General features: G+C 40.6%; 2 protein-coding genes and 4 long non-coding RNA genes across 6 annotated transcripts; 1 reads left to right on the top strand and 5 right to left on the bottom strand.

The window, feature by feature from the left end:
* Positions 1 to 25,699: 25,699 nt before the first annotated feature.
* LOC117538298 lies at positions 25,700 to 27,320 on the bottom strand. The gene is made up of 2 exons (XR_004567833.1): positions 27,172 to 27,320; positions 25,700 to 25,805 (listed from the first exon to the last, which is right to left on the bottom strand). It is a non-coding gene; the product is annotated as an uncharacterized LOC117538298 (long non-coding RNA).
* A 509-nt stretch (positions 27,321 to 27,829) lies between these two features.
* LOC117538294 lies at positions 27,830 to 28,757 on the bottom strand. The gene is made up of 3 exons (XR_004567830.1): positions 28,680 to 28,757; positions 28,405 to 28,503; positions 27,830 to 27,899 (listed from the first exon to the last, which is right to left on the bottom strand). It is a non-coding gene; the product is annotated as an uncharacterized LOC117538294 (long non-coding RNA).
* Positions 28,758 to 35,400: 6,643 nt separating this feature from the next.
* On the top strand, positions 35,401 to 36,000 carry LOC117538299. The gene is made up of 2 exons (XR_004567834.1): positions 35,401 to 35,505; positions 35,807 to 36,000. It is a non-coding gene; the product is annotated as an uncharacterized LOC117538299 (long non-coding RNA).
* Positions 36,001 to 48,904: 12,904 nt separating this feature from the next.
* Positions 48,905 to 51,732, bottom strand: LOC117538282 (chromodomain-helicase-DNA-binding protein 8-like). Its single transcript, XM_034203879.1, has 3 exons — positions 51,508 to 51,732; positions 51,216 to 51,370; positions 48,905 to 49,010 (listed from the first exon to the last, which is right to left on the bottom strand). Exons 1-3 carry the CDS (start codon positions 51,580 to 51,582, stop codon positions 48,905 to 48,907), a joined length of 336 nt encoding a protein of 111 aa, XP_034059770.1. The 5' UTR covers positions 51,583 to 51,732.
* An 85-nt stretch (positions 51,733 to 51,817) lies between these two features.
* LOC117538295 lies at positions 51,818 to 52,796 on the bottom strand. The gene is made up of 3 exons (XR_004567831.1): positions 52,708 to 52,796; positions 52,433 to 52,531; positions 51,818 to 51,927 (listed from the first exon to the last, which is right to left on the bottom strand). It is a non-coding gene; the product is annotated as an uncharacterized LOC117538295 (long non-coding RNA).
* A 3,341-nt stretch (positions 52,797 to 56,137) lies between these two features.
* LOC117538283 (zinc finger protein 862-like) lies at positions 56,138 to 59,512 on the bottom strand. Its single transcript, XM_034203881.1, has 6 exons — positions 59,014 to 59,512; positions 58,492 to 58,812; positions 58,114 to 58,343; positions 57,646 to 58,010; positions 57,172 to 57,568; positions 56,138 to 56,946 (listed from the first exon to the last, which is right to left on the bottom strand). Exons 1-6 carry the CDS (start codon positions 59,280 to 59,282, stop codon positions 56,162 to 56,164), a joined length of 2,367 nt encoding a protein of 788 aa, XP_034059772.1. The 5' UTR covers positions 59,283 to 59,512; the 3' UTR covers positions 56,138 to 56,161.
* Between the last annotated feature and the right edge of the window lie 1,436 nt (positions 59,513 to 60,948).

Genomic DNA, 60,948 nt, shown 5'->3' on the forward strand with positions numbered 1-60,948 from the left:
TCGGTGCTCGGTCCCCTTCTATTCACAATATACATCCTTCCGATTGGTGATATCATCCGCAGCCATGGTCTCTGTTTCCACTCCTATGCCGACGACACCCAACTGTACATCAGCACAAAACCTTCTGCCCATCTCCCCCTCAGTCACTAATCAACTGCCTACACGAAATTAAAACCTGGATGACCACCAACCTACTCAAACTAAACAGTGATAAAACTGAGCTCATGGTTGTGGCCCCCAAGGCACTGCTCGGGAAGGTTGGAGATCTGCTCCTCAACATCGACGGTTCCATCATCTCCCCATCCCTTCAGGTCCGCAACCTTGGTGTTGTCTTGGATTCAACCCTCTCATTTCAAAACCACATCAAATCCGTTTCAAAATCAGCCTTCTTCCCACCTAAGAAATATTTCAAGACTCCGGCCATTACTGTCCGACTCTGTTGCAGAGAAGCTGATACATTGTTTTATTACCTCACGCCTGGACTATTGTAACGGACTCCTGTCCGGGGTTCCCAGCGAAACCCTGAACAGGCTCCAGTACATACAGAACTCAGCTGCCAGGGTTCTCACACGCACCAAGCCCTGGGAGCACATCACCCCCACTCTATTCAACCTCCACTGGCTCCCGGTCAAGTCCCGCATCACCTACAAACTCCTCCTCCTCACCTACAAATCCCTCCATGCCCTCTCCGCTCAGTACCTCACAGATCTCCTCCACCCATACATCCCGTCCCGCACCCTTCGATCCTCAGACTCCGGCCTGCTCTCCATTCCCCATTCACGCCTCCGCACCTTCGGGGACCGTGCCTTCAGTGTCGCTGCCCCCACTCTCTGGAACTCCCTCCCTGCAGAAATCCGCAACGCCCCTTCTCTCAACATTTTCAAATCAACCCTTAAAACTCATCTGTTCAACATCGCCTTCCAACAATAACTCACTCCCCCCCCCCCCCCCCCCCCCAGTTACACTTCCATTTCTGCACCCTGTTTTATGTTTATGTTTTTTATGTCTTGTCCTTGTATGTTTCTTTGTAAAGTGACCTTGAGGTTATGAAAGGCGTTATATAAATTCAAGTTATTATTATTATTTAACCTGTGACGTCAGCGGCTTCATTTGCCTAATCCTCCCTCAGGGACTTATTCCGGTGTGAACGCGATTTACTAGGACAGTTACGGGACTACAGAGTTCGGAGGGATTAAGTACTGGGAACTACTTACGGCAAAGTACTTGGTGTGGAAGCGGCTAATCACCAAAATCGATCAATGGGTTCCAGTGAAACGGAAAATCCACCCAAATGACCCCAAAGGTGTTTGTTTTTTTGCTAAACCTCTCTAAAAAGGTCAAATGTCACTTATTATATGTTATAGTGTGGATTCCTAAAGCTTGTAGTCTACTATCCCATCATTTAAGGGTGGTTGTCACAATAAGAAATATTGTTTTCTTTGGACGGTCACTATAATTTACATTTTTTTTTACTATGTTCAATCAGAATTTACTTTAAAATGAAACAATTCTATATTGATTCTGACTTTTCTACATCCAACTCACAGGTTTATCATTGCTTTGAGAAAAAGATTATTAATTTACCCCTTTTAAAAGTGAAGATATAGTCATTTGTTCTGGGAATGTCATTTTCGAGCCTGAGACCCGGAAAACAGGCTCAGGGCTGAACAGGTTTAACAGCTTTTCCACTAGGGGTAGTTCCGGCTCAGGGCTACTTTTTCACCTTTTTTCTGGCCCTCCAAAATCGAGGTTCTTACCGGGCCAACAACCAGGCTGAATATGCTAAACTAGTGACGTAAACACTCTCGACTGCTGAATGGTCAAGAGAATCGCTGGCAACAAAATGAACATATTTGACCGTGATTTAATTGTAATACACGTTTCAAAATGATGCCGAAGTAACAACACACTGATACCGGTCTCCAGACTGCAGAGGCGCTACACCTTTTTTTAAATGCGTGTTTTCTGAATGGAGATTGGCTAAGCTAACGTTGTATATGCTCCGACCGTCCACACTCACAACAATGTCCTAAAGACATAAATAAACCAGCGACTGTATTCGCCATGACACAGACAGTCTGTGGTTTGTACTTGTTTAACTTTTGTCTAGTTTCTGAACAGATATGAGGAGCTGTGAGCTCTGAGGGCTAGGAGCTAACGGCTGATGTTGGTTTTGTGGTTCGCATTGAAGATGACGTAACGGCAGTTTTACGCAGCGTCGCTCCGAAAAGCCGATCGCCCCGCCTACACTGCGTTACTATAGTTACTAGCCATGTTACTAAACTGTAATGGAAACGCAGCATAAAGTGAGCCTGGCCTAACTATACTGTACTAAGCCGTGCTAGGTCCTGCAGTGGAAAAGCGCCATAACTGACCTCCTTTGCCAAACACGTTTTGCTCTGGGAGGACATTTGTAACTCCATCTTTTAGTCAATAAGCTCCTAAACCTTCCACCTGTCTGTCAACGCTCCATCTCTGCAGGTCTGAGAAGAAGAGAGAAGCTGCTCCTGCAAAGAGACGTGAACTCAGGGAGTTGAATTTACTGGAAGAACGATTGGCTCTCAAGCGGTAAGAGTCAATGTAGGTCAACAGAACAGAAGAGTATAACTATATAATTGACCACTAATTTACTTTTCCTGCATTGTTGATTTATATCTATTTGCCTAGTCCTTGTTTTTTATTTAAATGTAATGAGATTTTTCTTTAGATTATGGAAATATATAGAATACAAATAAACATGTAGTGATAGTATGAATCGTAAAAAACAAAAAAAGATGAACAGGTGAAAGTACATACATAAAGTAAAGGTTGAATATATATACATTATATAAACTACATAAACACATGTATCTGGTTTCTATGTGTTATCAGTGGGCAGATTGGACATGCTGATGAAAGCAGTGTGAAGTCAACACACTGGGATAAAAACACGTTTTCATTGATGTTTCATTTTAAGAAATACCACAAGAAAGAAGAAGAACTGTAGGAATAAAATAACTTCTGTCATTATTTCTTCTCCTTTTACAGGCTGCTCTTCTTGTTTGTTGTATGTACATCTAACATCATCCCCAGTTATTTACCTCTCCTGATTGTTATCGGAGAAACCTGAATGAATTGTTTTTCTACATTATTAAACAGGAATACTGCTGATCAATTTTACATTCCGTTTTCACTTTCAAAATTAAGATTTGGTCTTTAAAAAAACAAGAATCAGGGAATGGAATATATTTAAGCAATAGCTCACGACAGGTCGTGGTATATGGTCATTATATCACAGTTAAGGGGCGTGGTTCGGCCCGACGCGAAGCGGAGGGTCGACAACCCCCTTAACTGTACCACCATTCAAAGCTTTTGAATGGAGGTACTTTTCCAGTTGGTCTACCTGCTCTTCACGTAGCTCTGCATGTCGTCGTTTAGGAGCTTTCTGGAGATAGGCACTGCTCAATCGACTCCTCCATAGTTAGGCCACCCAGGAGGTGGAAGTTAACCTTAAATGTTTCCATCTTAAGCTTTGTTAGTTAGTTTCGTAACGGACGTAATGTAACGGTTGTAGCTTTTTCTCAGACGTGGAGGGATACTGGCTTGTGAAAAGTAACTACAATTCTACCAGTGATATACGCTCATTATATCACGGCTAAGAACCAATCAGATTGCTTGATTTGACTTGTCCGTTTTATAACAAGTAATTTATTAATCAACTTGTAATTCCCTCTATCCAAAAACAAAAGGCCTGCTTACCACTCCAACAGTACATTACAACCCACTAATGACAGCTTAACCTTCTCTATATCGCCTCGTTCACACATTAAATCAACAACACAAATAAAACTACAGATTATATAAGCATTTCGTTCAAATGCGATTTAAAATGCTCAAAGGTTTTACACCTCTTATGAAATGTAGACTACATCAATCAATCAATCATCAATCAATGTTTATTTATATAACCCAATATCACAAATGTTACATTTGTCTCAGTGGACTTCACAGTTTGTACAGAATGATATTCTGTACAAACTGTGTCGTATAGTCATACTGATAGTATGACGATACGACACCCTCTGTCCTTAGACCCTCACATCGTACAAGGAAACACTTCCAGAGAAAACCCACAGTTTAAGGGGAAAAAATGGGAGAAACCTCAGGGAGAGCAACAGAGGAGGGATCCCTCTCCCAGGACGGACAGACATAGATGCCGTGTGGAAATCGAAGAGATAATACATTTTACAGCATATAGACCAAATGTTTGGAAATGCATGTGTCTGTAATAAGAAGATGAATCCACGAGGATGTCAACAATCCTGTGGGAGCCATCAGGGAAGTAGTATGATGCAGAGATGGAGTACTCGAGTCCTGGACTCGGACTCGAGTGCCAATTTTCGGGACTCGTGACTCGACTCGGACTCGCGCACTGATTGACGCAACTCGGACTTGGACTCGTGAATTCTCGCGCACGATGACTTGGACTCGGACTCGTGAATTTTTTTCCCCCATGATGACTCGGACTCGACTTCTACATTGACGCTCCGACTTGGACTCGGACTTGAGCAAGTTTTCTCTGGAGTCTGATGTCCTCTATGCTGGCGTGTGCACCTGCGAGGCGAGTTCACGTACTGGGCCCCGCTATTCCAGTCTAAAGATGTCTAGAGACACACCCCGCATCTGCTGTATGCTTTCACACATTCTGCTTCCACATTGGAAAAGAGCAGCGCAACATTCTGGTTATGTGGAAACAATATTGAAGAGAAGGCTCCGTAACACATTACTCTAGACAGATTAGTATAACATGACAGGATAAAAGCAATGTAGAGGAGCAGCTACATTTCAACACATATATCCACGAAGATTAATACATGAAGACTTGTGACTCGGACTTGACTTGGACTCTTCTTAGGTGACTCAGACTATAGGGAGCCAGTGTAAGGCAGCCAGAACAGGAGTAATGTGGTCCCTTTTCCTAACTCTGGTTAGTACACGAGCTGCAGCATTTTGAATCAGCTGAAGCGACTTGACTGACTTCTTGGTACACCCTGATAATAAAGAGTTACAATAATCCAGCCTTGAAGTAACAAATGCATGGACTACTTTCTCTGCATCGTTTTGAGGCAAGATATGCCTGATTTTTGCAATGTTACGTAGATGGAAGTAGGCGGTCCTTGAAATTGATTTTATGTGGGCGTTAAAGGCCCTGTCACACTGTCCCGAAATTGACTCCCGATGGACACACGAATATGGAATTGTGAATTTCGCACGATGATGGCCCCGAACCACACACGAAGGCAACATTTACATTACATTTAAGACATACAACTGCAACGAAAGTACCAAAAACAATTGTGTTACAGTACTATGATACTGTACTGATATCTTCAGACTTTGTTTTATTACATTACATTACATGTCACTTGTTAGACGCTTTTATCCAAAGCGACTCACATACTCAACACTGTGGGCAATCCCCACAGGAGCACTTTGGGGTTTGTTCTTTACTTTATCCGTCGTTATATGTAGAAAATATTACGTTTTCTCCGTAATGTTGTTTCCATAACAACAACAACTTCCTGTCAACTGTCCTTCAAAATAATATATTATATCCTTTTCAGTTTCACAGAACACAAATTGGGTTATTTACATAATATATTTACATGATTTTGCTGTGCAATAAAACAACCCGATGGACACACGATAAAGGAAATGTTCAAATTCGGCTGTGATCGTAGCAACATCGGGCCATTCGTGAGGGCATCTTAAGCCTTCGTATGACCGCCGGTGGAGTTTCTCAGGCTCCGGCAGCAACTTCGTGAGCGGTGGCAAAATCTTTGGCATGCCAAAAAATTGCCGAAGGACCTTGCGAAGGTTCATTTTCGTGTTGAATTCGTGTGTCAATTGTGCCCTTCGTAAGGCCATTGTGAGGGCATCGTGTTATCATCGGTGCCATCGGGCATTCGCCCCGATCAGAGTGAGGGCGAATGCCCGATGGCACCGATGATAACACGAAGATGACACGATTTGACAAGATGTCTTCACGAGTGCCTTACGAAGTTGCCGCTCACTAAGTTTCCTTATCGTTTCCTTAACATTTCCTTTATCGTGTGTCCATCGGGTGTCAATTTCGGGACAGTGTGACAGGGCCTTAAAGGATAAATCCTGATAAAATATAACACCAAGATTCCTTACAGTCTCACTGGAGGCCAAATTAATGCCATCCATAGTTAATATATCCTTAGATAATTTGTTTCGTAGATTCTTCGGGCCAAGTACAATAACTTCAGTTTTGGTCGTGTTTAACATCAAAAAGTTTAAGGTCATCCACGTTTTTAAGTCCTTAAGGCAGTCTTGAATTTTATTTAGATGATTAATTTCATCAGGCTTGATTGATAAATATAGTTGAGTATCATCCGCATAACAATGAAAGTTTACAGAATGATTCCTTATAATATTGCCTAACGGAAGCATATATAATGTGAACAAAATAGGTCCGAGCACTGAGCCCTGTGGCACTCCATGGCTAACTTTGGTTTGCGTGGAAGATTCATCATTGACACGTACAAACTGAGAGCGTTCAGATAGATAGGACCTCAACCAGCCTAAAGCAGTTCCCTGTATGTCAACTAAGTGCTCTAGTCTTTGCAATAGGATATCATGGTCGATAGTATTGTCAAACATGTTTTGCTCTGGGAGGACATTTGTAACTCCATCTTTTAGTCAATAAGCTCCTGAACCTTCCAGCTGTCTGTCAACGCTCTATCTCTGCAGGTCTGAGAAGAAGAGAGAAGACCCTTCTACAAAGAGACGTGAGATCAGGAAGATGAAGTTACTGGAAAAACGTGTGGCTCTCAAGCGGTAAGAATAAATGTATTTGTAGGTCAACAGAACCTTTTGAGCTGAATTGTCTTAAGAGTAAAACTATATAATTTACCACTAATTTACTTCTCCTGCATTGTTGATTTATATATCTTTTTATTTAAATGTAGTGCCATTTTTCTTTAGATTATGGAAATATATAGAATATAAATAAACATGTAGTATGAATAAAAACAAACAAAAATGACACGAGTTAAACTCCGTTCCGTGAACCTATACCTTACATCCTCCCAGGGTATTTACTTTTCCTGATTGTTATTAGGGAAATCTGAATGAGTTGTTTTTCTACATTAACTAAACCCTGTCCGTCAACGCAGATCTAAATCCATTCCTGAGGAGGAAAGAGTAGATTCTCCTGCATCGAGCTGTGACTCCACGATGCCCCCTCTATATTTGTAACGGTAAGAGTCAATGTATGTGTAGGTCAGTGGTTCTCAAACTTTTTCTGTCAGGCCCCCCCAACACAAATAGTCAGGCTCAGTGGCGGCGTCAGAGATTTCTTTTGGGGTGCTGTGGGGTAGCTTGACGTTTCATAGAGGGTGCTCAAACATTTAGGGTTTCCCATTAATGTACCGGTCGTTACAGAGGAATTTTCTACTGCAACACTCCCCACGCACACACAGTGTGACAGTTACAATGAAGGCTCGATAATCAGCTCACGGCATATAAGCTGGGGTCAAGTGCTATTTTTATAGGTGGTGTGTGGACCTCACATAGGGGGGTCCGGGGGCATGCTCCCCCGAGAAGATTTATTTCTAAATATTGAAGTTAAAAGCATCAATCTGGTGCACTTTGAGAGCAACATTAAGAGATCTATGGATACATCTCTCAACACCTATGAAACAGAACTGTAAACAGATTTTCTTTTTCTTTATGGATATTTTACAAATCACCCTTTTAAACTTTATTCTTGTTTTACTGTCATATAGTATTTCATACCTGTTTTTCATTTATTCTCTTATTTTTTTATAACTATAATGATCATATAAACGTGGTGCCTCGAAATAATTGTTTACATTAATGGTGACCAAACGTTTGAGACCCACTGCAGATAACAATGAGAGAGTCCTTTAGCTCACTGAGTCTCTCAGTCGGGACAGGAGAGGACTCTCCTCCACTTGTTTCTTGAAAAAAACTGCCTTATATCCATAGCCGTAGCTCGCATAGCCACCAGAAGCTAACAACAACAAATCCGGGGTGAGAGGAGAGAGTAGAGAAGAGAGAGAGAGAGAGAGAGAAGGAGAGGAGAGAGAGAGAGGGAGAGAGAGAGAGAGAGAGAGAGAGAAGAGAGAGAGAGAGAGAAGAAGGCTACTAGTCGAGCGAGAGAAGATTGCGAGACGAGAGATGAGCTTAGATCTCTACCTCTTATCTCTCTCTATATTCTCGATCTATCTCTCTCGCTATCTTCTCTCTTCTCTCTCTCTCTATTCCTTCCTCTTCATCTCCTCTCTATCGAGTGGTGCCTACACACACACACACACACATACACAGAGCCGAGCTTTAATGAAACACTTTTTCAGCTCCGGCTCGGAACTGGAGCCTGAAAAGCGCCGGTTTTTCCTGTTCACACCGCAGCGGTCAAAATTGTCGGTCTAGGGGCAAGAGCTTCGGAGCTAAGAGGTGGCGTCGCTTACGTCTCTCTTACGTCGAGGCGTGCAGGAAACTAAACCCACCTCCCCTGAACATGGGTCGACTGTCATGCCTGCCTACAAGCAGTAGTGCTTATAAACACATTTGATAAAGTCAGGCAACACTAACCAGGCTTCGTGTGATTCTGTTTATTTGTACCTTACTTTGACCATCCGTTCATTGTTATTGATCATTGTGGAGAGAGGCAGACGTGTTGTTTTGTATTATAGCAGCTATCGGATGGAATCAATACATGGGCTGCACAGGTTGTCGTGTCCGACTATCACAAGTAGAATCATTATAAAAATACGCTGGTAAAATGTGCCTGTAGAAAACGGTTTATGCCACAATAGGATAGCAATAGCAAGTAGTCAGTTTAGCTTCGGTTGCTATGCTAACATCACCCATTTTATACCAGAGAAACTTTCATAACAGCGTTGTGATACCAAACAGTGTCAATTCAGACTGACACACATTCACTTAGGCTAAGGGGAACTGGGGATATGTATCAGCTGCTTGTGTGAGTCGGACAGTGAATACTTTAGAGCGGCCGCAGCAGTGTGAGCTAACCGGGAGCTAACGGGAGAATAAACTCCCGTGGAAGAGCAGCCAACAGTGCAGCGGTCGGTAAATGCTGCAGAAACACATTAATAAATAATGAACCACGGCACTCTGGAGCAAAGTATACGGTTGGAGAAGTCGTTATTCAATTTATTCTGGCTTCGTGTGATTAAAAGCAACACGATCATCGACCCGACGCAGTTCCCCGTTGTTGTTGTTGTTGTTGTTGTGAGCGCCGTAATGCCGTTGGGGAGCAAATCAGCGATGTAAACGATGACGTCATGACGCAGCAGCGGCAGCACCAGTCGGGTGCTGGGCGGTGTGAACAGAGCGGGAGCAGAAAAGGGAAACCGGAGCTGAACCAGAAAAGCTCTAGCTCGGAGCTAGAAAGGGAAAAGCGCTGGTGTGAAAGCCACACTAGAGACCCAGACGTAATAGTACTGCATCATATTATTTTCGAATCAACTTTTCAAATTATGATTTTTTTATTTTTTTTTATAACCATTTTTCCTCCTGGTCTCTCGCGCCCCCCCCCTGGAATGCCTCCGCTCCCCCCACTTTGAGAACCACTGGTGTAGGTCAACAGAACCTTTTGAGCCAGAACTGTCTTCAGAGTGTAACTAATGCTCCTTTATCTTTAGATGATCCATATCAGACACTATTAGTCCGGGTTTTCTTCCCATCCTTTGGATTCTCTGCACCGAGCTGTGAGCTCAGGAAGAGCGACGGCTCCATGGATTTCCCTGTAGCTTTTAATAATTCTTAATCATCATTTCCATTACACTTTCAAACTGCAAGATTCTATGTGTTATCTTAGATGGGATATAACTCTATGCATCTACAAGTTAATGTTGTTACGTGCATTACAACACTTTGTTCATCGCTTACTGATTGTATTTTTTCTCCAGAGATCGAGGGATAAATGCAGGACCCTGGATCGACCTGGACAGACCTGGACAGACCTGCACTCCATTGTCTCGGTTATTTGTATTATTACTAGGGCTGTCAGTCGATTAAAATAGTTAATTAATCGCACATTTTGTATCTGTTCTAAATGTACCTTAGAGGAATATTTTTCAAGTTTGTAATACTCTTATCAACATATGAGTGGACAAATATGCTTTATGCTAATGTTTATTATCATTTGAACAATGACAAATATTCTCATGAATATTAAACACAACAACCTGTGTGTGTGTGTGTGTGTGTGTATGTGTGTGTGTGTATGTGTGTGTGTGTGTGTGTGTGTGTGTGTGTGTGTGTGTGTGTGTGTGTGTGTGTGTGTGTGTGTGTGTGTGTGTGTGTGTGTGTGTGTGTGTGTGTGTGTTGTGTGTGTGTGTGTGTGTGTGTGTGTGTGTGTGATGGATCGTTGGAGCTATGTGCAACTCTAGGCATATGCTCGAACCGGAGCTGCCTGGACGCTGCATCATGTTGCGCACTATCCGTGCTGAGTGTGCTGACTTCTCGTACAATGTCCCACTGTCTGGCTTCCTGCATCAAGTCAAGTGCTCGGCGCAGTTGTGGTGAAATGTCGCTCCTCTGTTTTCATTTAAACAGCTCCTTATATCCGTTAGCGCAGCTAGCTAGCACCAGATGCTAACAACAACAATGCACGTAAGGTCTCTCTCTCGCTCGCTCGGGCCACACATACACACACCCTCCCGGTCCTCCCGATAGCCAGTCGGTGCCTGCCGGTGAGCGTGGAAGTGTGGTCTGCCACAAGCGGGCGGCAGGAGCGGGGCTGTCAGCATCAGCTTGTAGATGGTATTTTAAACTCGATGCGCTCTGAAACTACGGGGCGGCCAAGGACAAAAAATACACATGCGTTAATCGCGTTAAAATAATTAGTGGCGTTAATTTTTTTTGCGTTAACGCGTTATTAACTTGACAGCCCTAATTATTACATTCATTTTATAAAGCTTAGCTACTTTGCTGCGGTCTGCTGGGGGGGGGCAGCATCAGAGCTGGTGATGGAGATCTTCTAGCAGACACCAGCAGACCTCCTTCAGCAGTACGAACCCAGCAGACCCCTCAGGTCTTCAGGTCGGCTCACTGTTCCATTTGTGAGATCAAAGCGTGGGGAAGCAGCTTTCTGCATGTATGCTCCTAATGCAAGGAACAACTCCCAGAACATCTGAGAATGGTTAGCACTTTAGAATCATTACAATCAGGTCTATAAACATTTCTTTTTAACATGGCTTTTTAATTTTCTAATTGTTGAACTGTTATACATGTTTTCTTTCTTTTACTTGTTTTCTGTGTTTTTGTATTTCTTCTCACTTTGACCAACTTCAAATGTATTATGTTTGTATCAGTTTGATCCTGTAAAGCACTTGAATTGCATAACTGTATGAATTGTGCCATACAAATAAATTGCCTTGCCTTGCCTTAGGTGGCCCTTGAGTGTTTTATTGGTTAAGTGGCCCTTGAGTGTTTTATTGGTTAAGTGGCCCTTGAGTGTTTTATTGGTTAAGTGGCCCTTGAGTGTTTTATTGGTTAAGTGGCCCTTGAGTGTATTATTGGTTAAGTGGCCCTTGAGTGTTTTATTGGTTAAGTGGCCCTTGGTATGAACAAGTTTGAGAAACACTGCGTATGACATAATCAAGGGGAGTCACCTCACAGAAGCAAAGCAGTACACTTCAGTGGTAGCAGTGGAAATTATTGTAAAAGGTTACAGTTATTCGCTAATTTTACTTTGAGTTCATAAGTAAATGAATCTTAATAAATGTGTACAACTGTCTATAAAGGCAGCTATGTTTAAGGGATTTAAAGCTATATTTAGAAGTTGTATTGCTTTCCATTTCCGTCAGACAGCCCTTTCAGACGGGGACCTGAAGCAGTTACCCATGCTCTCTTTAAAGCCACTAGACTCCTCATTTTACCTCACATAAATTGTCCGCTGGTGCCCGGATTGGGTTAGTTTGTTGGAGTTTTTGTGGGATTTTGTTGAATCTGAATAACCCTTTAAAACACCATAATCACACAATAACAAGATCTAACTCAAGGCGGCAGTAAATCACACCTAATACAGAAAAATATATTATTTGTATTATTACATTCATTTAAAGCTTAGCTACTTTGCTGCGGTCTGCTGGGGGGGGGCAGCATCAGAGCTGGTGATGGAGATTTTCTTCCAGTAGTTTTTTACTTGTATTTTTTAAGAATTATTTTTGCAAAATACACATAAAGATTATTTCAACCAATTACCTTTTATTGTAAATGGGAAGTCATTGTACAGAATTCACATGTTAACCAAAAAACACAAACTTCAGACATAGATAAGAACTTCTAACTAAGTCTCAGTGTTTACTATCTCCTTGAAGGATGATGATTTGTGAATGTAGGACATACAATGACAGCTCTTAACATCTGTGCTAATTAAAAAATAAAAAACCTTCCTTTAAGCTGATTCATAATTATTTGTATTGAAGGTACAGGCTAATGCACGTTCTTTGTTTTATGCAATCATTACTAATATGAATATTATATTTGTACACATTTTATTTTAGATTAAACATCTGTGAAATCATTGTAATGCAATTCTGTATTATTATATATGTGTTCTCACTTCTTTAAAGAAAGAATAAACATTCATAAAGCAAATGTGCTTCTTTTTTTTAAAAATAAGTGCTTTCAGATTTAAGGCATTTTCTATGTTTTTTATTATCATTTATATGAATTTTAATGTATTTTCCCTGATGTTTCCCCCCTCACTGCTTTAACGTGAAATCTGACCTCTTGTTTTTATTTGTATCTATACATGCTACATACTCATCATCAGAATACTTTGTTTATCCTGTGGAAGAGTTTGTATATTTGTATTAAATGAATATCTGAGCTTACCTTCTCCAGAGAGGCGGTGGAGGATGTTGAGGAAAGCGTCTCCTGAACACTAGAAGAGGAATAATATCGAGAAAAAGACCGTCTTCGGTCCAGCTGTTGTTTAGACTAAAATACACGCCGGCAATGGACCACACTGAACCGTCTACGAACTGGGGTCTCTTCAAAACATGGAGGAAGAAGTGGGGCCTGGCAGACAGTGCTGCATGCGAGTGCGGTGACCCTGAACGGCCAACACATAATCACCACCTGCCCTTTATCAGGACCAGTGGTTCTCAAATGGGGGTACGCGGACCCCTAGGGGTACGTTGGAGTACTGCAGGGGGTACGTGACATTTATTTTATGTTAATGAAAAAAATAAAATAATAATTCAGGAAAAGTAAGGAAGTTTGAGCAGTGTGGGTTTTATATTAACAGAGTTTCACATATTTCAAAACGCAAAGTGTAATAACTGCAGTGGCCTTCCTGTCACTGAGAATAACAAAGACCCTCAGTGAAGCTCAAGCCCATGTTTCACTACATTGTAAGTACAACTTATTAAAAAGATCAGTTCAATGCAACTAATGTCGTCTTAGTGTTATTGCATGATGTTAAAATGGGTTTGCCATGAATTTAGTGATGGATTGTAAACATTTGAAATGTAACATTTAAGTGTTTCTCAGTTACAAGGTTGTTGTTTTAATAAATCAGACACTGATGGTGCAGCGCTGTACTGTACCTCTTTATAGGCATTTTCTCCTTAACAAATTGTTTTTGCGCTGATCAGGGGGTACTTGGCTGAATTTTTTTTCAAAGGGGGTACATGATTGAAAAAAGTTTGAGAATCACTGTTCTACAGGGAGCCAAAACAGGAGTAATGTGGTCCCTTTTCCGTGCTCTGGTCAATACATTTTCAATCAGCTGAAGCAACTTAACTGACTTCTTGGTACACCCTGATAATAAAGAGTTACAATAAGCTAGCCTTGAAGTAACAAATGCATGGACTAGTTTCTCTGCAGCGTTTTGAGGCAAGATATGCCTGGTATGTGATTTTGTAAATACATTTAGCACACAACTACAATCATAACATCATTAGAAAATGAAATGATTTGATGATTTTTATGACTGTGATATTTTGTTTTCTTTGATAAATGCGGAGTTTAAACGTATAACAACCCTGCCCCTCCAATCAAGATTTCTCTCTCAGCTGGATGTGCTATCTGACAAACTTCTGAAGATTTTTGAGAAGAGAGGAGGACAGATAGGCCAGCGTCTGAACTGTATTATGTCAAACATGCAGAAGCGACTGGTCAGCCCCACCTAGTGTCAGCAGAAAGTATTAAAAATAATGATTACAAAAAAATGCAAAAAAATTTATATATTAAATATATTTTAAGATCATGTTTAATCATCTGATTCGTCTGTACATTGCTGTTTTAGTCTGTGTTCTTCTAATTAGTGTCTACAGTGTGTGCCTATTGAGCTGTTTAGAGCCATGTGGGACAAAATCCGATCATGCCCCTCCCTCTCACTGTCTAAGTCAGTGGTTCTCAAATGGGGGTACGCGGACCCCTAGGGGTACGTTGGAGTACTGCAGGGGGTACGTGACATTTATTTTATGTTAATGAAAAAAAAAAAAAATTATTCAGGAAAAGTAGCGAAGTTTGAGCAGTGTGGGTTTTATATTAACAGAGTTTCACATATTTCAAAACGCAAAGTGTAATAACTGCAGTGGCCTTCCTGTCACTGAGAATAACAAAGATCCTCAGTGAAGCTCAAACCCATGTTTCACTACATTGTAAGTATAACTTATTAAAAGATCAGTTCAATGCAACTAATGTCGTCTCAGTGTTATTGCATGATGTTAAAATGGGTTTGCCATGAATTTAGTGATGGATTGTAAACATTTGGAATGTAGCATTTAAGTGTTTCTCAGTTACAAGGTTGTTGTTTTAATAAATCAGACACTGATGGTGCAGCGCTGTGCTGTACCTCTTTGTAGGCATTTTCTCCTTAACAAATTGTTTTTGGCTGAATTTATTTTTCAAAGGGGGTACATTATTGAAAAAAGTTTGAGAATCACTGATCTAGACCAGCCTCTGAAGCCAGCCTCTGAAGCCAGCCTCTTCCACTCAGGACCAGAGATGCGGGCATGGCTACACGACACCGAGTTGGACCTCTGACGTCACACCAAAGAAGAAGAAGACTAAAACACAAACACTTTGAGACGTGACCTTCTGTGTGAAACTAAACTTCATGTAAAATAATCTCTCTGTTCTGCATCTGAGCGCCTGCTTTTAAATAACATGCATTAAATATCAGCAGCGGTGAAAGTTCATTTACTCGAGTAATGTACTTAATTAAGCAAACTTAATATATTTGTACTTTACTTATTACATATTTACTGCACCACATTCATCTAAATTACTTTAAATGTTGATTTTGACACCCAAATAATGAATGTCTTGTTTTAAAGGTACATTTAACTGTCAAAGATTATATATAAAACCTCAAACAATAAATGGGTTGGAAAAAAATGGCATCAACTTTACAAATAAGTAATTTTTTGTGTACATTTGTTCATTATTTTGACAGTTTTTAGGGTTTTATGCAATAATCAGTGGTGAAATGAATATCTACATTTAGTCAAGTGTTTTACTTAGAGGCACATTTCGGGTTCTTGTACTTTACTTGAGTATTTTATTTTTACTTTATATTTATATACACTTCATCTCAAAGGATAATCATGTCGTTTTTACCACGCTACATTTATCTGACATCCTAAACTTTACGCATTTAAATATGAACACACAAAACATTTAAAGAACTGTAAAATATTAAGTGTGGCTGTTGAATAAACCGTCAGAATCAGAATTCAGATTCAGATTCCAGTTTATTGTCATTACATAGTACATGTACTAGTGACGAAATGTAAGTTTAGGCATCTGACAAGAAGTGCAAAATAGCAGAGCAGGAGTCTACATAATGATAATAATTATACATGGAATTATTATAAATAGAATAATTATAAATAGGCTATAAACAGATGAATATATACAGTGTAAACGGCATTGACAGTATAGAAACAGGTGGGTGGTGGGTATGGGCTTGAGTCTATCAGCGGGCAGAGTTCAGCAGGGTAACAGCCCTGGGGAAGAAGCTGACCCTGAACCTGCTGGTCTTGGACCGGAGACTCCTGAGGCGCCTCCCCGAGGGTAGGAGGACAAACAGATAGTTTGCAGGATGAGAGGTGTCTTTGAAGATGTTGTGCGCCCTCTGCAAACACCGTATCCCCTGGATGTCCTCGATGGCAGGGAGTGGGACACCGATTATGCGTTGGGCGATTTTCGTCACCCTCTGCAATGCCTTTCTATTGAGCATTGTGCAGTTCCCATACCAGGCTGTGATACAGCTGGTCAGGATGCTCTCAATGGTGCAGCGATTAAATTCACCAGAATCTGAGGAGAGAGGTGATCTTTCTTTAGTCTCCTCAGGAAGAAGAGACGCTGGTGAGCCTTCTTTACTATGCTGGTGGTATTGTTGGACCATGAGAGGTCATCGGATATGCGGACCCCCAGGAACTTGAACCTAGACACACGCTCCACCGCCATTCCATTTATGTGGATGGGAGTGTGTGTGTTGCCTTTCGATTTCCTGAAGTCCACAATGAGTTATTTTGTTTTTGTTGTGTTAAGGGCCAGGTTATTGTCAGCACACCACTCAGTCAGATGCTGAACCTCCTATAGGCCGTCTCATCGTTGTTGTGGATGAGGCCGATCACTGTTGTGTCGTCTGCATACTTGATGATGGTGTTTGAACCATGTACAGGGGTACAGTCGTGGGTGAAGATGGAGTAGAGGAGGGGGCTCAGCACGCAGCCTTGTGGGACACCGGTATTTAGGCTGAGGGTCATGGAAGAGAGATTATCCAACCTGACATGCTGGGGTCTGTTGGTTAGAAAGTCTAAAATCCAATTACAAAGGGGGGCGTCGATGCCCAGGTCGTTGAGTTTTGTGATTAGCTTGGAGGGGATGACGGTGTTGAAGGCTGAACTGAAATCGATGAACAGCAGTCTTGCATATGAGTTGTTTTTTTCCAGATGTGAGAGGACGGTGTGAAGTGTTATGGAAACAGCATCTTCCGTGCTCCTATTAGTCCAGTATGCAAATTGATGGGGGTCCAGTGTCTGTGATAGGCGGGATTTAAAACTGTGCTAGGACCAACTTCTCGAAGCACTTCATGAGAATGGGTGTAAGTGCAACGGGACGGAAGTCATTCAGGCCTGCTGCAGCAGAGTGTTTGGGCACTGGCACTATGGCGGTGGTTTTAAAGCACGTGGGGACAACAGGAAAAGGGAGAGACTTCGCCTCTCTATGAGAGCTGAGCTGTGTGATTTCATGTATTTCATTTGTTTCTTTATTTCTCTGAACAGCGCTTTAGTCTGGAGGTTTTAAAGTGCTACAAATAAAGTTGTATTGTATTATATTTTGAAAAGAAAACTGTCTCGTCTATCATCTGAATTCCTAAGCACACAGCTTCATCTGGCTTCACACATCATGACTACTAGAATATTTCACACAGGCACAAGTAAAAGTGAAACTGTAAAATTACACCTGTAGATAAAGAAAGTAGGTCAGTTATATACACTCTAAATACACATTACTGGACATAACAAGGGCGGATAATGATCAGGTTTTATAATATAACTATTCAACTTTTAAATAAAATCCCTTACCAACAACAACAAAACACAAACACACATTCTCTATAGGCAGATATTTGGAGCCTGTGCTACAAGGGATTATTACTTAGACATTTAATCAACTTTTCAGTAGAGACTTACAGAAAGACAAGAAAACTCATAAAAGCTATAAAAGTGTATTTATCTGGTATCTCTTACATTTAGTAAAAAAAAACTCTATATACACTTTTATATATTTCATTTACGATTGTAGATTTTAAAGAACGTGTTGTTTGCTTATAATACTCTGTTATTTTACTCAAGTAAAGCCTGTGTGTACTTGTGCAGCACTGTTCATTCACATACAGTACCTATTACACATATCGAGAGCAACAAACGACTGGTGTCAAAGTGTGCACCGAAAGCTGGTAAAAAAAAGAACCGCATGAGCCATTCACAGCAGAGTACTGGGCGGGACCAGGCGGAAGAGTTTTGAGATCTCTCGTGTCAAATAACCCCTGTTTTTGTTACTTTATACCCGCTTGAAAATCTATTATATCCACTTGGATGGTCCATAAGAAGACTGATATTCTTACATTGAGGTTTTAATAAAAAAATGATTTCAGAAACGCATTTTATTAATGTCTGACTCCCTGTAATCCTTGTGTTTTCTATTCAAACAACCTCCAACTGACGTGTCACACCTCCTTGTTATGTTTTGAGTCACAGTTTCACTCTTTCACTTTGACTGCGCACTGAAGGTAAGCTGATCTGCGGATTCAACCCTTGACATATAAACGTATATATAAACGTATATTATTGAACACTTTGATTCAGTCTCACTACATATGAAATATTTATATATGTAATACTACTCGTGCTGTAACGTTACCTCGAATGCTATCTAGTTTATAACTGTCTTTAACCGTGTATGTTAGCAAGGCCTCAGTTAGCTTAGCACACACTTCCTCATTGTTCGAGAAAACTTTATAAACCTTTAATGTAACGGTTGGTCGCGATGTTTTTGTGTTGCTGTACATTGTTACCACAACCGAAGTTGAATTAAAGTTAGTGATGTTATTATAAAAGTTGTTGTTTATCTTTAATCAATGACTGGATGTGTCAGACCTTTCTCCAATTAAACAAAGACAAAACTGAGGTAATGGTTTTTGGAGCCAAGGCAGAAGAGTTTCAACAGTCCCATTAAAACCGTTACTAAATCAGCATACTATCACCTAAAGAACATATCTAGGATTAAAAGACTAATGTCACAGCAGGATTTGGAAAAACGTGTCCATGCTTTTATCTTTAGTAGACTGGACTACTGCAATGGTGTCTTCACAGGTCTCACTAAAAAATCTATTAGGAGCTGCAGCTGATTCAGAATGCCGCTGCTCGAGTCCTCACTAACACTAAGAAAGTGGATCACATCACACCTGTTGGGGGGGTTGGCAGGGAAACGGGGTTCAGGGCGAGTGGCTGTACCCGTAGGATAGAAAAGGGGGAAGTGATGTCTGACTCAGAGGTCGCACTGTGGAGAAGAACGTGTTGCCCACATTCTGTTACTGAGTTTAGGCTAGTTAGCTAGCAGGTCTATTGTTTTGGGTGCAGTCACTTTTGCCTCCACTTGCTGTTCAAATAAATGTTGAAAGAACGTTGCATTTAACTTCAACATTTAATTTAAAAAAAATTCTTCCTGGGGGAGCATGCCCCCGGACCCCCCTAGAGGAGGTGAGGTCCACCACCTGCCCACACCCCCTGTTAAATTGTCTCACCCACATTGAGGATGCTTCCTACGCCCATGTTTTATTCCATGTGTCAAGTCGGTCCAAATGTTATTGCATCAAAGATCTGTTAACATTAAAATCACTAAATATATGCTGTAACTATTTTTGCTGTAGGCCAGTGGTTCTCAACCTGTGGTACGCGTACCACTGGTGGTACGCCAGCTCCCGCTACTGGTAGGCGGAAGAATCTGAAATATTATTTAACCTTTTTTTTTTATTACATTTTACATTTTATTTTACCAACATTGAGACAACATCTCATTTACAATGCTGACCTGGCCCAGAAGGCAGCAACAGTTCTTACACATAACCAGTGTTGTGCTAGTTACTGAAAACCAGTAACTAGTTACCATTACTAGTTACTTACACCAAAAAATAATGCATTACTGTGAAAAGTAACGTTTTAGTTACTTACAAACAGCTATAAGGATAGCCTTCATTTCAGTACTGTCATTGCATTGGAGAATAATACAATCTGTTGATCAACTTGACATGCATTATATGCAATCTGGATTGCATCGATATTTGCTGGCTTTGCATTTTTGTATATTCTTTCTCCAGGTAGTTGGAAAAAGTGTTCCGTCCCATATGCCGTGTGCCGCCCGGACATGCTATCATGCTAACTAGCTCCCTGAAAGCGGGTGACTCCACTGTAGCAATAGCCTGCATGTGTTCTACAACATACCGTGCAATGGCTTTATCGACTTTTCCCTGGCTAGCAGTCCCTCGGTTAAATCCAGCCGCTGTTGCTTAGGTGGAGGTGGAGTGGCGTCGGCTGAGTCTCTGTGGTCTTAGCTACTAGCTTCGTCCCAGCATGTTGTTTTTGCAGATGTTTTAAGAGATTTTAATGACTGGTTTGGGCAGTAGATAGGATCTTTGACCCGCCAGGACACAACTTACATTTAACTAAAACGTTCTTTTCTTTGTGCTCGACAAAAGTGAAATAGTGAGAATATCTCCAGGTGGAGAAACTAGACTTGAGCTCCGCCGCCGCCATGATAGTCTTGTTGTAAACAACACAAACACGCCCACAGCGCGTCTCCGCATGTGACACAGGAAGTATCTAAGTACATTTACTCAAGTACTGTACTTAAGTACAGTTCTCATCTCTGTTCGCCTGGCTGTTGACTATATAAAAAAAACTAACGGAGTAACGCACCATGTAGTAACGGTAACTGAGTTACTGAATTCAAAAAGTAATGCATTAGAGTACTAGTTACTGCCAAAAATGTGTAACGTGTGTGTACTGTGTAACGCGTTAGTCCCAACACTGCACATAACACAGACGTAAAAAATACAGAAAACACAACTAAGTAAACAAAAGACGAAAAGCAGTCACTATATTGTGCACATTTAGGACAGTAAGAAAGGTACACTACTTATTACTGCAAGAGCAGCTGATGGGAAGGACCTCAGACAACTTCCATTTAAAAACAGGCTATAGGGACAAGTGCCATCAGTTTGAGGCTTGATTGAATAACATTAATTAAAAAATAAATCATACTATCAAAATACTACAATGAATGAAAATAAGCTTGAGATAATTGAAACTGTGGTTTAAATAAGTTCTAATTGGCTATTGAATAAAATTGAATCAAATTCAACCACCACATCAATCACATCACCAGGACCGCATTTTTCCACCTCAAAAACATTGCCCGTCTCCGCCCATCACTCTCCTCCTCTGCTGCTGAGACCCTGATTCATGCATTCATCACTTCACGACTCGACTACTGCAATAGCATCCTCTACGAGTCTACGGCATACCATCCAACCTCCTCAATAAACTCCAACATATCCAGAACTCTGCTGCCCGCCTCCTCACCCACACCCGCTCCCGAGACCACATCACTCCCGTCCTCCAGAACCTCCACTGGCTCCCCGTCCGTCAAATAATCAACTTCAAAGTCCTCCTGATTACTTACAAAGCCCTCAACAATCAGGCCCCTCCCCTACCTCACAGACCTGCTGCACCACCACACCCCTTCCCGTTGTCTCTGCTCATCAGAAGCCAACCTCCTCTCCATCCCCACCTGCTGAGGGACTGGTCAGCTTTCTGTCCCCAGAGTCAGAACTAAACATGGAGAAGCAGCGTTCAGTTATTATGCTCCAAATATCTGGAACAAACTCCCAGAAACCTGCAGGTCCGCTGCAACTCTGACTACTTTTAAATCCAGCAAGAAGACTTTTCTTTTTGTCACTGCTTTTAATTGAAACTGAGCCGTTGTGTTTCGTTTTTGGTTAATGAACATTTGGGGCTAGTAAGTAACCCCAGGGAATCAGAGTCTGGGGACTTTGTCCTGGCTGCTTTTCTCTGTGTGCTGCTCGGGACGTATGTGCCATACAAGCGTACACAGCTCATGTTCGGAGAAACCTTAAAGAAAGGCATCAGTAAAGTGGAACTTCTGTGTGAACTATTCACATCTGCAACTGCACTGTAACTTTTTATTTTTGTATGACTGTTTTTAAATGCCTTTTTCTGAATGTCTTTCATCTTTGTAAAGCACCCTGAATTGCCTTGTCTTTGAAAGGTGCTACTGTATATAAATAAACTTGCCTTGCCTTTATCGGACATTTTGTTTTATAAGGAGATCTTACGCAATGTGTTATTTCCGATTACAGGAAACTCTCTTGTCATATTTAATCAAACATTATTTAAGTTAACAAGAAATACACACATTTAATGTAATTCAGGATAATTTTAAAGCATTTAACTTTCATGTTCTGCTACTTCATAGGTCTACTGCCCTACATTTAGGGGGAATTAATGAACATGTAATCCACTTTACTAATTTAATGATATAATGATTAATCAACAAAAAATTAATTATGATAAAAACAATTAATTAATAAAAAGCAGTTCATAAATGAGCTGAAATTAGATGTATTTTCAACAGCTACTATATTAAAATTATTAACACATTAGTAGTATAGTATAATTAAATAGTGAAATACACATTATTCTGAAATGAAATCATTCTACATAATGAGTATTTAACACAGAGTCAAATATACATATTCTAATGGCTGTACATCTACTTGCATGTTGTGTTCAAGTTCTTCACTTCTAACAAAGAAAGGGGAAGAACTGTAGGAATAAAATAACTTCTGTCATTATTTCTTCTCTTACAGGCATCTCTTCTCGCTCGGTGTTCGTACATCTAACATCTTCCCCAGGTATTCACTTCTCCTGATTGTTATCAGGGAAACCTGAATGAGTTGTTTTTCTACTTTATCAAACAGGAATACTTATACATTCAATTTTGACTTTCAAAATGAAGATTTGGTCTTTAAAAAAACAAGAATTAGGAAATGGAATATAACAAGTAATTTATTAATCAACTTGTAATTCCCTCTTTAAATAATCCAAGTCCAGTTCACATTCAAAGGCTGGATTTTAATCTGTATATTTTGGTGCTATTTCATTTATTTGTTGATTAAATAAATAAAGAATGTTCACTATTAAAAACAAGTGATAGAAGAATATTCAATGAGAGGCCAAACACCTAAAAGGCTCATTGAGGGTCTCTTTAGGTACAAATATATATAAGCTCCTAACATTTCTCTCTGTCAGTAAACGCAGATCCAATCCTGAGAAGATAAGAGCAGCTTCTCCTGCATCGAGCTGTGAGTCCATGAAGAGTCTGAATACTTCTTCAATACATTTTGAAAATTGACTGGCAAGATTTGTCTTTTTATTTTATTCTGTAGTTCTTTGACCATGGGTGTATTCAAGGAGAAGCTTAAGCGTTGGTTTGAGCCACAAAAGAGGTGAGATGAAGATTTCTTTATGTTCATGTCAGATCCAGCTGTTTGACTGACTTACTGGGTTCATTCTCTGGAATGCCATTTAAGCCAAAATTAAATAAATACATAAATAAATAAATATATATATATAAAAATGCCTATGAAATAAATTCTGAAATAAATAAATGAGGCAATAAATATGTATACATGTACATTTAAATACACATTTATTTATTTCAAGAGACTTTTATTTCATAATTACACATTTATTTATTTCAAGAGACTCGTATTTCATAATGACATTTATTTATTTCAAGAGACTCGTATTTCATGAGACATTTCCATTCCTTATATGCAAATGAACGGGGCGTGGTTAGCTCACAGGTCCAGAGACCCAGACCAAAGCAACAGCACCACACTGACTACTCGAGAAGAGGAAGAAAATGGAGGAGAAGGACTATAAGGCAAACTACTAAATTCTCAGAGTCAGACACATGGTCAGACATCGCATGTAATCTGATACTCTAAATTTCACCCGCCAGAAATGTTCGCTTCTTCTTCTTCGGTGTAAATTGTCCGTTGGCAAACCAGTTGACTTCTTCTTCTCTCGGTTTTTTGGCAGATTGCAAACAACTTTAAGGTGCATACCGCCACCTACTGAGTGGTGGGCCGTCAGGGCCAGCAAGGCCTTCTCTGCTGGCCTAAACATCATCAGAATATACATTTAATTTTGATATATTTTTTCCACAAATATGTATTAAATTATTCCCCATAGTCTATTCTTTTCATTTCATAGCTTTCCTCTTGGTTGCGCTGCTTCTAGCCTCAGAACAAGATTTGGAGGGCTGGCCTTTATGTTAGAGCTTTTATCCAATCATATTTCAGCCATAATGTGTTGCCAGGGTCCAAGAAATCTGCCCTTAGGCCTTCAGAATCAACAGTGCGGGCGCCTGTAGCTTAAAGTGAACGGAAACAAAACTGTGGCGTTAACCAATCAGATTTTGAGTTGGCGACAACGGGCCAGCTAGCAGGCGTACGATGACGTCAGCACGTGCACGTCTTTTGATTGGATTACATTACATTACATTACATTGCATTTAGCTGAATACGCACTATTGAGAGGCAGAGCTATGTAGAGCTAGCAAACTGAACTTGAATTTGAACGAGCTAATTTGTGTAGATTTCTACAAGCTGTTTTTTTTAAACCCACAATGGCTGAAGGAGGAGAAGAGATCGATTTGGTCGCAGATATAATTACAACGCCATTTTCAAGACGAACTTTTCAAGAAAAGCTAGACATTGTGAGAAGAGAACGGCCAACCCCGACGCTAGCGAGCCTATCACAGCGGGGAAAAGGGTTTGTCCGCCACTTTCAAATCACTAACTACGAGCGGTACCCCTGGCTCACAGCCTCCGAGAGGCACTGCAAATTGTACTGCTGGGAATGCCTGCTATTTGCAAATGATCGATTTGGTGTTTGGAGCCACACTGGATTTGCAAACTTGAGTTGTCTAACCAAGGCAGCAACGAGACACCAAAGCACGGCTGGGCACTTACAAGCAATGGTGCTTTTGAAAACCTTTGGGGACACCCGAGTGGATCTACAGCTCAACGAACAAGTGCGACGGGAAACGGAGCTCCACAACGAAAGGGTGAACAAAAATAGGGAAATATTGAAAAGACTGATTGATTGTGTCCTGTTTTTGGGTAAACAGGAACTTTCATTTAGGGGACATGATGAAAGCGCCGAGTCCAGAAACAGAGGAAACTACGTGGAGCTTCTTTCTTTGCTTGCTGAGAACAACACAGACTTGCATTACCACCTGTCCACAAACAATAATTCAGGTAGGACTGTGTCGGACATCACTGAAGGCCTAGGTGTGAAATGCACGGCCCGCCACCTACTGTACATGAGTGTGAATCATCATATCATTCCATCTCTTAACTCATGGACGTATCTATGATCTAATCCAAAAATAAAAAACATAATAAATAAAACAAAACAACAATCTATGATCTTTCCTGTTAGATAATTGTACCTACCCCAGTTTCACTAAAGGTAAACAGTGCCTTTCTGGTAGCTCTTTCTCCCTCTCCTTTTGTTCCCAAAATACCAACCACACTCCATTCCCTCTCTGCCTCTAAAACGTTATCCTTTAGTTTTTCTCTTTCAGCTTTATAGATGTTCCACATTTTCTTTAACTCCACAGTTCCTACACTTGTCACTGTTACTTTCCCCCATGACATGCAGCGTACCATTCAATGCTGTGTGATTCATTCTGAGTCGAGCTATCATCATTTCCTCCCTTCTGTTTCTGTCTTTATAAATGCTGGTCTGCTGGCATACCAGCAGACCAGCATTTATCCATCACCAGCTTATGTTAGTATTAAATATACAATGTATTCTGGTAACTATCAAAATAAAGACATTGTATAGTGTTCATAAAAGTATTTTTATTTAATAAATTATACTTAATACAATAATATTACAAAAAAAACCTACATCTAAATAAATATATCATCTAAAAAAAGATGCATTTGATTTAAAAATAACAAATATAATTCAAAATGTAAACAAAGAAATTATAAACATTTTTTTTCTTTTTCTTGTTAATATCCATTATCTTCTCTGTTATGTATCTTCCGGTCTTTGCCAATCTGGCCAGCATTTCTTGGTCCTCCACGTCTTTCTCGTGCAGCCACTGCTTGAAGCAAACTGAAAATAAGAAACAACAATGTTTTAACAAATCGTATTCAATAATGTGATGATAGAACTGCAAACAGAATAGCTGAAACTTTAACAAACTAAATAACTCAGTTCCCTCTAATCATTAACCCATGTTTGTATAATGTAGTTAACTCGGTGTGTTGCTGCTAGCATACATAACACCTGACGTGGAAACGTTACTCGTGGATGGGGCTACAGAGCTGCTAGAAAGACAGTGGAACCCGGTGCATTCCTCCGTCTGAATGTGGAGCTCTTTTGATAAATGTTTAGACAAATAGCTCGTGTTACCGCCCTTACATGCTAAATTCTTATTGCACTTTAGGTAACGAGCATTTTCCACCTCAAGACCAAGCCCCCAGGAAGTGTGCCGGACTCTGAGGAAAATATTCGTTGTGTCCAAACGGCGGTACTACAATTTCTTTATCAGTCTGTGACGTCGACCGGCCCAGAAATACTTTTCCCATTGACTAACATTGGGAAAGAGACGTCTGTAAATCGGTGGATAATTTTTTTAAACTAAATAAACTACCCAGTATGAACTATTGTATAGCCCTAGAATCATTAAGTCCTTAAAGTTGTAAAATGCACTAAAAGCCGAATCTAGATTTATTCTCTCTCCATTCTTTCTAGCGAGTCGAGAGTGGGAGCTCGGGGGGCGGGGCTTAAGGGGCACATGCTCTGTGAGCTACATACGGGCACTTCTGCTCTGACAGCCAGGCATGATGGGTAATCTATGACGTTTTGCTCTCTCAAAAGTTGGGCCATTTTGTCATCATGCGCCAATGAGCAGCTCTCATAGGAAAGAACGAGACCCCGCATCCGACGTTGTATCCAGTTTTTATTATACATCCATGCTCAAGACGGGTAACATAACTACCCTCGGGGCGCTTGTTCTCTCCGCCATGTGTTTGTGCGCGCGTGCGTGTGTGTGTGTGTGTGTGTGCGTGCGTGTGTGTGTGTGTTGCATACATGTAGCAGGTTCTGTGTGTAAACTGCCCCACCCCCTCGCACACCGTCAGGGGAGAGAGATCTCTCGTCTGGATTGGAAAGATCGAAGATAAATCAGAGACGCACTTTGTGGTCTTATTGCATATTAGAAACGGAGTTGGCGACTGTAAGACTGCGATATAATGTTTATGTAGATATAATACATATGACATCTATTATTGAAATGTCTCCAGCACCGATAAAAAGATCGATAACGTTGGACATTAACGGTATCACGGTCTTTAATATTTCAGCCCCAGGGCCACGTTAATACTGGGGCTCGGTACCCATCAATATTACATTTCAAATAACCAAGTACTTGGTTACCAACACAAAGCGCAAGTGGCTCTTGCTGCTAAGAACATACCTGGTGATGGTGATGATGGTGGCTCTTCGCTGCAGGATCTGGTTGATGTCCTCCTTGCAGAAGCGGTTGCCTTCGTCGTTCTCGTCCATGATGGCGGCGTAGGCTCCTTTCCTCAGCAGGTCCTCGATCTCCTTCTTGGAGAATTGCTGGACCGGCTAAAGGCGACTCAGAGAGACATTTACACAAGTGGATTTAGAAAACTCTTTTCGAAAATAAACTAAGCGTACTGCAACAGCGACTGACCCAAAGATGACTTGGCATCTAGAAATATGACAGATTTTCTTTTTCTCACCCCGTTGTTGTTGCCACTAGTGCTCTGCAGGACGGGACGGTCCAGCCCGAGCTTCAGACTAGCTTTATCCAGCATTTCCCTCTCATAGTTTCTAGTGATCAGACGGTACACCTCCACCGCCTTAGACTGGCCAAAAGAGCATCATGTGCAGCTGCTGTTCAACGTTTTTAAGCATTAAATGGGAAAATAATATACACTTAAAGAACCGAGGGAATAAACGGAAAGACTGTTGTTGTTGTAGCCCTATTGAACTATCTTTAGGACGGACAGAGCAGATATATATATATATATATATATATATATATATATATATATTGTACCTGCAGGTCATTTTGAGAGTAACTTCCAGTCAGAGTGGAATATCATACAGGTGTCTGCAGCAGTGAGGTTCACAAGCTCTTGATCAGGTGTTTGATGTGGGCTGGCATGATCCTTTCTGCAGCGATGAATAAAGAAAACAAAGAAGACATTATTCATAATAGTAACAACAATAATATTAGTATAACTATTTATATAGCACTTACACAATAATTGCAAAGTGATTCTCACAACAAAAATAAAGAACAAAACAATATCAACAATAAAAAAACTAATGATTATAGGAATGTTAAGATACAAAGAAATGATAAACATTCTGAGAGGCCGACTACAAAAGGCAGCCTCAATGGCTCTTGATGACATCAATGAGCAGTCCCAACACATGCTGCTGTATCAAAAGAAATAGGTCCAGATTTCTTCTATTTAGTGTTGGATGATTTGTTGTATTGATTGCTGATGGATGTTAAGATATGTTTTACAATTATAACAAAAAGATTATTGTAATTGGAATCAAAAAGTTTACAAATCGTAGTTTTAATAAAATGACTAGCAATATAGAATTTATTCAACAGCGGTAAAGCATTAAGTTACTAAATTAACGTACACTGAACTGTAAAACTTACCACTATTTAGGAAAGGACCTGATCAGAAGGATTGACTAGTAAGACAGCAAAGAGGCGGAGGAGGTCTCTGTCATGTACAACCATTGGTAGATGTTACACCTGAAAGAAAGATAAGGAAATAAGAGAAGACAGGAGGACAAGCATCCTCTTAAGTAAAAGACCAAATCATGTCAAGCTTTACATCTTTCAGTCTTTACAATGCACTGTTGGAAATTACATTGCAAGGCTAAATTCAAACTCAATACCATAAATAACTGGGTACCAAAGTGCTCTACCTGATAGGACACGTTCCACACGGAGCAGCAACCAACCGGCTGGGCCGTATGCTGCATATCATCTCCTCCCTCTCCACTGCCTGTCCAATAAAACTGAAATGCCCCAAAACAATCCTATTTAAAAAGTTAAAAACAATAACTTGCTTTTGGCATTCAAATGTATTAGAATCTCACCTTTTTTCTGGATGTCAGGTTGTTCCTGGAGTTCAAATGCAAAACCTGAACGATGACAAGAGCGAGACTTACATTTGACAAGATAAGTAATACCAGAGCAGTGTTTAGGACATGCAGAGACCTGGGGCCTGTACTACGAAGCTGGTTCAACCTAACCTGGATATGTTTGAGTTAGCCGGTTGGCCTAATCCAAAACATACGCGCTCTCGCTAAACGGTCCTACGACGCGGGTTATCAAGTAGATCGCTCAAGCCAGCCGTGTCCTATCTAGTTAGGTGTTCACATGAAAGGGGTGGTATTTGGAGCATTCGACCAATCACAAACATGGCGAAGCGTACTGACAGCGCAGCGTCATACTTCCTGAATGAAAAGTAAACTATAATATTAGACATATGAAGAAGTTAAACTTTAAACATCCATGACTTAAACACTTGATCCAGGATCAAAGCCACAGAGCTGCACCTGCAAGGTGAATACAGCTGGTAACAGAAAAAGTGTTTGAAAGCGTACATTAACAGGTTTATGATATCACTGCCCCGTCTAAGACACGATTTGACTTTAATTACATTTGACTCGAGTGTTTCGTCAACTTAATGTGTTGCTTAAAATAATACTTCTGCATCCAGTATGTGACACTGTGAGTGTTGCAAGGCCAGATACGGCTCAGCTGACTCAGATCAGGAAATATATGATACATTATGAAGTGATATGCCGCGGACTGTACTTAATGTTACTCTGATCCGGTTACTTATGTTGTGGCAGATATTTAAGTAAGCTTTCTTAACGCTAATGTTATAATAGTCAGATTGCTCTGAAAATGGAGGTGATATTCTATTCATGTTCACGTTCACACAGTCGGTGATTTTTGCCGGCCGTCTTTCCTGCGACGGCAGCTTTTCTGTATTTCCTTTCTCTTGTAATATGACTTGATCGCTTTAAACTCCGCACACTGAGCTCTGATTGGTCAGCAGGCAATGCTTTCACTGAGTTGAGCTCTTAGCCTGCAACCTAACCTGGGGGGTATCCTACGAAGCAGGATTTTCGTTTAGCAAGATAACTTCTGGGATTTCCGGTACTATGAAGCTGGTTAACTTTTTAGCGGGCTAGATCTCCATGGTGACTTATCCTGGAACCTACCCTGCTCCGAAGCCGGATAGGTTCCAGGATAAGAGATCAACTCAGCGAAAGCACCACACCTGCTGACCAATCAGAGCTCAGTGTGCGGAGGAAATACAGTTTTTAACTGCCGTTGCAGGAAAGACAGCCGGCCAAAATCACCGACTGTGTGAACGTGAAAATGAATAGAACATCACCTCCCATGTTCAGAGCAATCTGACTATTATACTATTATGTTAAGAAAGCTTAATTAAATATCTGCCACAACATAAGTAACCGGATCAAAGTAACATTACGTAGCCTACAGTCCACGGCACTCACTGTGAGTGCAGACGTCGATGTGTCCCATTATCATTCATATCACATCATATCACATCATAATGTATCATATCTTTAGAACACATCATAGCACAGAGACAGCTCTGGTTAAAGTCACAAATGCCATTCTAATAGCCTCTGACAAGGGACGTGTCTCTATTCTTGTTTTGCTCGATCTCAGTGCTGCATTTGATACTATCGACCATGATATCTTATTGCAAAGACTAGAGCACTTAGTTGGCATACAGGGAACTGCTTTAGACTGGTTTAGGTCCTATCTATCTGAACGCTCTCAGTTTGTACGTGTCAATGATGAATCTTCCACGCAAACCAAAGTTAGCCATGGAGTGCCACAGGGCTCAGTGCTCGGACCTATTTTGTTCACATTATATATGCTTCCGTTAGGCAATATTATAAGGAATAATTCTGTAAACTTTCATTGTTATGCGGATGATACTCAACTATATTTATCAATCAAGCCTGATGAAATTAATCATCTAAATAAAATTCAAGACTGCCTTAAGGACTTAAAAACGTGGATGACCTTAAACTTTTTGATGTTAAACACTACCAAAACTGAAGTTATTGTACTTGGCCCGACGAATCTACGAAACAAATTATCTAAGGATATACTAACTATGGATGGCATTAATTTGGCCTCCAGTGAGACTGTAAGGAATCTTGGTGTTATATTTGATCAGGATTTATCCTTTAACGCCCACATAAAATCAATTTCAAGGACCGCCTACTTCCATCTACGTAACATTGCAAAAATCAGGCATATCTTGCCTCAAAACGATGCAGAGAAACTAGTCCATGCATTTGTTACTTCAAGGCTGGATTATTGTAACTCTTTATTATCAGGGTGTACCAAGAAGTCAGTCAAGTCGCTTCAGCTGATTCAAAATGCTGCGGCTCGTGTACTAACCAGAGTTAGGAAAAGGGACCACATTACTCCTGTTCTGGCTGCCTTACACTGGCTCCCTATAGAACACAGGATAGAATTTAAAATTCTTCTTCTCGCCTACAAAGCCCTTAATGGGCAGGCGCCATCTTACCTTAAAGAACTCATTATACCCTACTGTCCTACTAGGGCATTGCGTTCCAAGAATGCAGGGTTGTTGGTTGTTCCTAGAGTCTCTAAAAGTACAATGGGAGCCAGAGCCTTTTCTTATCAAGCTCCACATTTGTGGAATCAGCTTCCAGTTTGTGTTCGGGCGGCAGACACCCTATCCGTTTTTAAGAGTGCGCTTAAGACCTTCCTTTTTGATAAAGCTTATAGTTAGGGCTGATTAGATTCAGCCCCTAGTTTTGCTGATATAGGCTTAGTTTGTCGGGGGACATCTTACTTCTTCCTTCTCTCTGTCTATACCTGTGTACTCTCATGTTCCGATTAACCCAGCTTCCCCAAATGTCTTTCTTTTTGGTGTCTATATAAGCCGGTGATATTGGGCTATATAAATAAACATTGATTGATTGATTGATCTTTCCTTATCTGAGTCAGCTGAGCCGTATCTGGCCGTGCAACGCTTACAGTGTCACATACTGTATGCAGAAGTATTATTTTAAGCAACACATTAAGTTGACGAAACTCTCGAGTCAAATGTAATTAAAGTCAGGTCCACTCGTGTCTTGGACGCATTCAAACACTTTTTCTTTTGCCAGCTGTATTCACCTTGCAGGTGCAGCTCTGTGGCTTTGATCCTGGATAAAGTGTTTAAGTCATTTATTTTTAAAGACTTCTTCATAGGCTATTTGACTAATATTATAGTTTCATTTAACTTTTCATTCAGGAAGTATGACGCTGCGCTGTCAGTATGCTTCTCCATGTCTGTGATTGGTCGAATGCTCCAGATACCACCCCTTTCATGTGAACGCGCACCTAACTAGATAGGACACGGCTGGCTTGAGCGAACGAGTTGATAGACAGCGTTGTAGGACAGTTTAGCGAGCGAGGCTGGCTTCGTTTTGGATTAGGCCAACCGGATAACTCAAAACATATCCAGGATATGTTGAACTAGATTCGTAGTATACCCCCCTGGTCCCGACCAGGTTAGCCGCTAAGCATAAGTTACCATGGAGATCTAGCCTGCTAAAAAGAGAACCAGCTTCGTAGGACCGGAAAGCCGGAGTTTTCTCTGAATTTAGCCGGCTAAGCGAAAATCCTGCTTCGTAGTATACCCCCCCCCAGATCAAATCCCCTGACAGACTCACACACTTTGGTGATATCCTCATCTGATAATGATGTTTCATTTTTAGCAGCAAAGTAACATTACTCAAGGTATATGTTGGACCCAACTCATGTACAGTATGTTTTGCATCTCCTCAACAATGGTAACAAACTGTCCCTACAGTTTCAGGTATATTAACAAAGAAAAGTTTGCAATGAAGCACAAAACCCCTCTTTGTATTAAGCGAGCTTCCACAAAAAGTACAGCTTAACATGCTAACCTGGTGGAGTTAAGCTAACGTTAGCTAACTTCATGTCCAACACAAAACCTCTAACGTGCATTACATTGACGATTTTAAACACAACTTAACTCTCTCAACTTGTAAAATAACGTTAATTTAACATACCCTTAAATAACTACATCACGTTTTTCAGGGGCAACACAAACTGCAGAAAACGTTAGCTGCTAACTGTTGTTAGCTAAGACAGCTAGCTCGTAACAATAGCCTCCTAGCAAATTTAAGGTTACGTTAACATTAACTTAACGTTGTAAGAAAGCAAAACGAACCTTCGAGAAATCTTTTACTCTCAGACTGGGTGTAATTGTGTAGCGTTGCTTACCTCCAGAAGGACTTTTAGCTGTTTCCCAGTAGAGACTAGAGAGAGCTGTCAGAGCGGTTGCTCTCAGAAGAGCAGCATTGGGTGGACCAGAGAAGAACCAGTTAAGCACCAGAAAAGCACAAGAATGGTTCTTGAACCGGTTTGGTTTATTGGCAGTTTGCAAACCACTTAAGAGTAATGGAGCGTGAAACAAAAGCTATTGAGTCAGTGTTGTGGTGCTGTTGCTTTGGTCTGGATCTGTGAGCTAACCACGCCCCGTCCATTTGTCTCATCATGAAATACAAGTCACATGAAATAAATAAATATGTCATTATGAAATACAAGTCTCTTGAAATAAATAAATGTGTCATTATGAAATACAAGTCTCTTGAAATAAATAAATGTGTCATTATGAAATACAAGTCTCTTGAAATAAATAAATGTGTCATTATGAAATAAAAATCCCATGAAATAAATAAATTTAAATTTTACATGTATAAATATTTATTGCCTCATTTATTTATTTCAGAATTTATTTCATAGGCATATTTATATGTATTTATTTAATTATTTATGTATTTATTTATTTAATTTTGGCTGAAATGGCATTCCATATCATTCTGGACTCTCAAAAGTTTTGTTCAAAGAGATTAGTTAGTTACATTTTTGACACAAATGAAAAAGGTGAAACACAGTGCTGTGCTATCACCTTCACTAAAAAACAACATGGTAATAAAAAAAGAAGACTGCCGTAACTCCATTCACGGCAAAGTGCTGTTAGTTTCAACATCACATCAATATTCAACATTGAAACTAGCTGAACAAACCTTATCATGAAGGGAATGCCTTTGTTCTAGAGCAGTGGTTCTCAAACTTTTAAAGACCAAAGATTTGGTCTTTTGAAAAACAAGAATTAGGAAATGGAATATATCAAGTAATTTATTAATCAACTTGTAATTCCCTCTTTAAATAATCCAAGTCCAGTTCACATTCAAAGGCTGGATTTTAATATGTATATTTTGGTGCTATTTCATTGATTTAGATGTTTTATTAATAGCACATAAAGGAATAATGTTCACAATTAAAAACAAGTAATAGAAGAATATGCAATGAGAGGCCAAAGACTTAAAAGGCTCATTGAGGGTCTCTTTAGGTACAAATATATAAGCTCCTAACATTTCTCTCTGTCCGTCCACGCAGACCCAATCGTGAGAAGATAAGAGCAGCTTCTCTTGCATCGAGCTATGGGTCCACGATGAGTGACGGCTCCATGGATTCCCCTCCTTCTTTCAACAGTAGGATGCAGTTTCTGAACCTTTCCAGCTTTCATTTCCTTCAGAGTATAACAGTTTTATTTAACACTAACTTATCTGCAGTGCTGATAACAATGTGTGCCTCGTCCATATATCTAATTTTCTATAGATGATGGAGATCAGACACATTTAGACCAGGTTTCACTCCTCCTCCTCCTCCTCCTCCTCCTCCTCCTCCTCCTCCTCCTCCTCCTCCTCCTCCTCCTCCTCCTCCTCCTCCTCCTCCTCCTCCTCCTCCATAAATTCATAAATAACTAAAGAATCATGTAATGTAACTTCTTCTTTAATCTCTCAGCCCCTCCACAGTACTCCAAAGAGCACCAATGCTGGACGTGTTCATTTTGTCAGCTATTTTTCATTTAGTCTTAGTCCTGTGTCAAATGTCCTCGTTAGTTTTAGTCATATAGTCACCTTCATCCTGTTTCTATTTAGCCAAGTTTTAGTCGACTAAAAGTCTGAGCATTTACTTTTCCTGCATTGTTGATTTTTATCTATTTGCCTAGTCCTTGTTTTTTATATAAATGTAATGAGATTTTTCTTTAGATTATGGAAATCTATAGAATACAAATAAACATGTAGTGATAGTATGAATAAAAAACAAAAATGACACGAGTTAAACTCTGAACTTTAACAGGTGAAAGTACATTAAGTATATAGAGTACATGCTTAGATTTTGTTTGTGGGAAAATTGGACATGCTGATGAAAGCAGAGTGAAGTCAACACACTGGGATTCAAAATGAAGATTTGTTCTTTAAAAAAACAAGAATTAGGAAATGGAATATAACAAGTAATTTATTAATCAACTTGTAATTCTCTCTTTAAATAATCCAAGTCCAGTTCACATTCAAAGGCTGGATTTTAATCTGAATATTTTGGTGCTATTTCATTGATTTGTTTGTGTAAATCAATGTAATAGGTCATAAGTAATAGCAGAATATGCAATGAGAGGCCAAACACCTAAAAGGCTCATTGAGGGTCTCTTTAAGTACAAATATATAATCTCCTAACATTTCTCCCTGTCAGTGAACGCAGCGAGGGCGTCATTCCTGAGGAGGAAGAAGCAGTTTCTCCTGCACTGAGCGGTGAGTCCAAGATGAGTGACCGCTCCAAGGATTAACCTACAGCTTTCCAACGGTAAGAGTCAATGTCTCTGTAGGTCAACAGAACCTTTTGAGCCAGAACTGTCTTCAGAGTGTAACTATCCTCGTCCTTATTCTTTATTTAAATGTGATGCTCCTTTATCTTTAGATGATCCATATCAGACACTATTAGTCCGGGTTTTCTTCCCATCCTTTACCTTTGGATTCTCTGCACCGAGCTGTGTGCTCATGAAGAGCGACGGCTCCATGGGTTTCCTACATCTACAAGTTAATGTTGTAACGTGCATTACAACACCTACATTGTTCATCACTTACTGATTGTATTTGTTCTCCAGAGATCCAGGGATAAATGCAGGACCCTGGACAGACTTGGACAGACCTGGACTCCATTGTCTCGGTTATTTTTATTATTACGACATTATCACAGCATCAGAGCTGGTGATGGAGATTTTCTTCCAGTAGTTTTTTACTTGTATTTTTTAAGATTTCTCTTTGCAAAATACAAATAAAGATTATTTCAACCAATTACCTTTTATTGTAAATGGGAAGTCATTGTACAGAATTCACATGTTAGCCAAAAAACACAAACTTCAGACATAGATAAGAACTTCTAACTAAGTCTCAGTGTTTACTATCTCCTTGAAGGATGATGATTTGTGAATGTAGGACATACAATGACAGCTCTTAACATCTGTGCTAATTAAAAAATAAAAAACCTTCCTTTAAGCTGATTCATAATTATTTGTATTGAAGGTACAGGCTAATGCACGTTCTTTGTTTTATGCAATCATTACTAATATGAATATTATATTTGTACACATTTTATTTTAGATTAAACATCTGTGAAATCATTGTAATGCAATTCTGTATTATTATATATGTGTTCTCACTTCTTTAAAGAAAGAATGAACACACATAAAGCAAATGTGCTTCTTTTTTTTTTAAATCAGCGCTTTCAGATTTAAGGCATTTTCTATGTTTTTTATTATCATTTATATGAATTTTAATATATTTTCCCTGATGTTTTCCCCCTCTCTGCTTTAAAGTTAAATCTGACCTATGGTTTTTATTTGTATCTATACATGCTACATACTCATCATCAGAATACTTTGTTTATCCTGTGGAAGAGTTTGTATATTTGTATTAAATGAATATCTGAGCTTACCTTCTCCAGAGAGGCGGTGGAGGATGTTGAGGAAAGCGTCTCCTGAACACTAGAAGAGGAATAATATCGAGAAAAAGACCGTCTTCGGTCCAGCTGTTGTTTAGACTAAAATACACGCCGGCAATGGACCACACTGAACCGTCTACGAACTGGGGTCTCTTCAAAACATGGAGGAAGAAGTGGGGCCTGGCAGACAGTGCTGCATGCGAGTGCGGTGACCCTGAACGCCCAACACATAATCACCACCTGCCCTTTATCAGGACCAGTGGTTCTCAAATGGGGGTACGCGGACCCCTAGGGGTACGTTGGAGTACTGCAGGGGGTACGTGACATTTATTTGGAATGTAGCATTTAAGTGTTTCTCAGTTACAAGGTTGTTGTTTTAATAAATCAGACACTGATGGTGCAGCGCTGTGCTGTACCTCTTTGTAGGCATTTTCTCCTTAACAAATTGTTTTTGGCTGAATTTATTTTTCAAAGGGGGTACATTATTGAAAAAAGTTTGAGAATCACTGATCTAGACCAGCCTCTGAAGCCAGCCTCTTCCACTCAGGACCAGAGATGCGGGCATGGCTACACGACACCGAGTTGGACCTCTGACGTCACACCAAAGAAGAAGAAGACTAAAACACAAACACTTTGAGACGTGACCTTCTGTGTGAAACTAAACTTCATGTAAAAGAATCTCTCTGTTCTGCATCTGAGCGCCTGCTTTTAAATAACATGCATTAAATATCAGCAGCGGTGAAAGTTCATTTACTCGAGTAATGTACTTAATTAAGCAAACTTAATATATTTGTACTTTACTTATTACATATTTACTGCACTACATTCATCTAAATTACTTTAAATGTTGATTTTGACACCCAAATAATGAATATCTTGTTTTAAAGGTACATTTAACTGTCAAAGATTATATATAAAACCTCAAACAATAAATGGGTTGAAAAAAAATGGCATCAACTTTACAAATAAGTAATTTTTTGTGTACATTTGTTCATTATTTTGACAGTTTTTAGGGTTTTATGCAATAATCAGTGGTGAAATGAATATCTACATTTAGTCAAGTGTTTTACTTAGAGGCACATTTCGGGTTCTTTACTTTCTTTTTACTTTATATTTATATACACTTCATCTCAAAGGATAATCATGTCGTTTTTACCACGCTACATTTATCTGACATCCTAAACTGTACGAATTTAAATATGAACACACAAAACATTTAAAGAACTGTACAATATTAAGCTTGGCTGTTGAATAAACTGTCAGAATCAGAATTCAGATTCAGATTCAACTTTATTGTCATTACATAGTACATGTACTAGTGACGAAATGTAAGTTTAGGCATCTGACAAGAAGTGCAAAACAGCAGTGCAGGAGTCTACATAATGATAATAATTATACATGGAATTATTATAAGTAGAATAATTATAAATAGGCTATAAACAGATGAATATATACAGTGTAAACGGCATTGACAGTATATAAACAGGTGGGTGGTGGGTATGGGCTTGAGTCTATCAGCGGGCAGAGTTCAGCAGGGTAACTGCCCTGGGGAAGAAGCTGACCCTGAACCTGCTGGTCTTGGACCGGAGGCTCCTGAGGCGCCTCCCCGAGGGTAGGAGGACAAACAGATAGTTTGTAGGATGAGAGGTGTCTTTGAAGATGTTGTGCGCCCTCTGCAAACACCGTATCCCCTGGATGTCCTCGATGGCAGGGAGTGGGACACCGATTATGCGTTGGGCGATTTTCGTCACTCTCTGCAATGCCTTTCTATTGAGCATTGTGCAGTTCCCATACCAGGCTGTGATACAGCTGGTCAGGATGCTCTCAATGGTGCAGCGATTAAATTCACCAGAATCTGAGGAGAGAGGTGATCTTTCTTTAGTCTCCTCAGGAAGAAGAGACACTGGTGAGCCTTCTTTACTATGCTGGTGGTATTGTTGGACCATGAGAGGTCATCGGATATGTGGACCCCCAGGAACTTGAAGCTAGACACACGCTCCACCGCCATTCCATTTATGTGGATGGGAGTGTGTGTGTTGCCTTTCGATTTCCTGAAGTCCACAATGAGTTATTTTGTTTTTGTTGTGTTAAGGGCCAGGTTATTGTCAGCACACCACTCAGTCAGATGCTGAACCTCCTATAGGCCGTCTCATCGTTGTTGTGGATGAGGCCAATCACCGTTGTGTCGTCTGCATACTTGATGATGGTGTTTGAACCATGTACAGGGTAAAGTCGTGGGTGAAGATGGAGTAGAGGAGGGGGCTCAGCACGCAGCCTTGTGGGACACCGGTATTTAGGCTGAGGGTCATGGAAGAGAGATTATCCAACCTGACATTCTGGGGTCTGTTGGTTAGAAAGTCTAAAATCCAATTACAAAGGGGGGCGTCGATGCCCAGGTCGTTGAGTTTTGTGATTAGCTTGGAGGGGATGACGGTGTTGAAGGCTGAACTGAAGTCGATGAACAGCAGTCTTGCATAGGAGTTGTTTTTTTCCAGATGTGAGAGGACGGTGTGAAGTGTTATGGAAACAGCATCTTCCGTGCTCCTATTAGTCCGGTATGCAAATTGATGGGGGTCCAGTGTCTGTGATAGGCGGGATTTAAGGCCCCGGCCACACGAGGACGAAAACGGCTAAACGCATAGGATTAACACAATCGCAAAAAAGCTTCCGTCCACACGCAATATTCACCGGATAGTGTCTGTCCACACGAGACAGCTCCGTTTAGCTCCAACCGCTGGAGAAGCTGCAGTACATATGCCGAGCCTGTACGTGGCGCTGTAACTTCCTCCACAAAAGCAGCGAAGAAGCATGGTTGTCATGGTTGTCATGGTTGCCCTTCTGTTTATTCTCCGCGGTGGGGGCCGAGGGAACCGGGCAGAGTTTTTCGCCAGTCAACGTGTATTAAAAGTTTAAATCTTCCGGACAAAATTATAAAAGTGCCGGTCAAAGGTCTTCTTTGTTATTTATTGAGCTTTAAAACTAATGAATAACGACTCTATATAATATTATAATAAAATACACGGAGCCTCTCTTTTTCCTCCCTCTCTTCTAACAGCGTTAGTGTCTGTCTCATGCAGCAGCTCATCCAGTAATGAGTGACCCGGCCGACAGTAAAAATAAACATATGTATAACTAGTTTAGGTAGTTTGAGAGGTAATTAAAATAGCTAAAGGTGATGATCTGACTTGAAGTGTGTGTTTTGCTCCGTTCACCGCCGCATCACAGCGGGAGGAGCTGCAGGTGAGCTGCAGGTGAGCAGAGCTGCGTGTCTCCGTCCTGTCAGATTAGACTTCACTCGCGTTTAGGTCCATATCGAGAGAAAGATAAATAATCTGAATTCAGTGTGCAGTTTACTTTGACGCGGGGGTGAGCAGTAGAGGTGGGGAGAGGCGGGGCTATTGCCTCATCATTATCAGAAAATGATCGTATAGGGCGTACACACGGAGACGTTTGACCCCCCAGAGCGTTGCGTATGCCGTTCTATCCACCTTGGGACCCGTTATCGTTACCGTAGTCGTTTAGTGCCGTATTCTGTCGTCCTAGTGTGGCCGAATGGTCTATATGACACAAAACGGTAACAGAAACGACCGTTAACGTCCTCTTGTGGCCGAGGCCTAAGCTGTGCTAGGACCAACTTCTCGAAGCACTTCATGAGAATGGGTGTAAGTGCAACGGGACGGAAGTCATTCAGGCCTGCTGCAGCAGAGTGTTTGGGCACTGGCACTATGGCGGTGGTTTTAAAGCACGTGGGGACAACAGGAAAAGGGAGAGACTTCGCCTCTCTATGAGAGCTGAGCTGTGTGATTTCATGTATTTCATTTGTTTCTTTATTTCTCTGAACAGCGCTTTAGTCTGGAGGTTTTAAAGTGCTACAAATAAAGTTGTATTGTATTATATTTTGAAAAGAAAACTGTCTCGTCTATCATCTGAATTCCTAAGCACACAGCTTCATCTGGCTTCACACATCATGACTACTAGAATATTTCACACAGGCACAAGTAAAAGTGAAACTGTGAAGTTACACCTGTAGATAAAAGAAAGTAGGTCAGTTATATACACTCTAAATACACATTACTGGACATAACAAGGGCGGATAATGATCAGGTTTTATAATATAACTATTCAACTTTTAAATAAAATCCCTTACCAACAACAACACAACACAAAAACACATTCTCTATAGGCAGATATTTGGAGTCTGCGCTACAAGGGATTATTACTTAGACATTTAATCATCTTTTCAGTAGAGACTTACAGAAAGACAAGAAAACTCATAACAGCTATACAAGTGTATTTATCTGGTATCTCTTACATTTAGTAAAAAAAAACTCTATATACACTTTTATATATTTCATTTACGATTGTAGATTTTAAAGAACGTGTTGTTTGCTTATAATATTTTACTCAAGTAAAGCCTGTGTGTACTTGTGCAGCACTGTTCATTCACATACAGTACCTGTTACACATATCGAGAGCAACAAACGACTGGTGTCAAAGTGTGCACCGAAAGCTGGTAAAAAAAAGAACCACATGAGCCATTCACAGAAGAGTACTGGGCGGGACCAGGCGGAAGAGTTTTGAGATCTCTCGTGTCAAATAACCCTTGTTTTTGTTACTTTATACCCGCTTGAAAATCTATTATATCCACTTGGATGGTCCATAAGAAGACTGATATTCTTACATTGAGGTTTTAATAAAAAAATGATTTCAGAAACGCATTTTATTAATGTCTGACTCCCTGTAATCCTTGTGTTTTCTATTCAAACAACCTCCAACTGACGTGTCACACCTCCTTGTTATGTTTTGAGTCACAGTTTCACTCTTTCACTTTGACTGCGCACTGAAGGTAAGCTGATCTGCGGATTCAACCCTTGACATATAAACGTATATATAAACGTATATTATTGAACACTTTGATTCAGTCTCACTACATATGAAATATTTATATATGTAATACTACTCGTGCTGTAACGTTACCTCGAATGCTATCTAGTTTATAACTGTCTTTAACCGTGTATGTTAGCAAGGCCTCAGTTAGCTTAGCACACACTTCCTCATTGTTCGAGAAAACTTTATAAACCTTTAATGTAACGGTTGGTCGCAATGTTTTTGTGTTGCTGTACATTGTTACCACAACCGAAGTTGAATTAAAGTTAGTGATGTTATTATAAAAGTTGTTGTTTATCTTTAATCAATGACTGGATGTGTCAGAACTTTCTCCAATTAAACAAAGACAAAACTGAGGTAATGGTTTTTGGAGCCAAGGCAGAAGAGTTTCAACAGTCCCATTAAAACCGTTACTAAATCAGCATACTATCACCTAAAGAACATATCTAGGATTAAAAGACTAATGTCACAGCAGGATTTGGAAAAACGTGTCCATGCTTTTATCTTTAGTAGACTGGACTACTGCAATGGTGTCTTCACAGGTCTCACTAAAAAATCTATTAGGAGCTGCAGCTGATTCAGAACGCCGCTGCTCGAGTCCTCACTAACACTAAGAAAGTGGATCACATCACACCTGTTGGGGGGGTTGGCAGGGAAACGGGGTTCAGGGCGAGTGGCTGTACCCGTAGGATAGAAAAGGGGGAAGTGATGTCTGACTCAGAGGTCGCACTGTGGAGAAGAACGTGTTGCCCACATTCTGTTACTGAGTTTAGGCTAGTTAGCTAGCAGGTCTATTGTTTTGGGTGCAGTCACTTTTGCCTCCACTTGCTGTTCAAATAAATGTTGAAAGAACGTTGCATTTAACTTCAACATTTAATTTAAAAAAAATTCTTCCTGGGGGAGCATGCCCCCGGACCCCCCTAGAGGAGGTGAGGTCCACCACCTGCCCACACCCCCTGTTAAATTGTCTCACCCACATTGAGGATGCTTCCTACGCCCATGTTTTATTCCATGTGTCAAGTCGGTCCAAATGTTATTGCATCAAAGATCTGTTAACATTAAAATCACTAAATATATGCTGTAACTATTTTTGCTGTAGGCCAGTGGTTCTCAACCTGTGGTACGCGTACCACTGGTGGTACGCCAGCTCCCGCTAGTGGTAGGCGGAAGAATCTGAAATATTATTTAACCTTTTTTTTTTATTACATTTTACATTTTATTTTACCAACATTGAGACAACATCTCATTTACAATGCTGACCTGTCCAAGAAGGCAGCAACAGTTCTTACACATAACCAGTGTTGTGCTAGTTACTGAAAACCAGTAACTAGTTACCATTACTAGTTACTTCATTTCAAAAGTAACTCAGTTACTTTACTAGTTACTTACACCAAAAAATAATGCATTACTGTGAAAAGTAACGTTTTAGTTACTTACAAACAGCTATAAGGATAGCCTTCATTTCAGTACTGTTATTGCATTGGAGAATAATACAATCTGTTGATCAACTTGACATGCATTATATGCAATCTGGATTGCATCGATATTTGCTGGCTTTCCATTTTTGTATATTCTTTCTCCAGGTAGTTGGAAAAAGTTTTCCGTCCCATATGCCGTGTGCCGCCCGGACATGCTATCATGCTAACTAGCTCCCTGAAAGCGGGTGACTCCACTGTAGCAACAGTCTGCATGTGTTCTACAACATACCGTGCAATGGCTTTATCGACTTTTCCCTGGCTAGCAGTCCCTCGGTTAAAATCCAGCCGCTGTTGCTTAGGTGGAGGTGGAGTGGCGTCGGCTGAGTCTCTGTGGTCTTAGCTACTAGCTTCGTCCCAGCATGTTGTTTTTGCAGATGTTTTAAGAGATTTTAATGACTGGTTTGGGCAGTAGATAGGATCTTTGACCCGCCAAGACACAACTTACATTTAACTAAAACGTTATTTTCTTTGTGCTCGACAAAAGTGAAATAGTGAGAATATCTCCAGGTGGAGAAACTAGACTTGAGCTCCGCCGCCGCCATGATAGTCTTGTTGTAAACAACACAAACACGCCCACAGCCCGTCTCCGCATGTGACACAGGAAGTATCTAAGTACATTTACTCAAGTACTGTACTTAAGTACAGTTCTCATCTCTGTTCGCCTGGCTGTTGACTATATAAAAAAACTAACGGAGTAACGCACCATGTAGTAACGGTAACTGAGTTACTGAATTCAAAAAGTAATGCATTAGAGTACTAGTTACTGCCAAAAATGTGTAACGTGTGTGTACTGTGTAACGCGTTAGTCCCAACACTGCACATAACACAGACGTAAAAAATACAGAAAACACAACTAAGTAAACAAAAGACGAAAAGCAGTCACTACATTGTGCACATTTAGGACAGTAAGAAAGGTACACTACTTATTACTGCAAGAGCAGCTGATGGGAAGGACCTCAGACAACTTCCATTTAAAAACAGGCTATAGGGACAAGTGCCATCAGTTTGAGGCTTGATTGAATAACATTAATTAAAAAATAAATCATACTATCAAAATACTACAACGAATGAAAATAAGCTTGAGATAATTGAAACTGTGGTTTAAATAAGTTCTAATTGGCTATTGAATAAAATTGAATCAAATTCAACCACCACATCAATCACATCACCAGGACCGCATTTTTCCACCTCAAAAACATTGCCCGTCTCCGCCCATCACTCTCCTCCTCTGCTGCTGAGACCCTGATTCATGCATTCATCACTTCACGACTCGACTACTGCAATAGCATCCTCTACGAGTCTACGGCATACCATCCAACCTCCTCAATAAACTCCAACATATCCAGAACTTTGCTGCCCGCCTCCTCACCCACACCCGCTCCCGAGACCACATCACTCCCGTCCTCCAGAACCTCCACTGGCTCCCCGTCCGTCAAATAATCAACTTCAAAGTCCTCCTGATTACTTACAAAGCCCTCAACAATCAGGCCCCCCCCTACCTCACAGACCTGCTGCACCACCACACCCCTTCCCGTTGCCTCCGCTCATCAGAAGCCAACCTCCTCTCCATCCCCACCTGCTGAGGGACTGGTCAGCTTTCTGTCCCCAGAGTCAGAACTAAACATGGAGAAGCAGCGTTCAGTTATTATGCTCCAAATATCTGGAACAAACTCCCAGAAACCTGCAGGTCCGCTGCAACTCTGACTACTTTTAAATCCAGGCTGAAGACTTTTCTTTTTGCCGCTGCTTTTAATTGAAACTGAGCCGTTGTGTTTCGTTTTTGGTTAATGAACATTTGGGGCTAGTAACCCCAGGGAATCAGAGTCTGGGGACTTTGTCCTGGCTGCTTTTCTCTGTGTGCTGCTCGGGACGTATGTGCCATACAAGCGTACACAGCTCATGTTCGGAGAAACCTTAAAGGCATCAGTAAAGTGGAACTTCTGTGTGAACTATTCACATCTGAAACTGCACTGTAACTTTTTATTCATGTATTTTTTTCTTTTAATGTTTCTTTTATTATCTTTTCTTTTTAATGACTGATTTCAAATGCCTTTTTCTGAATCTCTTTCATTTTTGTAAAGCACCCTGAATTGCCTTGTCTTTGAAAGGTTCTGTATAAATACACTTGCCTTGCCTTTATCCAACATTTTGTTTTTTAAGGAGATCTCACGCAATGTGTTATTTCCGATTACAGGAAACTCTCTTGTCATATTTAATCAAACATTATTTAAATTAACAAGAAATACACACATTTAATATAATTCAGGATAATTTTAAAGCATTTAACTTTCATGTTCTGCTACTTCATAGGTCTACTGCCCTACATTTAGGGGGAATTAATGAACATTTAATCCACTTTACTAATTTAATGATATAATGATTAATCAACAAAAAATTAATTATGATAAAAACAATTAATTAATAAAAACCAGTTCATAAATGAGCTGAAATTAGATGTATTTTCAACAGCTACTATATTAAAATGATTAACACATTAGTAGTATAGTATAATTAAATAGTGAAATACACATTATTCTGAAATGAAATCATTCTTCATAATGAGTATTTAACACAGAGTCAAATATACATATTCTAATGGCTGTACATCTACTTGCATGTTGTGTTCAAGTTCTTCACTTCTAACAAAGAAAGGGGAAGAACTGTAGGAATAAAATAACTTGTGTCATTATTTCTTCTCTTACAGGCATCTCTTCTCGCTCGGTGTTCGTACATCTAACATCTTCCCCAGGTATTCACTTCTCCTGATTGTTATCAGGGAAACCTGAATGAGTTGTTTTTCTACTTTATCAAACAGGAATACTTATACATTACATTCTGACTTTCAAAATGAAGATTTGGTCTTTAAAAAAACAAGAATTAGGAAATGGAATATAACAAGTAATTTATTAATCAACTTGTAATTCCCTCTTTAAATAATCCAAGTCCAGTTCACATTCAAAGGCTGGATTTTAATCTGTATATTTTGGTGCTATTTCATTTATTTGTTGATTAAATAAATAAAGAATGTTCACTATTAAAAACAAGTGATAGAAGAATATTCAATGAGAGGCCAAACACCTAAAAGGCTCATTGAGGGTCTCTTTAGGTACAAATATATATAAGCTCCTAACATTTCTCTCTGTCAGTAAACGCAGACCCAATCCTGGGAGGATAAGAGCAGCTTCTCCTGCATCGAGCTGTGAGTCCATGAAGAGTCTGAATACTTCTTCAATACATTTTGAAAATTGACTGCAAGATTTGTCTTTTTATTTTATTCTGTAGTTCTTTGACCATGGGTGTATTCAAGGAGAAGCTCGGGTCCTTTAAGTGTTGGTCTGAGCCACAAAAGAGGTGAGATGAAGATTTATTTATGTTCATGTCAGATCCAGCTGTTTGACTGACTTACTGGGTTCATTCTCTGGAATGCCATTTAAGCCAAAATTAAATAAATAAATAAATACATAAATAAATAAATATATATATATAAAAATGCCTATGAAATAAATTCTGAAATAAATAAATGAGGCAATAAATATGTATACATGTACATTTAAATACACATTTATTTATTTCAAGAGACTTTTATTTCATAATTACACATTTATTTATTTCAAGAGACTCGTATTTCATAATGACATTTATTTATTTCAAGAGACTCGTATTTCATGAGACATTTCCATTCCTTATATGCAAATGAACGGGGCGTGGTTAGCTCACAGGTCCAGAGACCCAGACCAAAGCAACAGCACCACACTGACTACTCGAGAAGAGGAAGAAAATGGAGGAGAAGGACTATAAGGCAAACTACTAAATTCTCAGAGTCAGACACATGGTCAGACATCGCATGTAATCTGATACTCTAAATTTCACCCGCCAGAAATGTTCGCTTCTTCTTCTTCGGTGTAAATTGTCCGTTGGCAAACCAGTTGACTTCTTCTTCTCTCGGTTTTTTGGCAGATTGCAAACAACTTTAAGGTGCATACCGCCACCTACTGAGTGGTGGGCCGTCAGGGCCAGCAAGGCCTTCTCTGCTGGCCTAAACATCATCAGAATATACATTTAATTTTGATATATTTTTTCCACAAATATGTATTAAATTATTCCCCATAGTCTATTCTTTTCATTTCATAGCTTTCCTCTTGGTTGCGCTGCTTCCAGCCTCAGAACAAGATTTGGAGGGCTGGCCTTTATGTTAGAGCTTTTATCCAATCATATTTCAGCCATAATGTGTTGCCAGGGTCCAAGAAATCTGCCCTTAGGCCTTCAGAATCAACAGTGCGGGCGCCTGTAGCTTAAAGTGAACGGAAACAAAACTGTGGCGTTAACCAATCAGATTTTGAGTTGGCGACAACGGGCCAGCTAGCAGGCGTACGATGACGTCAGCACGTGCACGTCTTTTGATTGGATACGCACTATTGAGAGGCAGAGCTATGTAGAGCTAGCAAACTGAACTTGAATTTGAACGAGCTAATTTGTGTAGATTTCTACAAGCTGTTTTTTTTAAACCCACAATGGCTGAAGGAGAAGAGATCGATTTGGTCGCAGATATAATTACAACGCCATTTTCAAGACGAACTTTTCAAGAAAAGCTAGACATTGTGAGAAGAGAACGGCCAACCCCGACGCTAGCGAGCCTATCACAGCGGGGGAAAGGGTTTGTCCGCCACTTTCAAATCACTAACTACGAGCGGTACCCCTGGCTCACAGCCTCCGAGAGGCACTGCAAATTGTACTGCTGGGAATGCCTGCTATTTGCAAATGATCGATTTGGTGTTTGGAGCCACACTGGATTTGCAAACTTGAGTTGTCTAACCAAGGCAGCAACGAGACACCAAAGCACGGCTGGGCACTTACAAGCAATGGTGCTTTTGAAAACCTTTGGGGACACCCGAGTGGATCTACAGCTCAACGAACAAGTGCGCCGGGAAACGGAGCTCCACAACGAAAGGGTGAACAAAAATAGGGAAATATTGAAAAGGCTGATTGATTGTGTCCTGTTTTTGGGTAAACAGGAACTTTCATTTAGGGGACATGATGAAAGCGCCGAGTCCAGAAACAGAGGAAACTACGTGGAGCTTCTTTCTTTGCTTGCTGAGAACAACACAGACTTGCATTACCACCTGTCCACAGACAATAATTCAGGTAGGACTGTGTCGGACATCACTGAAGGCCTAGGTGTGAAATGCACGGCCCGCCACCTACTGTACATGAGTGTGAATCATCATATCATTCCATCTCTTAACTCATGGACGTATCTATGATCTAATCCAAAAATAAAAAACATAATAAATAAAACAAAACAACAATCTATGATCTTTCCTGTTAGATAATTGTACCTACCCCAGTTTCACTAAAGGTAAACAGTGCCTTTCTGGTAGCTCTTTCTCCCTCTCCTTTTGTTCCCAAAATACCAACCACACTCCATTCCCTCTCTGCCTCTAAAACGTTATCCTTTAGTTTTTCTCTTTCAGCTTTATAGATGTTCCACATTTTCTTTTACTCCACAGTTCCTACACTTGTCACTTACTTTCCCCCATGACATGCAGCGTACCATTCAATGCTGTGTGATTCATTCTGAGTCGAGCTATCATCATTTCCTCCCTTCTGTTTCTGTCTTTATAAATGCTGGTCTGCTGGCATACCAGCAGACCAGCATTTATCCATCACCAGCTTATGTTAGTATTAAATATACAATGTATTCTGGTAACTATCAAAATAAAGACATTGTATAGTGTTCATAAAAGTATTTTTATTTAATAAATTATACTTAATACAATAATATTACAAAAAAAACCTACATCTAAATAAATATATCATCTAAAAAAAGATGCATTTGATTTAAAAATAACAAATATAATTCAAAATGTAAACAAAGAAATTATAAACTTTTTTTCTTTTTAATATCCATTATCTTCTCTGTTATGTGTCTTCCGATCTTTGCCAATCTGGCCAGCATTTCTTGGTCCTCCACGTCTTTCTCGTGCAGCCACTGCTTGAAGCAAACTGAAAATAAGAAACAACAATGTTTTAACAAATCGTATTAAATAATGTGATGATAGAACTGCAAACAGAATAGCTGAAACTTTAACAAACTAAATAACTCAGTTCCCTCTAATCATTAACCCATGTTTGTATCATTGTGTTAACTCCGTGTGTTGCTGCTAGCATACATAACACCTGACGTGGAAACGTTACTCGTGGATGGAGCTACAGAGCTGCTAGAAAGACAGTCGAACCCGGTGCATTCCTCCGTCTGGATGTGGAGCACTTTTGATAAATGTTTAGACAAATAGCTCGTGTTACCGCCCTCACATGCTAAATTCTTATTGCACTTTAGGTAACGAGCATTTTCCACCTCAAGACCAAGCCCCCAGGAAGTGTGCCGGACTCTGAGGAAAATATTCGTTGTGTCCAAACGGCGGTACTACAATTTCTTTATCAGTCTGTGACGTCGACCGGCCCAGAAATACTTTTCCCATTGACTAACATTGGGAAAGAGACGTCTGTAAATCGGTGGATAATTTTTTTAAACTAAATAAACTACCCAGTATGAACTATTGTATAGCCCTAGAATCATTAAGTCCTTAAAGTTGTAAAATGCACTAAAAGCCGAATCTAGATTTATTCTCTCTCCATTCTTTCTAGCGAGTCGAGAGTGGGAGCTCGGGGGGCGGGGCTTAAGGGGCACATGCTCTGTGAGCTACATACGGGCACTTCTGCTCTGACAGCCAGGCATGATGGGTAATCTGTGACGTTTTGCTCTCTCAAAAGTTGGGCCATTTTGTCCTCATGCGCCAATGAGCAGCTCTCATAGGAAAGAACGAGACCCCGCCTCCGACGTTGTATCCAGTTTTTATTATACATCCATGCTCAAGACGGGTAACATAACTACCCTCGGGGCACTTGTTCTCTCCGCCATGTGTTTGTGCGCGCGTGCGTGCGTGTGTGTGTGTGTGTGCGTGTGTGTGTGTGTGTTGCATACATGTAGCAGGTTCTGTGTGTAAACTGCCCCACCCCCTCGCACACCGTCAGGGGAGAGAGATCTCTCGTCTGGATTGGAAAGATCGAAGATAAATCAGAGACGCACTTTGTGGTCTTATTGCATATTAGAAACGGAGTTGGCGACTGTAAGACTGCGATATAATGTTTATGTAGATATAATACATATGACATCTATTATTGAAATGTCTCCAGTACCGATAAAAAGATCGATAACGTTGGACGTTAACGGTATCACGGTCTTTAATATTTCAGCCCCAGGGCCACGTTAATACTGGGGCTCGGTACCCATCAATATTACATTTCAAATAACCAATGTTGGAGATTTAAAGGGATAACTGGTCCGCTTTTCAAATCTCCGCGCGTTCCTATGAAGCTGGTTATAATACAGGAAGGAATCCATATCTACAAAGTAACCGTTAACAATAATCTACTTTAATGGCAATATGACAATGCAATACAATCATTACAATACAACATGATATATTACAGTTATATTGCAATGCTTAAGGAGTAATGCCGGCTTACTCCTGCTCTAGTCCGCATACTGCAGAGCTACTTTCACCCGAGGGCAGCATGTGAAGAAGAGGCCGAACGCCAGGGATCCACCGGATATATACCAGAGTAAGAAGGAGGGGTTTGGTGTTAGGTCAGCTGGTCATCTTTTCAGGTCATCTCATTGGGAGACGCAACGCAGCAGGAAACGCAGCAGGAAACCAAACAGGCTCACTTTCCAACAAAAGGTCTCAAGGCCTGCATACCTACACCTCCCCCACAGAGCAATAAAACCCTGTTTACTCCAACCAGCCCAGAATGTTTATAGCCATTTGTAGTCCTTACATTTATGAAAGGATAAAACAGAGAAATCAATATAAAACACAAACACAGGTATTGTTTGAACAGTATTCACTTAACTGCTACTGTTGATAACCACCAGAGAAACCCAAGGGACCTCTCTTAACATCACAAACACTGCAGCTAGATCTAAGTTGAATGCAAATCAGGACATGCTCTCACCTTCCCCCATCTTCCTTTGTCCTCAAAAACACATGTCAACAGGCCCCAAATGCAGCTCACAGTTTTACCCAAATTATTCTCATTTTAAGCTTATCCATAGTTTGCTAACATGAATAAATACAAATATAACTCTACACCAAGTACTTGGTTACCAACACAAAGCGCAAGTGGCTAGTGCTGCTAAGAACATACCTGGTGATGGTGATGATGGTGGCTCTTCGCTGCAGGATCTGGTCGATGTCCTCCTTGCAGAAGCGGTTGCCTTCGTCGTTCTCGTCCATTATGGCGGCGTAGGCTCCTTTCCTCAGCAGGTCCTCGATCTCCTTCTTGGAGAATTGCTGGACCGGCTAAAGGCGACGCAGAGAGACATTTACACAAGTGGATTTAGAAAACTCTTTTTGAAAATAAACCAAGCGTACTGCAACAGCGACTGACCCAAAAATGACTTGGCATCTAGAAATATGACAGATTTTCTTTTTCTCACCCCGTTGTTGTTGCCACTCATGCTCTGCAGGACGGGACGGTCCAGCCCGAGCTTCAGACTAGCTTTATCCAGCATTTCCCTCTCATAGTTTCTAGTGATCAGACGGTACACCTCCACCGCCTTAGACTGGCCAAAAGAGCATCATGTGCAGCTGCTGTTCAACGTTTTTAAGCATTAAATGGGAAAATAATATACACTTAAAGAACCGAGGGAATAAACGGAAAGACTGTTGTTGTTGTAGCCCTATTGAACTATCTTTAGGACAGACAGAGCAGATATATATATATATATATATATATTGTACCTGCAGGTCATTTTGAGAGTAACTTCCAGTCAGAGTGGAATATCACACAGGTGTCTGCAGCAGTGAGGTTCACAAGCTCTTGATCAGGTGTTTGATGTGGGCTGGCATGATCCTTTCTGCAGCGATGAATAAAGAAAACAAAGAAGACATTATTCATAATAGTAACAACAATAATATTAGTATAACTATTTATATAGCACTTACACAATAATTGCAAAGTGATTCTCACAACAAAAATAAAGAACAAAACAATATCAACAATAAAAAAACTAATGATTATAGGAATGTTAAGATACAAAGAAATGATAAACATTCTGAGAGGCCGACTACAAAAGGCAGCCTCAATGGCTCTTGATGACATCAATGAGCAGTCCCAACACATGCTGCTGTATCAAAAGAAATAGGTCCAGATTTCTTCTATTTAGTGTTGGATGATTTGTTGTATTGATTGCTGATGGATGTTAAGATATGTTTTACAATTATAACAAAAAGATTATTGTAATTGGAATCAAAAAGTTTACAAATCGTAGTTTTAATAAAATGACTAGCAATATAGGATTTATTCAACAGCGGTAAAGCATTAAGTTACTAAATTAACGTACACTGAACTGTAAAACTTACCACTATTTAGGAAAGGACCTGATCAGAAGGATTGACTAGTAAGACAGCAAAGAGGTGGAGGAGGTCTCTGTCATGTACAACCATTGGTAGATGTTACACCTGAAAGAAAGATAAGGAAATAAGAGAAGACAGGAGGACAAGCATCCTCTTAAGTAAAAGACCAAATCATGTCAAGCTTTACATCTTTCAGTCTTTACAATGCACTGTTGGAAATTACATTGCAAGGCTAAATTCAAACTCAATACCATAAATAACTGGGTACCAAAGTGCTCTACCTGATAGGACACGTTCCACACGGAGCAGCAACCAACCGGCTGGGCCGTATGCTGCATATCATCTCCTCCCTCTCCACTGTTTCCAGTAGATCTCTGCTGCCTGTCCAATAAAACTGAAATGCCCCAAAACAATCATATTTAAAAAGTTAAAAACAATAACTTGCTTTTGGCATTCAAATGTATTAGAATCTCACCTTTTTTCTGGATGTCAGGTTGTTCCTGGAGTTCAAATGCAAAACCTGAACGATGACAAGAGCGAGACTTACATTTGACAAGATAAGTAATACCAGAGCAGTGTTTAGGACATGCAGAGACCTGGGGCCTGTACTACGAAGCTGGTTCAACCTAACCTGGATATGTTTGAGTTAGCCGGTTGGCCTAATCCAAAACATACGCGCTCTCGCTAAACGGTCCTACGACGCGGGTTATCAAGTGGATCGCTCAAGCCAGCCGTGTCCTATCTAGTTAGGTGTTCACATGAAAGGGGTGGTATTTGGAGCATTCGACCAATCACAGACATGGCGAAGCGTACTGACAGCGCAGCGCGTCATACTTCCTGAATGAAAAGTAAACTATAATATTAGACATATGAAGAAGTTAAACTTTAAACATCCATGACTTAAACACTTGATCCAGGATCAAAGACACAGAGCTGCACCTGCAAGGTGAATACAGCTGGTAACAGAAGAAGTGTTTGAATGCATACATTAACAGGTTTATGATATCACTGCCCCGTCTAAAACACGATCTGACTTTCATTACATTTGACTCGAGTGTTTCGTCAACTTAATGTGTTGCTTAAAATAATACTTCTGCATCCAGTATGTGACACTGTGAGTGTTGCACGGCCAGATACGGCTCAGCTGACTCAGATCAGGAAATATATGATACATTATGAAGTGATATGCCGCGGACTGTACTGTTACTCTGATCCGGTTACTTATGTTGTGTCAGATATTTAAGTAAGCTTTCTTAACGCTAATGTTATAATAGTCAGATTGCTCTGAAAATGGAGGTGATATTCTATTCATGTTCACGTTCACACAGTCGGTGATTTTTGCCGGCCGTCTTTCCTGCGACGGCAGCTTTTCTGTATTTCCTTTCTCTTGTAATATGACTTGATCGCTTTAAACTCCGCACACTGAGCTCTGATTGGTCAGCAGGCAATGCTTTCACTGAGTTGAGCTCTTAGCCTGCAACCTAACCTGGGGGGTATCCTACGAAGCAGGATTTTCGTTTAGCAAGATAACTTCTGGGATTTCCGGTACTATGAAGCTGGTTAACTTTTTAGCGGGCTAGATCTCCATGGTGACTTATCCTGGAACCTACCCTGCTCCGAAGCAGGGTAGGTTCCAGGATAAGAGATCAACTCAGCGAAAGCACCACACCTGCTGACCAATCAGAGCTCAGTGTGCGGAGGAAATACAGTTTTTAACTGCCGTTGCAGGAAAGACAGCCGGCCAAAATCACCGACTGTGTGAACGTGAAAATGAATAGAACATCACCTCCCATGTTCAGAGCAATCTGACTATTATACTATTATGTTAAGAAAGCTTAATTAAATATCTGCCACAACATAAGTAACCGGATCAAAGTAACATTACGTAGCCTACAGTCCACGGCACTCACTGTGAGTGCAGACGTCGATGTGTCCCATTATCATTCATATCACATCACATCATAATGTATCATATCTTTAGAACACATCATAGCACAGAGACAGCTCTGGTTAAAGTCACAAATGCCATTCTAATAGCCTCTGACAAGGGACGTGTCTCTATTCTTGTTTTGCTCGATCTCAGTGCTGCATTTGATACTATCGACCATGATATCTTATTGCAAAGACTAGAGCACTTAGTTGGCATACAGGGAACTGCTTTAGACTGGTTTAGGTCCTATCTATCTGAATGCTCTCAGTTTGTACGTGTCAATGATGAATCTTCCACGCAAACCAAAGTTAGCCATGGAGTGCCACAGGGCTCAGTGCTCGGACCTATTTTGTTCACATTATATATGCTTCCGTTAGGCAATATTATAAGGAATAATTCTGTAAACTTTCATTGTTATGCGGATGATACTCAACTATATTTATCAATCAAGCCTGATGAAATTAATCATCTAAATAAAATTCAAGACTGCCTTAAGGACTTAAAAACGTGGATGACCTTAAACTTTTTGATGTTAAACACTACCAAAACTGAAGTTATTGTACTTGGCCCGAAGAATCTACGAAACAAATTATCTAAGGATATACTAACTATGGATGGCATTAATTTGGCCTCCAGTGAGACTGTAAGGAATCTTGGTGTTATATTTGATCAGGATTTATCCTTTAACCGCCCACATAAAATCAATTTCAAGGACCGCCTACTTCCATCTACGTAACATTGCAAAAATCAGGCATATCTTGCCTCAAAACGATGCAGAGAAACTAGTCCATGCATTTGTTACTTCAAGGCTGGATTATTGTAACTCTTTATTATCAGGGTGTACCAAGAAGTCAGTCAAGTCGCTTCAGCTGATTCAAAATGCTGCGGCTCGTGTACTAACCAGAGTTAGGAAAAGGGACCACATTACTCCTGTTCTGGCTGCCTTACACTGGCTCCCTATAAAACACAGGATAGAATTTAAAATTCTTCTTCTCGCCTACAAAGCCCTTAATGGGCAGGCGCCATCTTACCTTAAAGAACTCATTATACCCTACTGTCCTACTAGGGCATTGCGTTCCAAGAATGCAGGGTTGTTGGTTGTTCCTAGAGTCTCTAAAAGTACAATGGGAGCCAGAGCCTTTTCTTATCAAGCTCCACATTTGTGGAATCAGCTTCCAGTTTGTGTTCGGGCGGCAGACACCCTATCCGTTTTTAAGAGTGCGCTTAAGACCTTCCTTTTTGATAAAGCTTATAGTTAGGGCTGATTAGATTCAGCCCCTAGTTTTGCTGATATAGGCTTAGTTTGTCGGGGGACATCTTACTTCTTCCTTCTCTCTGTCTATACCTGTGTACTCTCATGTTCCGATTAACCCAGCTTCCCCAAATGTCTTTCTTTTTGGTGTCTATATACGCCGGGATCCGGAGTCATGGATGATCCTGCGGTCCTGTGTCCTGGATCGCGAGCCCTGGATCTTGAGTCGTGGCTGTGGTCCTGGATCATAGGTCCTGGATGGATATCCTCGTGGATTCATCTTCCTATTATACACCAGGGCATGACATTAAGGATTTTGGGAGATGGCCCTGTGGGCCATCTAAGCTAATTTACAGATGGCCCTGAGTCCAATAGAGATGGCCCTGAAAAATGCGCACGGACGAAATGACACACGAAAGGTTTGGGGGACCTGCAGGTCTTAGATGCTGTCTGGTGCATTCTCTAGAATTATAAGATGAACCACCACAATATTATATTGTTCAATTTTATTCTTAATTTCACTTCTTCTTGTTTGTGTTTGCTGATTCAACGACTAATAGTCTTTCAAGAAAGTGTCAATGTCTGACTCGTCTATGTCTGACTCATCTGAGTCGTCAAGAGCTTCAGCCAAGCGCTTCTCGCCAGCAGCCACATTCTCTGCCTCAAGTCCGAGCTCGTCAGATATGGCCTCCTGGCGCACATTCTCCTCCTGCTCGGCTTCCTGATCCATAAGAACCAGGTCTTCATAGAGGTCGTCCCGTATCTCCTGCTCCTGCTCCTTCTGCCACGGGTTGAAGCCAGGGCGACGAGCCCTATTTCCTGAGGTCCACCACTTCTCCACGGCTCCGGCAGCATCAAAGTTGTCCATTGAGGGGCCCTCAATGGAGGAAAACATCAGGCGGCTGAGCTGCTCAGTACCCAGACAGGAACGCCAGTAGTTCTTCACCCTCTTCATGCAGCTGAACCCCCGCTCACACACTGCAGTGTTGACTGCCAGAACAAGGTATATTTCAAACAGTATTGACAGCCCCTTATACTGTTTGCATCTCTCAGTGTCACACAGGATGCCAGAGAAGATCTGTGGCATTCGAAGTGTGCGGGCTGCTGCATAACTCTTGTAGAGGATGAACTCAGACTTCAGCATTTTAGTTGTAACACTGTGCTCGTCCATCAGGGGCTGATAATGCTCACAGATATCAGCAAAGTCTTGTTTGCCATAGGCAGCCAGCTCCTGTCTGTCAGAGGGCCACTGACTGGGGTTGAAGATGGAAAATTTTGAAGGGACACTCCCTTTCTGGAGATCTTGGAATCTTTTCTCCAGGTGCTTGATGAGCACATCTGCAAACACATACACAATGTCAAATTATAATCCCTGTCTCTGGACCACCATAAAAAATCATTTATATCATAACAAATGTGAAATTATATTCCTGTCTTTGGACCACCATAAAAAAATTATCTATTAAAACATGTTATGCCCATATTTACTTATGAAGAAAATATTTACTTTTGAAGAAAAAATATTGAATATTTACTTTGAAGAAAATATTATTGGGCACATACCTATGACTTTCTTCCGGAGAAAGAGAATCTGCCCTTCGTTGACATACTTGAGTTTAGTCCCTCGGAAGAGGCCGGTTTTTGAGACTGCATCAATGACCTCCTGCATCCCCTCAGTTGGTTGGAACTGCAGGTCCACTAACTTCAGTGAGCATGTCTCCAGGGCTTCCACAGCATCACATACAGTCAGGCTGTCCTTCTGGAAGTTCAGTGACAACTCAGAGAGGGCTTCAAAAGTGTCACGCATGAAATAACTGAAAAGTACATTGTCATAGTCCATGAGGAAGGTGAGGATCCTGTACGCCCTTCCTCGCACCTTTGGGCTTGGCTTCGGTCTTCTCTCAGTGCTTATGAGATCCTGGAAGTAGGTCACGAATACCGCGTAGCTTTCGCACACAATCTGCAATAAAGATAGCAATTTTATATTTTCTATCCTGATGAGATTTAATTATCTATTAAATATTTGTTTAGACCTACCTTGTTGGCTTTGTGTATGTAAGGGAGAAATCTCGCCCCAGCAAGGTTGGTTGGCTTCAGCACTTTCTCCTCCAAGGCCTCCGCTACCAAACGCAGCTCATGTAAGGCTTTTGGGCTGAACTTATAGTGCTTGTAAAGCCACTTAAGGTTCTGATGAAGTGCCTTGAGCTTGTCAAGCTCCTTGAGGCTGTCAACGAGCCCCCTCTCAGCACGGTGGGCCACACAGTGAAGGGCAATGAGATATGCGATATCCCGTTTGAGGAGGGCCTGGACACCATTGTCTTTCCCGAAGTTAACAGCAGCCCCATCTGCCCCGAACCCCACCAACCTCTTCTTCCAGTCGTCCACTCTACCCCGTGCAAATGCTGTTTTTTTTATTTAAAATAGCACATTTATTAAATGTCATCAGCAAACAATTATAAATTTTTTAAATAGATAATCACATGTCATCAGAAAAGAATATCTTACCTCCCATAATGAGTGCATATAAGCCTTTAGCATTTGCTCGCTTGACGTGTTCAATGCTAAAAAACACATTTTTTGGCCTCTTGGTGGAGTCTAGGTACCGTACATACACGATTTCTTGTTCCAGGATCGCCTTGTCCGTTGCCCCATCTATCATGACTGAGAAGAATCGGGCACTCTTCACCTCAGCCAGAATAGGGTCATAAATGAACTGGTAGATGTCCACAAAAAATCTAAAAGTAAAAATATCAATTAATTTAATACATTTGCATGTGGCAGTTGTAACATTTTAAGGTGAAATAAATGCAAGAAGTACCGGTACCAGTAATTCTAAAAATTTGTTGTGAAGAAAAGATATTTACTTTTGAAGAAAATATTTACCGTGCGCAGGCTTTGTCGTGGTGGTAACACAGGGGCATCTTGGCACCGGTCCTCCTGTTCAGGTCCACCAAGACAGGAAAATCTGTAAAGGGCCTCTCACTCTTGACCACAAAGTAGGCCACATGGAAAAGGTTGCTCATGCCAGCACGAAGTTCATCCTGCATCTTAGAGAGGCCACGCAGTATAGGGGCCACCACAGAATTCTCACCATCAATCTTTGCTTGGGAAGCTGCAGCACACAGCTCATGCTTCTTGCTTGGATCATGACAATCCAGTAATGTTTTGCGGAATGTACTGTTGCCCTTGTACAGACTGCATGTCCTGAAATTAGGGAAACATTTAAATAAGCAATGTGATTTTTTTGGGGTTTGGGGCAACATTTTTTCTAAGTCGAGACATGGACAAAAATTGGCCAGAACTCCCCCTGTACATAGTGGAATTTGGGGCCAGAATATAGGATTTTTTCTAAGTCAAGTACATATACAAAATTGCATAATTATATAATAATAAGTTCATACATACTTATCACTGATGGAAGGGAAATGTCTGCAAGGCTCACAGAACATTTCATTCTTCTCTTTGTCAAATCTCAGCCATGGAAACTGGTCCAGCCAAGCTGGGATGAATGCCCTTGCCCTCTCCTTCCCCTCATAGTCTCTGGCCTTCTGAATTCTCTCTTCTTCTGACTGGGATTCTCTTTTTGATTCTCTTTTTTGGGGGGGGGGCTGCAGCTCAGTCTTTCTCTTCTTCTTTCCAGGTTGTTCACCTTGCTTTGGTGGACTAAGAAACATTGTAATACACTCTCACTTTAAATTATTTGATCATTATGTATTCAGCATCAGAATCCGTAACAAACTGAAATTCCCGCGAAAATGTGGTTGCATTCGATTCATTGTCCGGGTAGTATTCAGTTGCGCCACTTATGTGACAGACAAGAATAGTCAACTCTAATGTCTAACACTTAATGTGGAGAAAGAGATGTCCTGTATGGGTTGATTGTGCGTTGATCTGTTGGTAATGCCTCGGGGTTCCGGTGGGCATGTAAACAAATGCATAATGCTGCGCTATACTTTGTGGCCTCACCCAGTTGCATAGCGACACTCATTGTTTAGGTGTCTTTTAATAAGCAGGTAGTCCTATCATTAGCTAGAACTAGCTGGATCTGATCGATATGGACATAAACGTGAGTGAAGTCTAATCTGACGGGAGAGAGAGATCAGCTGAGCAGGCTGACGAGTGGACACGCAGCTCTGCATGATCACATGCAGCGCTGAGCGGACACAACACACACTTCAGGTTAGAATATCACACGTAGCTATTTTAATTACCTCTCAAACTACCTAAACTAGTTATAGTAGATGTGTTTTAGTTTTACTGTCGGGTCACTCATTACTGGATCCACGAGCTGCATGATACTGACATAATAGATTGCCCGATCGGGCAACCAGCAGGTGAGGCTTCATTGCCCGAGCTAAATGCTAGATGGCCCCGGGCCATCCTTAATGTCGAGCCCTGTACACACATGCATTTCCAAACATTTGGACTACCTATGTTGCAAATGTATTATCTTTTCAATTTACACACGGCATCTATTGCACGTCTGTCCGTCCTGGGAGAGGGATCCCTCCTCTGTTGCTCTCCCTGAGGTTTCTCCCATTTTTCCCTTTAAACTGTGGGTTTTCTTCGGAAGTTTTTCCTTGTACGATGTGAGGGTCTAAGGACAGAGGGTGTCGTATTGTCATACTGATATTTTGTACAAACTGTAAAGTCCACTGAGACAAATGTAACATTTGTGATATTGGGCTATATAAATAAACATTGATTGATTGATTGATCTTTCCTTATCTGAGTCAGCTGAGCCGTATCTGGCCGTGCAAGCTTACAGTGTCACATACTGTATGCAGAAGTATTATTTTAAGCAACACATTAAGTTGACGAAACTCTCGAGTCAAATGTAATTAAAGTCAGGTCCACTCGTGTCTTGGACGCATTCAAACACTTTTTCTTTTGCCAGCTGTATTCACCTTGCAGGTGCAGCTCTGTGGCTTTGATCCTGGATAAAGTGTTTAAGTCATTTATTTTTAAAGACTTCTTCATAGGCTATTTGACTAATATTATAGTTTCATTTAACTTTTCATTCAGGAAGTATGACGCTGCGCTGTCAGTATGCTTCTCCATGTCTGTGATTGGTCGAATGCTCCAGATACCACCCCTTTCATGTGAACGCGCACCTAACTAGATAGGACACGGCTGGCTTGAGCGAACGAGTTGATAGACAGCGTTGTAGGACAGTTTAGCGAGAGCGGCTGGCTTCGTTTTGGATTAGGCCAACCGGATAACTCAAAACATATCCAGGATATGTTGAACTAGATTCGTAGTATACCCCCCTGGTCCCGACCAGGTTAGCCGCTAAGCATAAGTTACCATGGAGATCTAGCCTGCTAAAAAGAGAACCAG

Source organism: Gymnodraco acuticeps, unplaced genomic scaffold (assembly GCF_902827175.1).
Source record: "Gymnodraco acuticeps unplaced genomic scaffold, fGymAcu1.1, whole genome shotgun sequence".
NCBI lineage: Eukaryota > Metazoa > Chordata > Actinopteri > Perciformes > Bathydraconidae > Gymnodraco > Gymnodraco acuticeps.

Coding starts and splice junctions, on each gene's coding strand:
- LOC117538282 (XM_034203879.1), bottom strand. CDS start 51,582: ATGCTGGATAAAGCTAGTCTGAAGCTCGGGCTGGACCGTCCCGTCCTG. Junction 51,371..51,507: donor TGAGTGGCAACAACAACGGG/GTGAGAAAAAGA, acceptor CGTCGCCTTTAG/CCGGTCCAGCAATTCTCCAA. Junction 49,011..51,215: donor ACCATCATCACCATCACCAG/GTATGTTCTTAG, acceptor TCTTATTTTCAG/TTTGCTTCAAGCAGTGGCTG.
- LOC117538283 (XM_034203881.1), bottom strand. CDS start 59,282: ATGTTTCTTAGTCCACCAAAGCAAGGTGAACAACCTGGAAAGAAGAAG. Junction 58,813..59,013: donor TTCCCTTCCATCAGTGATAA/GTATGTATGAAC, acceptor CCCTAATTTCAG/GACATGCAGTCTGTACAAGG. Junction 57,569..57,645: donor ACATACACAAAGCCAACAAG/GTAGGTCTAAAC, acceptor TCTTTATTGCAG/ATTGTGTGCGAAAGCTACGC.